At 32.3% G+C, this 68,015-nt stretch overlaps 1 protein-coding gene and 1 long non-coding RNA gene across 2 annotated transcripts; both read left to right on the forward strand.

Annotated features, from left to right (window-relative positions):
• Nucleotides 1-469: 469 nt before the first annotated feature.
• LOC129228579 (sorting nexin-14-like) lies at nucleotides 470-46,525 on the forward strand. The gene is made up of 29 exons (XM_054863261.1): nucleotides 470-722; nucleotides 805-873; nucleotides 977-1,028; nucleotides 6,905-7,051; nucleotides 10,647-10,690; nucleotides 13,170-13,257; nucleotides 13,956-14,194; nucleotides 14,285-14,360; nucleotides 16,215-16,259; nucleotides 17,130-17,213; nucleotides 19,787-19,901; nucleotides 19,991-20,146; nucleotides 22,553-22,677; nucleotides 22,788-22,846; nucleotides 24,022-24,104; nucleotides 28,168-28,223; nucleotides 28,379-28,562; nucleotides 28,843-28,876; nucleotides 29,870-30,017; nucleotides 30,115-30,217; nucleotides 33,874-33,914; nucleotides 33,998-34,068; nucleotides 37,045-37,099; nucleotides 39,205-39,328; nucleotides 41,030-41,194; nucleotides 43,071-43,101; nucleotides 43,262-43,326; nucleotides 43,414-43,493; nucleotides 46,308-46,525. The coding sequence occupies exons 1-29, from the start codon at nucleotides 613-615 to the stop codon at nucleotides 46,398-46,400; spliced, it is 2,742 nt and encodes a 913-aa protein (XP_054719236.1). The 5' UTR covers nucleotides 470-612; the 3' UTR covers nucleotides 46,401-46,525.
• An 8,979-nt stretch (nucleotides 46,526-55,504) lies between these two features.
• Nucleotides 55,505-63,434, forward strand: LOC129227500 (uncharacterized). Its single transcript, XR_008580842.1, has 3 exons — nucleotides 55,505-55,566; nucleotides 59,485-59,537; nucleotides 63,328-63,434. It is a non-coding gene; the product is annotated as an uncharacterized LOC129227500 (long non-coding RNA).
• Nucleotides 63,435-68,015: the final 4,581 nt, after the last annotated feature.

A 68,015-nucleotide genomic window follows, 5' to 3' on the forward strand; every position in this document is an offset into this window, starting at 1 on the left:
CAAGGGCACAAATAAACTAAATGGCGGGAAAAAAAACGTTCGAGGGCGATAGAAACCAAAACAGAGCAGAAGGCGCACATGTTTGAGGACATCAAAAAACGAAAAAGCTCAGGTTTGAGAGCGCAAGAGTTCTATAATAGGAGCTCTATTATTGAACTCTTCGATCGCACGACAGGCTTGAGGGCGCAAAAAAAGGAGTGGGGCAGAGAAAGCGTTTGAGGGCACACATGGGAAAGGGCGCATCAGCCTGCGGGCAGATGGGCCGGCGCTGGAATGCAAATCGTGTCACACCTGTTGTTTTAGAACTCGACAAGAGTTCAAGTTCTCGGGACAGCAGGAAAATTCTTTGAATGTTCTCGCCATGTGACTGTGTTCGATGGTTTTCTCACTCTTCTTTCCGAGTGCTCCAAAGCAGCTGACAATAAAATGCTTCACTGCAACTGCGTATGCAAACAAAGTTGCATTGCACTTCGGGGTTTTTAAAGTTTAATGTTAAACAATATGTTCTTTTTTCCTTAATTATATTGTTAGTTTTTGACTCTGGTTCTAAAAAAAATCAATTCTTTGAAACAAAGCCATGATCTCTGTTAAGTTTTGTTGATAAAGTTCGCTATGGATGGAAATGAAAAGGAATTAAAGAATTTCATTTTGCACGAACGATGTTTTCTTGGTGTCTCCGGTGCTGTTCTTTTACTCGCAATTATATTTGTTGCTGTTATTGAGTAAGTTTTTGTTTTTTCCCAATAAAACTCCTTCTCTAGTGAAACGTTTCGTGTTTCTAATTCATCTATTTTACGTTTGCAGTGTACTCAGCGGTGTTGCAATTTGCTCCTGTTATTTTGGTGGATGTTTCGCAACCTATTTTTTGCTTCGGTAATTTTCTTTTTTTTCTCCTATCGTTCATTATGTGCACAAATCGTTTTTTTCCTCAATTGTTATTGTTATTTATTTATTCATTTATTTATTATTATTTTAGGAAAGGAACTCCGCTTCCAAATTTCATAATGACTTTTAAGCGACCAAAGAAGGTAAAACCTTATCGTATTTTGATTTGTCTAAAGAAGTTTAAATTTAAATTTTTAGTCTTAAAATTGCTCTTTTCTACATGTTAACGGAAAATTGTGCACTTTTTTCTTATTTTATTTAGGGTCAGATGGGGAAATATGGGTCAAAAAACCATAACATCTAAATATTTTCTTAAGTATAAGAGATAAAATGTTTTAATTTGGCATGGAGTAAGCTTAAATAATTTAGAAATTATTCAAATCATCCCTGTAGGGGAGAGGGGGGCACATGTAAACATGGGGCACATGTGAACAAACCATATTTTACCCAGATAACATGAGGAAAAAAATCTGAAAAGTCGGCTCTCCTCTGATATGCCCCCCTCTTGGCGAGATTTTAATTTTTCGCTCGATACGAAAATCGCCAATAAGGCGATAACTTGGCAACCCTGGTTTTGCAACTTGAACGCTGGAAAGTAGTTTCTCGAAGTCTGTCTTTTTGCACGTGTCTGTGTGGTAGGAGGTAGGTGCTCATATGTTCCGCTCTTAGGGAGATTTTAAGTTGAATACTCTAAAATAAAGTTTCAATTCAAACTTTATTTTAGAGTATTCTTTTTCTTGTTGTTTTTTAATGTTAATTTAGTTGAATTTTCTATTTTAATTATGAGTTCGGTTTGTGATGTTGTCCAAATGTATCAATTGAAATTTTTGAATGAATCTTCTTTTTCTTTTTCGTCAGGTCGTCCAACGTTTGGACGTACCGGAGTCTTAAATAGATTTTTTATATTTAAACTAATTGAAAATAAAGAGGTTTTTTTAGAATTTTTAAGGGAAATTGGTTTACTTAAGAATGAAATGTTATGTTCTAGATGTAATTCTGTTATGAAAATTAAAAAAACTAAAAAATGTTCAGATGGGTTAATTTTTTTTGTAGAAAGGTTATTGGGGGTGTTGTTTGTGGAAAAGAAGCAACAATCAAGAGTGGGTCATGGTTTAGTTCTAGCAAGTTGAAAATAGAGGAGATTTTTTTGATAACATATGAGATTTTAATTGGGACCAAAACTGCTGATATTGAAAGTCAATATTTTTTTTCATCACAAACTTTAGCCGATTGGCGAAATTATATTAATGAAGAAATATTAAATTACATTGAATTAAAATCCGAACAAATAGGGGGGGTTGGGAAAGTTATTGAAGTTGATGAATCTAAATTTGGGAAAAGAAAATATAATCGGGGACATGCAGTTGAGGGACAATGGGTTTTTGGGGGGGTTGAACGGGGTTCGGGGAAAACTTTTTTGGTTGCTGTTGGGGATAGGGGTAGGGAAACTCTATTTTTGGCAATTAAGCAGTGGATACTACCAGGCACGACGGTGCACTCCGATTGTTGGAGGGCATATGATACATTGGGGGAGGAGGGGTATGAGCATTTAACAGTCAACCATAAACTTAATTTTGTAGATCCAGAAACTAAATGTCACACTAACACAATTGAATCCACATGGAGACACGTTAAAAGTACTCTACCAACATATAATAGATTAGGGGATTTTAAATTTTATTTAGCTTATTATTTATACAAAAAAAATTGTGAATACAAAAATGAGGATATGTTTGTAAAGTTTTTGGAAATAATTCGCGAAATTAATTGGGTGGAGTACAAAATACAAGTAAAATAAGGTTGTTTTTTTTGGAATTTTTTTTGTCAAAACAAACATAATTTAAATATTTTTGTAAAGTAATGATAATAAAAAATGGGATAATTTCCCTAAGAGCGGAACATATGTGCACTGCCTCACGTGAGGAAGTAAAAGAAAAGTAAAAAAGGTAAGTGAACATATTTTGAATTATTCTGTTTTTAGTGTGTTTCTGGTAGTTTGTATTTTGGTCTGGTTGGCATTTTTGTAGCACAAAAATGGTGTTAATTTCACATAAAATCTGTGACTTTATTGTATACTGAACGGAGGAGATCTGTGACTTATATCCGACTGTGATGTATATTAAAAGTCGGAGGGATAACGGACCGAGGTCCTGGCGAGCCCGAGGTCTCATAGTACTTTCGTAATGAGACCGAGGCAGGGGTCTCATTACGAAAGTACTATGAGACCGAGGGCTCGTATCCCGGAGAAACAACGGAAAAAAATTAATGCATTAATTTCATTAAATAATTAATGACATAATTTGAATTTTTCCTGTTGGCGCTAAAAAAGCATTGCTAAGAACGATGTATGACATATGACGTCATACATAGTTTTCTTGGCGACGCTTTTTTGGCGCCAACAGGAAAAAGTCGCCAAGAGGGGGGTATATCAGATTTGTTCCGTACTGTCTGCTGCCTGAAATTCCAAAGATCTCAACCATTTTGTTTTTTAGTTATCATAATAACTTCTGTTTTGGAAGGTCCCAATAAACTTTCATGTTCCAGTTCTCAGATTAAAAACACATTCAACACTATCTTTATTGCGATTTGAACTTTATTCATTTTGAAGTGAGATTTATAAAATAAGTTTTTGTGCTGTATTTTTTTTAAAAAATTTGAAAGAAATATTGCTTTTTATCAGATTAGGCTTAAGTTGTTATACGGGGCACATGTGAACACACTATGTAGGGGCAGGTGTGAACTGTTTACATGTGCCCCATACTGTTTTTTTTTAGTTATTTCAATTTCAAAAATTGTGTAATTTTTTTCTTTGATTAGGCTAATTAAGAAACATTGAATAATTAAAAATTTTAATAATTGAAGTTAGTATCTGCTGTATCGCGACTGTGTTGGAGGCTACAAAAGTGATCCCGGTTTGTGGAGAGAAACAAGTTGGACAAAATGTTTCAGGCAAGAGAGGTGAACTTGTATAATTTTGTGGTACAGTTAATGCAATGGGAAACACTGTACCTCCTGTTTTTGCATTCCCAAGAAAAATATACAAAGATATTTTCTTAAATGGAGCACCATCAGAAAGCTTAGGGTTAGTATCCAAAACTGGATGGATGACAACAGATATCTTCCTAGATGTTGTAAAACACTTCCAAAAGTACTCCCACTGTACCGCAGCAAATTCTGTTTTGCTTCTACTTGATAATCATGAAAGTCATATCAGTTTGGATGTAATATTATTTTGTTGTGAGAATGGAATAGTATTCCTTACATTCTCCCCTCATTGTTCACATCGCTTACAGCCTTTGGATGTAGGTGTTTATGGCCCCTTTAAATCTGCACTGAAAACTTCTTTCAATGACTGGTTGACATTACACCCAGGAAAAAGAATAACTATATATGAAATTGGTCAGTGTTCTTCACCAGCTTTCACAGCAGCCTTTACATACAAAAATATTAAATCGGGGTTTTTCTAAACCAGGAATTTGGCCGTTATCTCGACTTGCTTTTACTGACGCTGATTTCATCCCAATTCAAATAACTAGCTTAATGCCAGTTAATCCTGAGGATGCCTCCACCAGCTGCAATGCACATTCAAGTCCTATCCCAGAATGTGTGAGACCATTGCCTTGAATAGAATTTCACGATTCCACTCTAGGGAAAAGTAAGCAGCGTCAAAAAAGAAAATCAAGAATTTTGACAGACACCTCCGAAAAAGATATTGTTGTCAAAGCTATGGAAGAAAAGGCAGAGAAAATGAAGATAAAATGTGAAAGAGTTGCAAAGAAAGGAAAGTTAGAACTTGCTGAACTGTTGAAAAAGGAGCAGTCAAAGGTTGTAGTCAGTGACTCCGAGTCCGACATTAGCTTTGAAGAGAGTAGCCATCAAGAAATTTGTGCTGAAGTCAACCTTGCACCAGAAAATTTACCCTGTGAATGACTTTGTCCTCGTAGAATTCACTACAAATAAGACAAAAATTCACTATGTTGGCCGTATCGAGAAAATGGAGAGTGATGAAGCAAATGTTAAATTCATGAGGAAGCAGAAGAAAGAAACCTTTGTATTTCCAGAAACAGATGATACATCGATGGTAAACACTGATGATATTCTGCTAAAATTACCCCCACCTACAATTTTAGGTAGCACATATCGAGCTGCTTCTTCAGTTTCTTTTTCTCTTGAAGGCTATAATGTTCGTTGAATCAAGTTAATTTATTATGTACTCAATATTTATATTTTCATTGTATTTATTAATGTGTAATAAAGAGTACTTAAAGATATGCTTAGGTGCATTTTATATCATTTATGTATCTGTACTTGTGCCCCAGGTCTGTTTACAACTGCCCCCCCCCCCCCACCGGGGCAGATGTGAACAAAATTTAACATATTTTAGAATTAATTTTTAGGTTGGAATTTACTCTTGTAGAAGGAGGATAACTGCATGAAAATATTAGCAAATGTTTGATTTATCATATTTAGCACCTTTTTCTTTTTTATCTCAAATCAATAATGAAAAATATAGAAAAATGTCGTTTTTGTTCACATGTGCCCCCCTCTCCCCTACCTAAAATTGCATTATTATTTTTTTTATTTAAATTAAATGTTTGACCAAGAATTACTCCATATCGGGGCAATGGGTCACACATGGGGTAAATATGGGTCATCTAGCTATTTTTATTATTATTATTTTTTTTGTTTAAAAACATATTAATTATTTGTAGCATCATTAACTCTATTAAGAGCAATAACTTTCTAAAGAGTTCACTGATGTCAAAAACTAAGGAAAATTTTCAAAGTTTAATTTCTGTTGGATATTTTATTTAGTGTTATTTTCAATGGATGTTTGAAGTATTTCAATATAAAATGGCTTTTGAAAATGTATTGAGTATAATTGAGTTCCTCAGACCTATTTTTATATTATTTTTTTTATATGTCTAGGGGTACAAAGGCACCTGTCTGCAGGGTGAACAGGGTGTTGTACCCACGGACAAAAAAGATGGTTTTTAAGAAAAAATTTTAAAGTTGAAAGCTTTGAGATTTTCACCTGACAAAAATTGCCAAATTAGATGATAAGCTGTCGATTCTGCCAGAAAACGTTTCCAATCAATTATCCATTCCCAGAGACTAACAAAAATTGAAATGTAAATTTTGCCCGTGGGTACAGCAGCTTCCCCTACTCATTATTTTTAAAAAGAAGAAAAAATGTTTGTTGGTAGGAAAAGCTTAGACTATTTGCTATTAAAAAACAGCGCCAACAAAATTGTTCATTCAAAAGTGTTTCGCATAATGAATCTTGAAAAAATCAGGATTTTACGAGACAATCTTTTTTGAAGATGTTTTTATAGAAGTGTGAAAACTATTTTAATATTATTTACTTCACTGTTACATTGTTTTTGACTTTAATATAGGCTTAGAGTCCAGGACACCCCTATTTTGGTTTTTAGAATTATTAATAGTATTATGCTGTAAAAGTTTTAGCTTACTCAAATTTTAAGAGGATGCTCAATGACCCCTTATTTCAATATTAGCCGTAGCATAGAAAATGTCACAAATTTAGAAACATTTGATTTTCCTAGCTTTTTTTTTTTTTTTTGTAAATAATATTTTTTTTTTTGCAATGTATATGCATATTGCTAGTGTATAATATAATATGTAGCTTTGTTTTTTCAGTTCAATGAATTTTTTTAGCCCCCCCCCCCCCTCTCCCCATAATTGTGATGTTTGTGGGAATGGGTTGAGCACCCTCTTTCAGTTGAAATAGGAAGCTAAAATTCCTCCGGTATATTACTATCCACAAGTCTGAAAACATTGAGAGGTGTCTTCCAATCTAGGAGAAACACTTTTTTTTACATGTATTTTTGAACTACCCTAAAAGACTTGTAACAATGATCTCTAAAGATGATTTTTTTTTTTTTTTTTGAAATTCTAGCATCTTTATTTATGTGTGTGTGTGTGTTTTTTTTTTCAAGAAATATGATTGACGTTTGAGAATACATGTGTGATATATATATTTTTTAATTTTTACTAGGAAAATGTTGGATCTAAATTACGTACTGTGTGCTCTCGGTGTGGTGTTATCGATTGTTGCCGGCATCGTCCAGAGCTAAATGTCTATACAGCTAAACCCTGGATGAATCTTAAAGTGCCAAAAGAAGTTGATCAAGCCTTGGAAGAAGTATGTTCAGTCTTTTTTTTTCCACCTGGATGGGGTTAAAATCAGAATAAGAATTTAAAAAATATTTTTTATTTTTAATCTACTAAAACCCATTGCAGTGGGTAGTGTTCAAATTCCAAATTCTTATATTGTCGCTTCAGAGCAACAGTAAGGTATCTTAGTGTTATTTCTGGGATAAGATATCTTACTGTTGTTCTAAGGCGACGACATACACTGGTGTGCAAAAATTAAGGATGAGACTGTTTTTTCAATATAATTTTGTACAAAAGCTTTCCAAAAAAACACAATTAATACCGTAAGATCCCCAATACGTAAGGACATGTGTAATGTAAGCAACACTTACTAAAAAAGAAATCAGAGGGATAAAAAGAAGCTTTATTGAAAAAGTAGCATGGAGCGCAATGTGACTGAAGGCCGAAACATCCCTGTGATGGGTGTCCAGCAAGAAACATCCGGTCTTTAGTAGGGGATATGATCTCCCCGGACTGCTAGGCAGGTTTCACAGCGTCTGCCCATGCTGAGAATAAAGGTGTCAATGAATTGTTGAGGCATTGCTGCCCATTCGTCTTGCAGCGCCAATCGAAGCTCCTGAATCGTTACTGGTGGTAAAGTACGAGCTGCCAAGCGTCTGCCTAGAAAATCCCATACATGCTCGATGGGATTGAGATCCGGAGATCGTGCCGGCCAATCCATACGTTCAATATCCTCACTCTCTAAGAGCTGTTCGGCAGCTACTGTGCGATGACATGGTGCATTGTCGTCCATGAAAAGGAACTGTGGACCCATAGCGCCTCTAAAAAGACGCACATATGGAAGAAGAATCTCGTTACAATAACGGGTCCCGTTGACTGAACCTGCGTCGAAGATGTGAAGGTCTGTACGACTACCAAGCATGATGCCTCCCCAAACGAGAACACCGAGACCTCTATACCTGTCCCTTTCAATGATGTTCGAGGGATGATCCCGCTCTCTCCAGATGAGTATGCGATGAGAATCGCTACTCAGACTGAATCTGCTCTCATCTGTAAAGAGTACTCGTCCCCATTCATTGTCTCTCCAATTCCGGTGTTCCCGACACCACAGAGAACGCCTTCTCCGATGGGCTGGCGTTAGAGGTACACACCGTATAGGGCGTCGTGCAAACAGACCACCACTGTGCAGTCTTCTGGCCACGGTAAAATGCGATATCGGTCGTCCAGTCGCCTGTGTCGTGTGTCTAGCGATTTCTCCCGCTGTCTGCCGCCTGTTTCTTCTGGCCTGTAAGACAATATACCGGTCATCTGCGGGTGTGGTTCCTCGTGGACGACCACTACTGAACCCCCGGATAGCTGTTCCTGTAGTTTGAAAGTATCTCCAAAGTCGTGAAACGATGCTGTGAGCAATTCCGAACTCTGCAGCCACACTTGTCACACTGCAGCCTTCCTCCAACTTCCCAATGATTCGACCTCGGGCAAAAGCATCCAGATGTCGTCCAACAGATTGATTATTCGCCATTTCTCGCTGAGGCAGCAACTCGGTGTGATTTTAACTGCTATACGGCGTGCAATCTCTTTGCCAGAAATACTGATCTTACACCGACAACATGCTTTATACTACTCAGACACTCCCCATTACGTCTGCCTGCATATCTGCGCATGTGCTACCATACATCACCTTACTTAATCTCCTGATTGGTCTTTCTGTCTGCTCTGCCTCTTCGTTCAGCTGATATGCTAATCTTTCGACTTCGTCCTTAATTTTTGCACACCAGTGTATATATATAGACCAGCAGTCGGCAGCCAATCGACTGAAGATCTACTTTCCAAGTTCGGTGAAAATGAAGATCAACTTGGAGGAGAAGGGGGATTTAAACCGTCGTGTTTCATTTGCAGTTAAGTTAAGATTATGCTGACTTCAAATTATAGGCAGAATCTTATCAAAATAGACTTAACTACTAATTAAATAGTTGCTTTAATTTGATTGAAATAATGTTACGTGAACACTGTAAACTCACATAGAAATATTTTCATTCATAAGTATATTGCTTGTTTTAAAATTGATAAATAGTGACCGTAAAAAGTTTGGCTAAACATAAAAATTGTGGAAAATTTTCAATTAATTTTGACGTTAAGCCTAATTTTGTTTCAAAAAATGGTACTCCAATAGAAACCAAGGAAAAAATATTTTCGCGATTGACTGAAAATAGGCTCGAGATCGACCGATTGATCGCGATCGATGGGTTGTCGACCGCTGATCTAGACAGAGCAGAACTCATACTGTGAGATTATGTTCAAGTTCAAATCTTATAATATTTAAGTCATAGAAGTAACTTGAAAAATATTTCAATTTGAATGCCAAATGCTCAGTTTCTATCCAACCTCTATAATATTATTTTTTTACTTCCTGCTTATTCTAGTTTAATCTCATTTGTTGGTTCTGAAATTAATGAGTAATCATACTGCAATCCAAGTGTTGTAAGTTAACTTGCCAGAAAAGACCATCATTTTATTTTGTCACTCTCAATAATGAAAATTTGAGTTTAAGCTGCAGCATTGCAAATGCTTTGCATACTATACAATCATTCACACACAATTTTGCTTTCTTTGCCTCAAGTTTTAACAAACTGTGATGATGGTGCAAGCAATAAGCTTCAGTATAAGTTCATCCAACAGCTTGGTTGTGAATTTACAGTCTCGTAAGTACGAAGTGGCCCAACCAGTGCCAGATCTAGGTGGAGCAAGCCCTGTCCCTTGCCTTAGTCGGCAATTTCTTAGAGGCAGCAAATATACTCTTAACTGTTTCACCTGTTAAAACTTGGTATGAAAACTTGATAGAAGATCGGGCACTAGGCTCAACGTCATTAAGGCCCTGAAGGAGACTCTAAAATGCATGTGAAACAAAAAAAAAAAGATTTTCCAATTCCTCTATAATCAATAATACTACATTTTGCATTAGTTTCTCCCCATCACCTTGTGCTGCAAAACAATGCCTTAGGGGAGAAAATGAAAAGACAGTATTTTAGATAGTAGTAGAAAAGACAGATAATTTTTTTAATAATTGCTAATAAAATACAAATATGACAACCAGCAACAGACTTTGAGCCTGGCCAGGCTGGTCATAGTAATAATAGTAAGAATGATTTTTTTAGTGCCTGTTGACATTGCTTGTTAAAATTATTGTCTTTAGATATATGGTTGTAGTAAAAAACACTTTTACAAAGGGGGTAGTGAGAAGCAAATTGATACAAGTGCTGAATCAAAAACCTATCTTCTGTTTTTGGAAAAGAAACAGTACAAGCAATCCTGATAGGTACCACTATGCAGCAGGATTTAGAAAAAAAGAAAATTCAATGAAAGCCTACCTAGGAGATGAACTTTAAGCATGTTTTACTCAAAACTTTTAAAATATCTACTTAATGTCCTTTACTTCTCACGACCTTAAATCTAAACTCGGTTATTTTTAGTAGAATGGACCAAGTAGCCCACAAAAATAGATTGTAATGGACCCCCAAGTGTTAATATCCACCAGTGCATTAGCAATTGCTGTATTAATATTGCATTGTTCATGTAATGTTAATATACATTGTGATATGTTCTAAAATTGTCTTCTCTTTCAGCTATTAAATTTGGTGATGGATAGACATATTTATTCCTGGTATAGGTAAGTTTTTATTCTATTGAGTTGGTTGTGATTACTGAGCAAATTAAAATGACAAATTATCCATTTTGCCAACAATTCTTTAATGTATTTCTTTGGCATTCTTTGAAAAGAAAAGTAAAAGATTCTGCATCTGTTTAGTGTTTTAAGTTTTAAAATGTTAGAAATTGAAATTGCGTTTAATTTATTTAGTAGTGTAAAAGATTTCTTTGCCTCTTATCCATAACCATGATGATGAGCCTGTAAAGTGCAAAGTTTGTCAGAAGGAAGCAGTAAATTTTAAATTAAAATATATTTTGCCTTGCAAAAATTAACTGCGTTATTTAGTACATTAAGTTTTCATCAGTATTTTTCATCTTTTATCTATAATTGAAAGTTTTGATGTGACAAAAACATTTGTGGAGTGAAATAGCTTTAAAGGAATCAATAATGATAAATATGCACATAGTGCATGCATGCCAACTTTTGCAAATTAAGCATAAATTTTATTCGTTTAAATTGGTATCATACTTTTATGCACATCCCAATTTTTTACACATTTCAAAATCAAATTGCATCCTCTTCCATAACGCTCACTCATGGTTGCCTACTATGTGAAAGCCATTGTGATTTGCTATCAGTTTCTGGAAAATGACTACTGAAGCAAAGAAGCAATTTTATAGTTAAATCCGTAGTATTGTCAGATTCTAAGAGCGCATTTCAGCCTTTTCTGAATAACCAAATACAGTGAAATCCCATTACAACGAATACCAATATAATGAAATTTCAGTTTCAACGAAATAAAATTTTAGTCCCGATTTAATTTCTAGTACGTTGCTTGAATTTCATTATAACAAAATGCTCGTTACAACGAACAAAATTTACAGTCCCTTAAGGTTCATTGTAACAGGATTTCACTGTAGTTCCTAAATAATTTTGGAGTACATGCCTTTTCTTAAAGAGCTGGCCAATAGAATTTCATTCCAATGTATTTATGCCCATTGTGGAATTTTGGACACTAAAAAATCTGATGTTCTGGCTAGGGTAAGGAGCTTTGATAGGACGATGCATGAACCTTCTGCTTTCTGTACACGTGACTAAGTTGTACGTTATAACCTGATCCCCTGCAATTTCTCAAACAAGATATGATGCAACATACTCTTAACAAAAAATAGAGAACTCTGGAGGAAGGCAGAAGGATTCCTAGTTGTCAAAGAATTACAGGGCTCATTTTAGCAGTCTAACTGGACATGATTTTGCAAGACTATATCAATAGAACCAAAGTGGTGGACTCCCCAGACTGTTTTGTGTGATTCTAGTCACATTGAAAAAAATATTATCATCGAAAACATTGACAAAAAGTACTGACGAGCTTGTGAAAAAATGGCTTTGACGCTGATATGTGACACTTGTAAAATAAATAATAAAGAATCCATAGATAATGCATTATGGGTAAAACATGGTTCAGGCCTGCTTGCAGTTAGTTTAGTCACCAGGCTTTAGTTTTGGAATCCGTCTAGTATGAACTTGCAGGAGCAATTGTCCCTATTATTGACTACTCATTATTGATTTACTCATGATCAATGAACGACTGTAAACTCCCTATTATCCGAGGATTTGAGTAGCACAGCAGGCGAATAAATAAATTTCGCAGATAGCCCACAAAATAGGTAAAAAACTATACTAGTGTATGCAATAGCTTTAAAAAATTACAATCACATACATTTACGCTACAGCTGAAAACTAACACAGTATGAAAAAAAATAATGTAAAAGCAAAAACAAGCTTGCAAATGGATTACACACAAAGGCCAGCAAATCATGCAAACAGATTAACTGCAACAGATCAAGCTTGGTTGAACTAAGAATAAATAGGGGAGGGAAGGAGTTTTCAAAACAGGTCTGGTGATTTGTTTACACCCGTAAGTAGTGTAGATCTAAAAATCAAGTTTTAACTATTAGTGTTGATATTTTAACCAGTAATTGATAGATTTTGTGCTTGTTAAGTTGAAGTGAGTGCATTCATTTAAAGTCTTAATCATTGTAGGGAGGTGGGGTTAGTGAGAAAGACCGCATTTAATCGGGAACTTTTTGTATTTTTTAATTCAAAAAATCAATGTTTAAGCAATTTCTCTTAACAGAATTAACTTTAGATTTGAGTGTTACGACTTATTTTAGGTAAAATGTGAATTAAAAGGAGTTGCCCTATTATGGATAGCCAAGAGCAATAAATTATTCATTAATATAAAAAATCTCCATTTCAGCAATTTCTCTTGTACTTGAGTACTAAAACTTATTTAGGTAAAAAATATTTTAAACTAATTCTTAACAATGGTAAACATTAGTAAGTAGTTTTGCCCAAGTTTTTTCAGGTTTAAGTTTGATTTTTATTGTATTCTTCTTTTTGGGTATTTAACCAGTGTTGTGAATAGTTCAAACTTAAAATTAAACTTTTATGTGTTTGCCTCTCTGCATATAAATTAATTACTATTATTTTAATCTAGTGAATTAAGTAAAGATGAAGATTTTGTTCAAGAAATCAGAACTTCTCTAAGGTTCCTTTTTTCTAGTCTTCTAAGAAGAGCATTACAGGTAAGCTCTTGAGGAAGAGAGAAGAATTAATTTGAAAATTAAATTAATATCTCTTTTTGAATATTTTTTCTGGATCAAATGTTGAAAAAATTTTAGAAAATTAAAAAATAATGCTTAAATTGGAAGGCTAGAAAAGCATTCAAAATAGAGAAAACGTTTAGTGTCTCTCAATTGTTGAAAGAAATCAGAATAAAATTCTGAATGAATAAAAGTTTAAATTTATTTAGTTTTTCTTAAAATATTAAAAAGGCAAGATTGGCAAGTTATTTTGTCATTAGTTTTATTATATACTGCACATATTAATTGTGCTATGAAAGTAATTTATCATTAATTTTATAGCAAAATTATGCAGTAAAAAATTTCTTTAAATCAGTCATTTTAGCAGAATTTAATGTCAATGTTACTTCCAACATTTTTTTTTTCTGTATTTTGACCTTCTACAACAATTTAGCATCTTCAGAAATAAAGGGCAAAAGATGTTCGTTTTTCAAAACGAGATTAATTAAATCCAGGGTGATAAATATTTGCACGGGTATGTCTAGTGGATAGAGACCGACAAAACTGCAAAATTTTAGAAATCGAAAAATTAATGTCGTCAATTTCCAGCAACTGATCGGTTTTAAAAAGCTGCTAGGTATTATCAAAAATAGTTAACATTGCTAATAAAAATAACACCTACTTTTAAAATCTTTTTACAGGTTGACATTGTGAAACTAATTACTGAAAAAGCCATTAATGCTCTAATTAAGCATCTGGACTGCTATCTTCAAGCTCAGAAACTAGGAAAATCAACTAATATGGAAGAAACAGTTCTTTGCTATTTGGGTGAAAAATTGCACCCAGCAATGCAAAGTAGGCAGGCAGAGCTTAGCTACTTGAGGCATCTTACTTCTAATGTTCTTCCCTTCATCGTGCAGCAAAAATATTTGCGTTGCAGGTACTTATTACATTCATTATGCTTTTAAAATTTATTTTGTCTCCTGTTATATGTATCCATGTATAAATATTTTTTTTTTTTTACTTTCAGAACTGCTAGCTCTTTAGTGCGAGAAATATTTTGCAATAGTGTATTTCTACCTTTAATGGATATAATTGGAGACCCGGTGAGTTGCTTTTCTTTTTATTCTGATCTTTAATATTGTACTTGTATGTAGTAATATCAATTAAGTTTATATGAGATTTATCGTATCACAACCAGTTCAATCCATTTTTTTAAAAAAATTCTGGGAAGAGAAAAAAACATTTCACACTCTACTTGCTTAATTTTTGCAAAAGATTTTATTTTTTCACTTGAATAACATTCAGTGTAAAACTTCATTTTTGTTTCCTTTTTTAAATTAGCAGCATTGATTAATTATTCAAAGCTCAGTTCTATAACAGCCCATGGGGGACAAAGCCTGTGACCATCTCGGTTTTTGTGACCCAGGGCTCTGGGGTGTAAGACAGGTGTTTCGGTTAGGTGGTCAGCCAAAAACAGACTAATTGCTTACAGATAAAAACAATTTGGGTTGAACTTATTTTGAAGTAAATAAAGTTTTTTTTCAAGTTTTCATTTAAATTCCAATTTAATTCATGTTATATCTCAATTTCATGACATGTACCCTGTACAATCAATCATAAATGTGAGTGATTGAGCAATTTATTACAATGTTGTTAATGTTACTTACATGTTTTTGTAGTGATGTTTTATTAAAAGCTTGGTTTGAGCTGATTTGAAGTAAAATGGGTCTTCAGCAGCTGTTTTTGTCCTGATTGAGGGGGAATCATTCCAATCGTTTTGTGGCATGAAAGTATGGACGAAAAAGTATCGAATTATGAAAAGAAAACACAAAACACTATTGAAATTTTATGGATTGAGCTTGTTTTGACACTAAGCACCTCATACAAAATTGAAATTTTAGACCAAACTGTTACAAAATTTTGTAAAAATAATATTAAATAAGTACATTCAATTTAAATAATATAGTATAGTGATAATTTCTGTACCTCAGAGCCAGACTAAAGTAAGTTGCGATTTTCTATATTCATTATTGCATTGTATGTAGAAACTTATTCCACATGGAGCCATGTGGACGTATTTCTTTGAAAAATACCCTTTTCAAATTTTTACCAGGATTAAAGGAACATGCATCCCATCCTATGCATATCCCAGAAAAAAAGTTTTTTTCTCTCTCCTGTAAAGTTGCGGTTATGACTTACGTCTGTCCATCTGGCTCTAAGTTACAGATTTAAACTTTCATTTTTTTGCTATTTTTCTAGTAGGAAGTTGTTTGAGTGTTGTGTGTACTTGTTTTTATAGTCAAGAGTTGACTGTCTCAAAAATGCTTAATGTACTATTTTTAAAATGATTAAATTAGGACTTTTCAAAATTTTATATAATGAGAAAAAATACAGAAAAGAGTTCCCCCTTTTTTTTTAATATACAGTGATATTGAACACAGTGAAACTCCAATTATCTGAACTCCAACTTTCCAAATCGCTTTCAGAATTTGAGCAAAAAAACTAAGGTTATTGCACTTTCTGCGTTCCCCAAATTAATGATTCTGTTGACACACGCTATTATCCTTCCCTCTGTGAAGCTAGTCAAACACCTTATTTTGACTTAGAAGTTCCGCAAACAATGACTTTTATTTACAGTACAGTATGTACTGTATATGGCACTTATTAGTATGCTTTGCATGAAAAGCATAACCTTTCTATTTGATTAATTAAAAGCTCTTTTTCTTCAAAAATGTTTTTTTTTCCTCTCATTTTTCAACATTTATACATTAATTCATTAAAATAGACCTCTTTTTCAGAAAATTCTAGTTATCCGAATTTTTGATTATTTGAATAGGGTTCGGTTCCAATTGATTTGGATAATTGTAATTCTATGTATTTGTGTAATCTGAAATAATTTGTTGTATTTTTCTTGAATGTATTCTAAATTTGTATTTACATTTATTTTTCCATTACAGGATATCATCAATCTGCTACTTATTTTGTTTTTTGATAAAACTCCTGTAAGTATGTTTGATTAAATTAGAATAATTTAGGTTACTGCAGAATGAGCCCATTAACATCTTTCATTTTCATAAATTTAAACAACTGAATCATGTCTCCTCTGACTTTCCTTTACTCCAGGCTATACATAAGCTTATTCAGTCTGTTATCATAATCTAAAACTGAAACTCCCCTTAGTAATTTAATTATCTTTCCTCAGATAAGGCGACCAAAACTGAACAGCATACTCCAAATGGGGTCTTACAAAACTCCTATATATAAGCAGAAGAACCTTAGATTTGTTTGAAATAGAGAATGAAATGGAAAAGAAAAAAGATATTAGCACACATGTAAGAAAAATAGGAATTTTAATTCTTAAAACAGATTAACCCTACAACCAAAAGGATGATTGAAGAAAGCTACAAGACCATAAAACTATTGAATTCAAAGATATGAGAAACATGTGAATCTGCAGCAAAGTAGGAGGGGGAGGGGGGAGAGAGAACTAAAAAATCCTGCAAAAAGTGGGTGTGAAGGAATGAAAACCGATTTGAACAAAAACTTGAAAAGAAAACAAAAGCACAATTAGGATTTTAACCTGGGGGGGGGGGGGTATGGCATAGACTGTGCCATTGAAATTTTTAGGGGGTGTTTGCGGGATATTTTCCTCTTTGTAGGAGGGCTCTTGCTTTTTTTTTGGGGGGGGGGCCGGGGAACCTCTGATTCCAACAAAACAAGATTGAAACAAATTCTATGCAAAAGAATGACAACTGTAAAATAACATGATAAACTCAATGAGCTAAGATCAAAAATAAAGATTGCAGTTTATTTGATTTCATATTTAAACTGGATTTGCCCAAGTTAAGCATTTTTAATTTTTTTTTTACTAGATGGCTGATTTGCCTGATAGCGATGAACCAAGTGTGGAGTTCTTGTCTAATTTTGTTTCTTCTCACTCTACTAATAAGAGACCGGTAAAGTATGATTTATTGCAATAATATAGAAGGTTTTATGTTTAATTGAAAGGCTCTGAATGTACAATCTTGTAATGCTCGATTTTGAAAAGACTGTTTCTTAAGATATAAGCTCAATATTTTAAATTATAGGGACGAGATTCTTCCAGTTTTCGTCAGTATTTCTGATATTTTCTAAAATTTTTGAGAGAATTTCCAATTTTTAAAATTTAAGAAATGTTTATTTTCTTACCTTTTTTATTGATGTAGAAACATAACAAATGAGACAAGTTTGACCAACGTTATATGTTTTAAATTTCAACATTTTTGGTAGTCATTCTCCCTGAAAAAAATCCTTCGTGAAAAACTACTGCTATGTTTATAGAGTATTCAGTACTGGCTTCTTTTATCAATGTCTTATTGTACCTTCACAAATGTTCTATTTTTAAAATTACTTGGTGATTATTACCTGAGTTGTGTAGCAGACATGCCAGTTCTCCTGCCTGAGTCAGAAGACTCCTGCTTTCATGTTTAATCTATGGTCTCCTGCCACTAAAGGAGTTTCTCCTGCTTTTTATGCAATAAAAAATGTTTCCTTCATTTTAGTTGTAATTTAGAAAATCAAAAGACTTAAAGCCAAAAATTTGGACATTCTGTTTTTCATAAATGCTTAAGTAGCTACTATACAGCTTTAAATAACTTGAATACTTGAGACTTTGTGTTTTGAGAAGGTTTTTGCTTAGTAAAATTTTTCTATTTGATAGTAAAATTTTCTTTTTTAAAAAATTTATTTGCATTTCTCTTAAGTTTCTCATGGTCATGTATGCATGTTAAAGTATAATTGTATGCATGTCTTTATTTTTATTGCATTTAAAGCTGCCTACTTTAATTAATTGTTAGACTGATGAAAAATATTGCAAATAATGTTTTGAATAATCTTTAAAAATTGAAACAGCATTAATCAGTATTTTTGTTTAAGTTTTTAAATTGCCTTTAGAAAAAGATTAACTTAAAAATATAAATATTATGCCGTGTAAATTAAGGTTTCTTTGAATTATGTCTAAGAACATTAAAAGTGTGAATATCTTATGAGTATTCATCTAGAGCACATTCAGTGAGAAGTGATTGCAGAAGTAAACAAAGAGGGTTGCAAATTGGCGCCAATATTTACCACTTTCATGAATTACTCTTTGGATTGCCGATTCTATTCATGAAGATTTTTCTTACCTGATTGGCACTGTTTTTAACATCCCAGCACCAAGCAGACAACAGTCCCCAAGTGTCACATTGCTTTGTTTACTTCCACCATCACTTGCTGAATGTGCTATAGTTCCAAAGTAAAAAAAAATCCTCCTGCTCATCCATTTTGTGAGGTTGGCAAACCTGATATATATTTTACATTTTCTCTTTTACAGTCAACCCCCGTTAACACAAACTCACATAACGAGCAATAAGTGCCATTCCCCATCAACTAAAGCATCAAAGTAGTGTTAAATCAATCGCTTAACACAAACATGATTTAGAAGAAATCCCGCATAAGACGAAGAAAATTTTAAGGTCGGGGGGGGGGGGAGAAAAAAAAACTGTTTAGAAGAGATATATATACTTTTGTAAAAGGATATTGCTTCAAAACATTGAAGTAAAAACCTATAGTAGTGTACAGTAGAAGTATACAGGAACAGTAGAAGTATACAGGCTCAAGTAGAAGTATACAGATAGTAAAATGTTTTGATAATTAATATAAGTTACTTAATATAAGCTTCTTAGTTAAACTATAAATATAAGGTTTATGTGTACACTAAGGTGGTTAAAAAAATTTTTTTTCCAGCTAGAGTCCAAGACCCCCCCCCCCCCTCCTTTTTTTTTTTTTTTTTTTGATTTACTAATAGTACTGTGCTGTAAAAATTTTAGCTTTTTACTCAAATTTTAAGAGGGTGCTCAATGACCCCTTAAGTTAACATTAGCCCTAGCATAAAAAAAAGTCAAATTTAGAAACATTTAATTTCCCCAGCTATTTTTTTTTTTTTTTGTAAATAATTATTTTATTGCAATGTATATGCATATAACTTGTGTATATTATAATATGTAGCATTGTTTTTTCAGTTTAATATATTTTTTTAACCCCCTCCCCATACTTAGGAAGTTTGGGGAGGTAGTTGAGCACCCTCTTTCAGTTGAAATAGGAAGCTGAAATTCTTCCAGTATATTACTATCCACAAGTCTAAAAATATTGAGAAGCGTCCTGTTATCTGGGAGAAACTTTTTTTTTACCTGTATTTTTGAACCACCTTAGTGTACACTTTTGTACAAATGTAATTTGGTTCCTATATTTTCCTAATCACAAAAAAAAAAGATGTCTGCTTACACGAAATCTGGTTAAAGTAGAAATCGGTTAACACAAAGTTCAGAAAACATGATATATTTTGGCCTGCCCGTCGAATTAGTGTTAACAAAGTTTGATTGTATTTTTGTCCAAGATCCCATTTTTCAAAAGATTTCACACGCTTTTTTATAGAATTTGAGTTTTGTGCATTTTTCCCCCCTTCGATTTTTTGTCTACTTCTCATTCTAATGTCCGAAATTAATATTTGCAGGTTCTATATACTGAATTTCAAACGATTCTAGAAGATCAAAGACTGTTATATGTTTTTATGCAGTTTCTAAAAGAGGAATCTGCTCTCAATGTTCTCCAGTTTCATTTAAGTGTTGGTAAGTTGTGAACCAAGAGCTATTAAATGCAAATTTTGTGTTGCTCCTCTAGTATTTTCTTATGTTAATTATTAATGTATTTTTCATAGATGAATTTAATTCAAGAATATTGAATCCAGATTTGACCAAAGAAGAATTGGAAGCATTACATTTACAAGCTCAACAAATGTATAATACTTATTTTGCATCACATGCTTTAGATAGAATAAATTTTGATGATGACATTGTGCAAGAAATCAAAAACAGTAAATATGATTTTTGTTTACACACAATTTTCATCTCTACATAGTATAAAATGAAGTCCCCAAAAAGCGTCTGTGTGTTTGAACTCGCAAAATTCGAGAACTATGGCTGATTCCGCTGAAATTTTCAGTTTGTTCCTTTAAGTCCTGGAAAGGTTTGCAGACCAGTTTGAATAAAATTCGATGAATAATTCTTTTTTTACTCCAATTTACGTCCAATTTTCACATAAATTCTCAAATATGGGGGTGAAAAATTACTTGCACATATTAATATTACATATCGTTAGAAAGGGTAAAATTTCCCGCGTTCTACGCAATTTGTTTCAATGCTCTAACTTTATTACGGCGGGAGTTATTTGCGTTTTTAGCTCAAATTTTTATAGGCTTAGTTGAAATTTAGGCACTACTTTCTTCATTAAATAAATCAATAAAAAGTGAAATAATTGTCCCACAGCTTTCTTTTTGACGCCATTGGAAAAAGCGACCGTTTTTACTCCAGATCTAACTAGACCTATGGTCGAAAAAGTAAGCTTTTTTCTCAAAAGGAAAAAAAGTTACAAGCCTTTTTAAATCAAGTTTAAGAAATCTCGATTCCATTCAAATCGTGGACCATTTTCTTTTGCATTTTAATTCCTTAAACTTATTTTGTGTTTCCATTGTTACGCATTTTAAATCCATCTTTCTGGCTTTGATTTCTTAAAAGTATTTTAATGTCTGTCGTCATTGTTTGAAAGAGAAATTATGTTTTTTTTAATTTATTTTTTACGCCTGATTGTTGAATATACCTTACTTGACACAATTTTTATTTTCAAGGTAGACCGGGCAAAGCCAGGCAACGCAGCTAGTGTTTTCTAAATACTTCAATTCTAAATTAGGTTAAGCTTTACATTTAATTTTTGTTCTGAAATTCTTTTTTGAGCAATCACATATTGCTTATTATTCTCACTTGATCGAAGTTGATGATGCTCTGATTCTTGAGACAGTTGTTTTTAATATTTGTTTAGAGAGAAAATATTTCATTGTCATAGTTACAAATAAATCATCTGCAGTTTGTTTTATTCACTTTTTCTGGGCAGACTTTATGTTAAACACTGGGGGGGGGGAGGTGTAAAATTATATTTTCTCAGGCAAGATCACCTATAAATAGGAACTTAATCAGCAAAACTTCATCTGAATACAAAATTTCCAGATTACTAATTCCCATCATTTAAGATTAATAAGAAATAAAAATGCATAATGTTATAGGCTGTAAATAATCTTTATAAGTGTTATGGTGGTTTATTATTGCATCTTAATCATCATCATTTTTTTTTTTATGGATATGCCTCATATCACCTGTTCTAGAAAATCACCAATCATATGACAGGTTTAATTTGTCAAATCGGGGGGTCAAATTTGTTGACTGTTTCTATTCCATTTGTAGAAACAAGAAACTCCACCAGTGGGGCCTTATCGCAATTTGTGATTGCAAAAAAAAAAAACATAATTTGAATTCAAGATGTCAAAATTAAAATGGAGGCTGGATGTTTTCCTTTCTTTATTTATAATGACTAAAAGAAAAATCAACTTTCTCTTTTAATTGCGGAAAGTCCCGCAGTTATTACTGATAATAAGCATTAATCACCAAATTTCTGAAACAACTTGCCAAGTGGCAGCTCTAAATTATAGTTGGATCAATCTTAGAAATTTAACCTGGTGTGGTGACCAAGAAAGTGAAGGACAATACTTTAAGTAATGTAAAACATTATTGCATAGTCTGCTACATATTCTCATTGTGTTTGTTTCAAATGCCGTAGTAATACCAATTGAGTATCTTTTTGAAAGCAATAGCTAATAAAGTCACAATATCTTTGTTGGAAAATAAATTTTGAAAGATTTTGAACATTCCATGAATTCTTATTAAGAAATGTAAATAAAATGAATCTGTTTAGATATGAATAAAAATGAGTTACTATACTTAATAAATTTTCTTATAGCTAATATTTTTTTCAATTAATTTCAGAAAAGAAGAACTTTAAGATATTTTCAAACAATTGCCCCTTCCTATAAAAATGTCTTGTGAGATTTGTATCTAATTGGTTGTAATAATTAACATTAAAAATAGTTTCTGTAAAATTAAAAACCCTAAATCAATGTTTTATAAGCAAACATGAGCTGAAATTTGAAATGCTTTTTAATCAATTTTAAGTCAGATTTCTGTTTAATGCTAAATCCAATTTACTTTTTTTCTATATTAGTTCTTTTTTAATGAGATATTATTGTAAGAATATTGTATAATATATATTAAAGTCCTGCCCAAATATTTTGGAGGAGTTACTTTGAAAGCTGATTAAATTATAATTTGGTAATTTATACTTTTTTTTACATCTATCCTTTTACTAAAATTCTCCTCCCTTTTTTTCTTTTTAGTTATTGCAGGACCTCCAGAGAATGTAGTTAAATTGCGGACAACTACTCCTTTATATCGTGCTTATGATCATGTTTACAAGTTATTGGAAAATACATATTGCCCTATGTTTCTTCAAAGTGAAAGAGTGAGCATATTTTGGTTAATCTTATAATATTCTTGGTATGTTTTGCTGTAAATAGTTATTAACCTAAACATTGCTTTATGACACCTATAAAAACTTTTTTTTTTTTTTAGTATTTCAGCCTGTTGTGTGGAGAAAGATATAACAGTTCTAACTCCAAGGGTGCTGGAAAGTAAGTCATGTTGAACCTTTAGTTTTTAAATGTTAATGTATATTTTCATGCCTGTAAAGTAAAAAGAAAATAGCTTGTAAGAACTTTTTTAGTATTTTCATTAAGCTACAGTTCAATATGTTTACAAATTTTAAATTTTGTGAATGTCATTTGCAGAAAAGTTTAATTTTCAATTTCAGCATGAATGCATATTCTAACGGTGATAACATCAAAAAAAAAAAAGAAAGAAAGATTAAAATACTTAGATGACAGTTATGCAAGTTTCTTTCTATTTTACTTTTTCATTTGTCTATTTTTGCCTGGCACTAAAGAAGATAATAATCTAGATGCTTAATATTTTCTTAGTTGCAGAATAAATTAATGTAGTTTTCTTTTTCTTTTTTTTAAAATCTTTCCAATTTTTTTTAAAAACTTTCTAAATTTCTAGATTTTACGCTATGTGGTTCATCCACAAATGATGTTACACTTTGTGAGAGGAGGAAACTGACAATTTGACAAGGGAGCAGGAGAATGCAACCAGTGATGTTCCCATAGCGTATACTCCATATATGCCGTATACTCTCAAAAAATTTTTTAAATTATAGTGTATGCCCTCAAGCTTTAAAAATGTTTATTTCTAATTTAGGTTCTCTCATCACATTCTTAAATTTTCCTTAAGCAAAAATAATACATTTACGGTAACGACATTTTCCCACAAGTAGCCTTAATTCTTTACATTTCTCAACAATTAATAAATCAACGCTTTTTGAGCGGCTTGCAATCGCATACATATATTGTGCATAGTGGATTACTGGGAGTATACCCTCAGAAAAATTGATGGGGAACTTCACTGGATGCAGCAAGAAGTATGACAACAGACTTTTTTAAATCAAAATGTGAATGAAAAGTAATGTGACAAGGGGAGGGTGTAAGGAAAGTGACATTTTAACAAAAAGGGAGGAGAGTCAGAAATGTTTAAAAATAGTGTTACTTCATTTATGGACAGTCCATATAGACAATACTGAAATTTTCAAATCGGATTTAGTAAAATATTTTTCTTAATATTTTTACATGAAAAAAAATGCATATAAATTCACTTGTCTTTGATACTAATATTCCTGTTCACAGCAAATTCTTTATATCAATTAATGTAATCATCAATTTTATTTGCCTAATAGCTTTTTTTATTATTCTAGGGGCAGCAAGAAGGGAAATTCTGGTCCCTCAACAATATCAAAATTAGGGAATAAATTAAAAGGAGTCTTTACCACTCATGTTGGTATGGTTTAATTTGAATTTCTAGTTACAAGATACCTAATTAATGTATTTTGTATTTCATGAAAATGCTTACATTTAATTTTCCATGAGGTTATAGGAATAACATTCCTTATTTGAATTCCATTCTGGTTTGATATGCAGTTCTATTGTAAAGAAATATTGAACTTTTAAGACAGTGGTCGAAAAGTAATTTTACTTGAGGTCCAGATACTTTTGAAAAAAAAATTTTTATCATTCAGAAAATCCTTTCACATTCTATACTAACCATAAAAAAAAAAAAAAATCTGTCTTGCAATCCTGCATTAAACTACTCTTAAATAATTTATTTGTGTGATTCCTACTTTCAAAACTTTTTTGGTGACTTAGTTTTTTGACCTTTCTCAGTCTGAAACTGGACTGTAGTCTGCCAGTTGCTGACTGTTTTTTTAAGGTTTACAGTGCACTCTGTGTACTGGTTGAAATCTTTAGTAAGGCAATCATAGTTGAACCTATGTTTTAGAAGGATGTAGTTCTTTCATGTGTCAATGAAATTCATTCCATTGAATGAAACAGCAGAGCAAACAATTTGTTTTCAGTTAGAAATTTGCATCTTCAAAAAAAAGTAGAAATTTCGCTCATACATAATCTGATACAATTAAAATTTTGAGAGATCTTTTAAAATTAGGAATTTGTTTGACTAAAGCAGAATATTTTCCAAAATGAAGCTTTATACATGAGCTAAACTACAGCTGCAACATTTAGCTACTCTTTTTTGACCGTCAAGGTTTTATATTTAATCTTTTTCTGGTTTAGCATTTTCCATGAGTGAAAAAAATGCTACAAGTCATGAATACAGTTTCAGAAGAAATGTCTCATTCTATTTTTTGACTTTCATACACAACTCTAACCTCAGTCAACAGGGGAAACTTATTTTCCAACTTCCCCTCGTACCTCGTAATAATAAGGCTGTCAAATAACACTGTCAAAGATTTGAAGTCAGGGTTTGCACTGGTCATGGAAATCCTGGAAAGTCATGGAAAAAAAATAAACAAATTTCAGACCTGGAAAAGTCGTGAAAAATCAATATTTTCATAAAAGTCATGGAAATTTATTTCAAGTCATGGAAAAAATGTCTTGGACAGTAAGAAAGCAACAATTACTAAAAGAGCGCTAGAAATATTGAGTGATTCAGTAATATTGCACATAAATTGAACGATCTCAAAAACAAATCCGAGTTTTGGAATCCAATTTCATCCGCTTCTGTAACAGCCGCTCACCTTTTTTTATGATGTGATTTTACTACTGGGGCATTACTAATTTTGATCCCACCATTATTTTCAGTACTTCTTATATTTTATATTCTGTAATAGTGGATTCGCACTATATTGATTTTGCCACGCTCCCTCAAAAAGTGTAATTCTATTGCATCCGAGTTCGTTTCAACTACTTGTATAAAGTTCATTTTTAAATTTTTCAGAGTTTATCTTGATATGTTGAAGATTTTAAAATGAAGACTTTAATCAGGCAATAGAACATAAAATAGGGGAATTCTAATACTCTCAAACAGTAGTGCCCAACATATAGCTCACAAAACTGATCCTTTTAGCCTGCTGCAATATCTGGTTTGGAAAAATGAATTTACTGTAAAAAGTGGCTTTACTTTAATGTACGAATAGGCTGTGCAGTTACCTGAGTGATTAGATGCACTATTGACATCAAAGGGCAGTGATTTTATGAAGTAATTTTATTCAGGGTTGGCAAGTTTTTGCCGGGGGCGGAAAAAACCACGGTTTTTACCGCCCGGCAAAAATAGATTTTGTGTTAACTTCTTACGGACAGTTTTTTTCCTTTTATATAAAAGTAAAAGCATGAAAAGATTTTGATAAAATTTTAATTTAAGTATTTTTAAAGTTTAAAAAAAATTAAGGTTTAACTTATTTTTAAACATTTAACATAAAATTTCAGTTTGTAACATCTAAGACAAATAATTAACTTACAATGAAAATGTAATTAGCTTGTTTATTATAGCATTTTTTACAGAATACTAAATATCTATATAAAGTATACTTAATCAATATACAACTATAAAATAAAAGTAATTAAAAAGCAAAATACACATTTCTTTACATTGAAATATCACTTAAATCATCATAGTCTATACCATCTTCATCAAAACCTATTTGTTTAAGCATGGCATAGCAATAAACTAGTTTCGTGAGAGAAGCAACTGACAAATGGTTTCGTATTTTTGATTGTACAAAAGAAAAATTTGAGAAATATCTCTCCATTGCAGCAGAGCTTGCAGGACACATTTAAAGAGTTGCGACTAGTGTGCAGAAATCTTTAGGTACTGTACTGCATGTAAATGCATTATTTCTTTAGTGATGAAAAGTTAATATTTTTCTATATTCAAGTAAATATTCTGTTATTAATTAAATAGCTTAAAAATCTTAATGGGATAAAAAAAAGTGATTAATTAAATATATGTATATATATATAATTAGAATTCAATATTTTTATTAATTTACTAAGCTTAAGTAAACATTCTTTGTTTTAGCATTGAAGGAATTGGCTCATTCTGAAAAAAATGTTTTAGCAAACATTTAAAATCTTAAGTTTTGCAATCCCAACATTTCTTTTTTATTTATTTTTCACCTTATAAATTAGAAGTAACATGGAGAGACATAACTAAAATATTAAAGTGCAGTATTAATATTATATTGTCACTATTTTTTGATTAACAATATAATGCTACTTTATTTGCAATTAGGTTTTTGCCGTTTTTTTTCCATTTTTGCCGTGGTTTTATCCACTGTCCTGGCAAAAATACCTTTTTGCCGACAAAAAAACCAACCCTGATTTTATTATTTTAAACTTATTCAATTTTTATCCCATTCATTACTATTCTGTCTTATTTATTAAATATTTATTGGACATTTAAACATCAGTGTATTGCATTCATTATATTTTTATTTTACTTGAATTTATGTGATGAAGACAAATAAGAATAATTTATTACTTTCAGCAGTATGCACTGATATTTTTTTCAGTCACAAGTAAGTGCTCCAATGAGGTAATGGCACTCATGCAAAAGTTTTTCTAATGCCAATTGCCGAAAAAATTGGCAAGTTTGACATTAAATAGTACTATTCTCTTCGTGTAACAAGGTCATGAAAATTTTTATGAAGTCATGAAAAAGTCTTGGAAAAGTCATGGAATTTTTTTATCCAAATTGAGTATGAACCCTGGAAGTAAATTCTAATCTTGTAAGAAATTTTTACTTGTATGAAAATCAGTTAATAAATAACAAGACAGGGGCTATAAAACAGACTTTATTCGACATTCTTCCAAAATACTGATCGAAATTGTTTAAACACTTATCCCACTGGGAAATTAGTCGCATAATTCCGTGCTCATAAAAATCCTTTGGCTGCTGCTGGAACCAATTATGCACGCACTCCTTTACTTCATTGTCCAAATGAAATTGTTGTCCCCAAAGTGCCTTCTTGTTCCCAAAGATGTGGGATCATATCGGGATAGGTCTGGATTATAAGGGGTGTGGTTCAAGACTTCTCATTTAAATTTCGACAAAAGTTTCTTTTTTGCGTTGGCTGTGTGGTCTAGGGTTATCGTGCAACAGAATGACACGCTCATGAAAGTTTACCGGAACCACACACAGCCAATGCAAAAAAGGAATTTTCGTGAAAATGAAAGTGGAAAGTTTTGAACCATCCTCCTAAATAATCCAGATCTATCCCCATATGATCCCAGATCTTTGGGGAACTCAAAAAGGCACTTTGGGGACAACAATTTCATTCGGACGATGAAGAATTGATTCTAGCAGATGCCAAAAGACTTTTATGAGCATGGAATTATGCTACTAATTTCCCAGAGGGATAAGTGCTTAAACTATTTCAATCTGTATTTTTGAAGAATGTCGAATAAAATCTGTTTTCTAGCCTCTGCCTCATTATTTATTGGCTGACCCTAATAGGTTGGTGTTTCATTTTACAAAATGGAAATTTCATTTAAAGTAAAATAATTTAATGAATTTTTATGTGTATATTTTAATTTGTTTTTAATAGATGATGGGCAAGTTTATGAAGAAGAAGAAGGTATTGACCTTGCTGAAGCCCAATTTGTAAGTTTTTTCATAATGGCTTTAGTTTATAACTAAAGCCATCATCCATTATAAGATAAGAATACATAGAGAAAATGTTTTAAATGTTTAATATTTTATCTGCAGTTTTGTGCTATAAATATATTTATATATTTTTTTTAATGTGTCATTTGCAGGCAGATGCAGCATCTTCTTTTGAAGGGGAAGGAGATGTATATACAATGGAAGATGACCCTAGACTAAAAAAATTAAGTGCTTGGAGAGTATTTATTCCTCAAGTTATGATGAGAATGGATCAAAATTGTAAATATTATCATACATTTCGAATAGAAGTACAAAGGATCGATGTCAGAGATGAAGGTAAGGTTTTGGAGCTATTAAACATCTAGCTTTACTGATATTAAAAGTTTTTTTTTTTTTTAAAAAGCCAAAATGAAGAAAAAGCAATAAAAAGCAGATTTTAAAATTGTTTTATTTCAAAATGAGTAAGGACTTATGGCATTTGTTTGAAATTATTATTATATTACTTTATAATTTCATACGTTTTGTGCTTGTTTGTAAATTAGAACTCTTGCATTTAGTTGTATCAAAAGAGTATTTTTAAAAATAATTTATTGTTAATTAACATTATTTCTTTCAGATGACCCTGATGATTTACACTGGACAGTGGAAAGGTACAGCTTAAGTTATATCTGAAAAAGAACATTTTAGAACTAGTTAAAAAGTTAATTAGCTGATAAATTTATTTTGTGTTTTCTTTATACTTTTCTATTTTTTCTAGCTAACCTTCCGATAATTTTGATATCTCGTTCTTTGGAATTCATTCAAATGGTTAGAACAAAATGCTCCTAAACTATGACATAACAATGTTTGAGTTACACTCAATGTTACATTTTTTTCAATTCTATTAGGAGATATAACCTTGTACCCATAGGCCAGTAATGAGCAAATGTCTTATGAAAAAAGTAGTGATTATGTAATCAAAAAACAAACCACTTCAAAATTATGGAATTCTAAAGAATAATAAGTATATTTTGTTGTTTTTACTTCCCACTGGACAAAGCCAAAATATTTATTTATTACAAATAATAATGATAACAAGTGGATTTTTTACTATATTCCTTGTTTCTTCAGAGCAATAAGTTTAATTGTTCAAGGTTCCTAAAAGGTTAGGGAAATTAAAAGTCAGGCTGGAAAGTTGTTAGTTTATTTTCATTGTTAAAAAGTATCCAAAAAATGGTTTATTCAGAATACAGGCTTTCAGGTGTGAGACTTTGTTTTATGTATGTATTTTATATTTTTGATTGGAAAATTTAAATGGATGATAAGTTTATCTGATTCAAAGTAGACAGTTCATTTTCAGAAGTGAAATTCAAAAAGTAGTGTTATGATTGTTTGTATAATAAAATATTGCAGTGTTATTGGTGCTCTCTTTCAATTTTTAAAGTGTTTTTAAATAAATCAACAGCTAGCTATCATGAAGATAGTAAAACTAATGTAAAATGTTCTTTTTAATTTTTAAAGTTTAAGTTTTCCTTATGTTTGTGCAGTAGCAAATGCTTCAATTTTGTGATTGAAATTTTCAAACATGATGATTGTAAATGTGTTTTTTAAATTTAAATTTCTTTTTTAAATAAGAACTGTAATACATTAAATTTCCTTGCTAGGCGGTACAACGAGTTTTATGTTTTGGAGGCAAAGCTGACAGAATTTCATGGTGAGCTGTCTGTGCAGCTTCCTCCCAAACGTTCACAGCAACACAAAGGTCTCACTTTCCTGGAGAGCAAACGACCTGAATTTGAACACTATTTACAAGTATGTCAGACTGTTCCATAATTTTATTTTGAGTTGTTATGAATTGCATATTTTTAATAATATTTGTTCAATATCATTTCATTTGTTCCTAATGTAGACTCTTCTAACTCTTCCTGCACTTCAAGGAAGTGAACTGCTTTTTCAGTTTTTGAAATCTCCCATCCCATTCACTTCAAGCTTTTTACCTGACATAAAACTTGGTAATTAGGCTTTTTTTAATTATTTTTCACATTTTATTTGAAATATCCTCATATAAATAATATCCAATGATCAAGTAACCCAGAGTCTCAACAATGAAACTTGCACCACGGCATAATAATTTGATAATATGTTTTAGTAATGTTTAATATGCAGGGAAAGGTTTTATTGTGACAAGGCTGAACTCGATCCAGTAACTTAACTGTTTTACTGGTAAGGGGCCATTCATTAATCACTTAAGGGTCCCGAGGGCGAGGGGGGTTGGAAAAATCTCTACATGTTGTTACTTGGGGGGGGGGTTAGACCGGCTCTTACGTAATATTTTCCAAGTCGATATTTTAAATTAGAAACCACGCGGTCAAGTGGCTTGGCAGAGATCGTATTTCATTTGCTTCTGGAAGGTAAAAAACTCATTAGGACGAGCTGTTTTTTCCTTTTTTTTTTTTTTTTTTTTTTTTTTTTTTTTTTTTTTTTTGAGAATCAATAAAAAATATAACAAAGGAGATAAAATTTTAGGAGAATGAAGAATCAAAAAAGTGGTTGAAAATTAACGCTATCCACTGGAGTTTCTGGTTAATCCATTGAAGTTAGGGTTAAAATTTCAAGTATCAAAATATCACCAAACAGGCAATGGCTTCATTCAAATGTAGGACAGTAGAAGGAATTTTCACCCATCGTACCTTGACTAATGACTTTCTAGTAATGTAAATAATTACTGAACTGAAACTCTTCTATAACGAAAATATAAGCAGAATGACACTAGAAGAAATTTTTCAAAACCAAGATGTTATTAATTCCATTTTTGGCATTTATTTATTTTTACAATTGATTTGATGTAAAATAAAAAGTAATTTCAACCCTGAATTTCTCACTCATACAACTTTTTGGTCTGTCCCTTGTGAAGATATACACTGGTGGACAATTGCTAAGGACGGATTCCAATGGGCTATGTAGAGCATAAAAAAGTAAGTGTAATTCGATGCCAAGTGAAATAAACTTATGCCAGAGCTCTAGAACATTGCAATGGTGATAATTAATTGTGCTCTGAAATCCAGAAGGCGTTGAAAAGTGTTCACAGAATGAAACTGTCATTTTGGGCTGAATACGTAAAAGTGAATAAATGTAATTACCGCCCCATGCGTACCGGCATAAGATGTAAATATAGAAAATGGCGACCATGGAGAGTGATGCAAGGTTCTACACATCATGTGATGCTTTACACAACATTATCCAGAAGCTGTTGGGGGGGAGGGGGGGTAATTTATCCCAATCTTCTGTCAGTCACGGATAAGAGTGTCCTTGCTTATTGGAGGGCGTTGTCAACTAGTATTACTGCTCTCCAAAGCATCCCAAACATTTTCAATATGATTTAGATCTATAAAACGTGCTGGCCATTTGATGGGTTGAATATTTTGAGTGAGCTAGACAGTCCTGGATGGCGATTGTTAATGACATGTTAACGTTGCCATCCACGGAAACGAATTTATCGCCCATAACACCACAGAACACCTGAACATGAGGCAACAGAACTAGATTAATGTATCCCAAGCCGTCATAGTCTTGTTTGGAAGCACACAAGCCACATATGGCCATTAATCATAATCCTACCCTTACCATGACACAACTTGATACTAGTCCTTTTTTTTTATGTTTGCCCGCTTTAATGCTGTACCACTCTCATGCCAGGTTAGTTGTCCACAATTAGATGATGGACTGAACCTGCTTTCATCTGAGAATAGCACACAAGCCCAGTCGACTTCTCTCCAAATGCAATGTTGAAGATGTATTGAAAACAAGCAAAACACTGACTTGTAGACAATGGAATGTACAAAACAAACTGACGGGCGTATAGTCTTACTGCATTCAAACGTCTGGCTACAGTTTTTCATTTTATTTGCTTGCTAGTAGCAGCAGGAAACTGCTTTGCTACCTCAGTAGCTGTGTTGCGCTGGTTCCTTTTCGTTGCTAGCATTAGGTATCAATCTTCTGCTGACGTCGTATTGCGTACACAACGTCCCTCATGACATTTGCTACATATTCTATTTGTTTAAAATGATTTCCAAACTCTAGAAACAACCCTGTGGCTGACGTCGAACTCCCTGGCAACACCTAAATTTTCCTGCCCTTCTTCAATGTTGCCAACCACATGGCCACCCATAAAATCATCTAAGGGATGTCAGGAAGACATACTCAAAAGTGCAAGTTCGTCAATTGATTCTTTCCTGTCAAACTTTACTTTTGAACAACTATGGTCCTCATGCGCCCAATCCTTTATATCGCTTATTAACGCTATCATGTGACCAGCAATGTCATGAGTTTAAAAAATTTGCATACACATAACACGTCTTGTTGTGTCCCAAACTTTTGCTAATTTTCATATTTACTTGCCTTCTATTTTGTGGTTGCTAACGCTGCTATTGCCATCCGTCCTTAGCAATTGTCCACCGCTGTATAAAAGAAAGTTTACTGCAGGTATGTACATATGTATATATACTTCAAAAAAATATTAAAATGTTCTTTTTTGTATTGTTATGAGATTAAGTCCTGATTGTGTTTCAAAACTACTTCTAAAGCGGAAAATATTTTAACAGAAATCTTATTTCAGCAATGAGCTTTGAAGCAAAGTAAACAAAATGAGAAAAGTAATTTAGTGCTTCCAAAATGGCACATCCAAAATTAAAATTAGCAAAAAAAAAATTTTTTTTTTTTTTTTTTAAACCATTGGTTACCTCTTGTGTGAGTTGCTGTCAATCAAAACTATTTTACTATCTCATTTAATCTATAGACTTACTAGGGCATGTCAATAGTTTTCAGAAAATATTTAAATCAAGGGTGGTATGATCAAACAACTTACTGTGTACCAATCATAAAGAAGAGATTAAAATGCAAAATATAATAAAAGAGACTTGTGGGCAACATATTCTTAGTAGGGCTTTTACCTCTGTTTTATTTTTAATATTGTAATTCTGACTGGAAGAACGAAAGATTTTTTTTCTGAGTTGCTCTTTTGAATTATCTGTATTAATCTATAAATTTATAAAAAAAATTATTCTGAAATAATTTTTATTCATTCCAAGTGAATAAACTAAGCGAAATTTGTTTAATTTCTGTATGATCTTTATCTCTTTAGTAGGACTGGGTGATTCATTGATGCATCGCATAAAACCGGTCTGCTTCCCACATCGTTAAACCGATTCAAAATATTTCCTTAAACTGATGCATCAAATTGCTCCGATATACAGACACCAGTCCATGGTTGCTGCCGTTTTAATCTCTAATTTTTTCACACTACTGTTGAATTAGCAGATTGTTAATCTAATTTCATTGAAGGTGTGAAGAGTGAGACCATTTTTCCCGAAACATGTAAGAATGCACATGTTTGTAGTTATTGATGAGATATATTGATGAACTATGTTTATCATATAGTCATTTTCCAGAAAGAAAGCAAAATAGCAACTAATAATTCAATATGTATTTTGTATTACAAGCAGGGGAGTTCCTAGCGCAGGTGTCATATGGGTCGGTAACTTGTAGTGTCACTCAAAATTCAAACATTTTGACTTTTATTTGTTTATTCACTTTCTAAATTAAACTTATATTGAACATAATATGCTTTTGTATATATGGAACTTATATTTTTTCTCCATTTACTCTACAGGAAAAATGATTAAAACAGTTCCTATGAAATTAATAAAAGAAGTATGTATGCAAATTTCCTATAAATGTCTATAAAATTATTTTGATGCATTATTTAAATTTATTGTTATTATTGTTTTAAATAGAAAGGTCAACATCTGCTCCCTTTTCTTCAAGCTTTCATTGCATCAACTGAAGCTGCTAAACCAAAACCTAGGTACAGTTGTTAACCTATTTTTTTTTGGTATTGTTTTAGTTACAAAATCCCATTATCTTAAATTGATTCAAACTTTAATAATTGCTCTTCTAATAATATTTATTCAGTATATGAAATTCATGATTTTATTTCTACGGCATTTGGTTTGATGATTCAAAATTTACTGATTATATTCTTAAAATATTATCCAAAATGCATCTGAATTCATTGAATATTAAAATACACAAGATAAATGGTTAAAGATAGACTTTGTCCTTCCCTATTTGATGAAAAAAAAAACATTCTTATGATGTTTTTATCTTTAAGCGTTACAGATGCAGGAAAGGAAAAATTGAAAACATGTCCACTAAATTAGTCAGATTTGAACGTTGGTGATCTTCATGGCCTATTTTTAGTTCTTTTAAAACATGGTTCTTGTATGTCATTGCTTGAGCTTGCTCCTAAAAATAAAATGTACTTCAAAGGTAGAGGAAGGTTTTCAAAAGGAATAAGTGTACAATTTAATTGGCATTATTATTTTGGGCAACTTAGCAATCTAGTGTATTATGCAGCATAAATGTGGTTTGATATGACGAATCCAGAGGTTTCCAATCTGTTGAACCTTCCACAGGTTAAAAGTTAATGTTAAAAGACTTGCAGCTGTTAACAAAATATTATTTTGGTATACATTTTTTTTTTTTTTTTAATTAACCTCAAAGTGTGAATTAGCAAAACGTCTTTGCGGTGGGTGGCACTTGGGTTTGAACACTTACACTAAGAATAGCGATATATATTCAACGACACTACAGTTTGAGAAAATTTGCACTTAAAGACAAGTCCCACCTATTGCATTAATATTTTATTGATGTTTTACTAATGTTGTAATATATATTATTGTGTAATTTTATAATAATTATTAAGTAATAAAATTATCAATCCTCATTTTACAAAATAATAAATTATTAAGTTTTGTACATAAAACCAATTTTATATAACATATTGTATTGCTTTTTTAAACTCATTAATAAAGTGTAACATCAAAAAAAAAAAACATTTATGAAATTTGTGGGGAGGGGGGGAACAATTTATTTCTGAGAAAAGGGGAGCACAGGTATAAAAAGTTAGGAAACCACTGGCCTAATCAGTGTCAAATATAAAATTTCTAATGTAAAAACGATTGATAAAAATTAAAAGGCTTGTAACTCAAAGGGAGAAATCAATTTCAAGGAAAAGATCCGTTTTAAATCTTTTTTAAGTTCTTAATTTCTTAAAAATCCAGTGATCCCCTTTTGCCCTCAATGACAAACATTTCCCCTAAACCCAGTTTGGGTGTTCAGACATCTTCTGCTCCTCTTGTATTCTTATCAAAAAGGTAGAAGTGCAGGGATGATTGACTTTGAGACATCCCTTTGTTACGCCCTTTCTGCCATAGACCATATTAGATTTATGGTGCTTTAAATTCCGTTCAGCAAAGGAAATTTAACTTTTTCTTGGCATAAAAGCAAACTTTTTGTTAATTCTTGCTTTTGTTGCTGAGCATTTTCTTCAGTAAATTTTGTGAAGGGAAAAACAAACACAGGTACCTTTCTGTTTTCCAGTACCAAAAAGGCTAATGTGAAATCAAAAAATTTTCTTTGAATAACAACTAAAAAAACAGCAACTGTAAATATTTGATGCTTTAGTTTTTTAACAGAGCGCTTCATATTTCATTTTTCAAATGCTTTTTTTTTTCTTTTTTTGCACTTGAATAACTCTTGTGTGAGATTTTAACGAATTGACTGTAACACAAGAAAATATGTTATACCTATGAGACCATTGAAGGAAAAAGATCCATGCAAATGTCTCAATTTGTTTCCCTAGTTATTAAATAATTTAGATGATTCAAAACAGCGTTATTTTCAGAATTATGATACGATTATTATGATTGATTTACTTTAAAAAGGTTTCTTGTTGAGATTGGCGATAAATTATGAAGTGAGCTGACTATTTTATATTTTAATGGGGCTTTTGATATAATTTAATCAATTTTTTTCACAGCTTGTCTTAAAATGTAATCAAATGCTTAGTGACTTTTTGTGACCTTGCTTATTTCTTTGAAATAATTAGATTTGTTTTGATACTACAGTTGTTTTAATGGTGCCATTTTTCTTTCTTAAATTTTATTAATTGGACTTCTGTATTAAAAACTTAACTTGCTCAGAGAAAAATTATGCAATAGTTTAAAATAAAGTGTGGGCAATCAATCTCTGAGACCTAACTTGTTAGGTGTGGCACATGATAGTATAACTGTAGAAACATGCTCTAGGCTGCAATTTTTGATTGCACAAACTTTTAATCCGTCATAAACAATTTTAAGTTTTATTATTATTATTATTTTATTTATTTATTTTATTATTGTACTTTTTCTGTCATTCGTAACAAAGCATCAAATTATAATGAATTGAGATTTTATTGAGAGAAGTTGATAACATTTGTTATCATTTTAGAACAAAGGAGCTTAGCTAATATTTCTTGCATTTTCTCCTCTTGTATATTTCATTTTGTGTTTTTTTATTATAATCAAACCCGATATTATAAGTGCATGTAAATACATTATTTTTGTTTTTCATAAAATACAAGTGTAAAATAAAAATGCTGCTTTTTGTCTGGTTTTATATCAATGGAGTAAAGTAGTTCTTAATACCAACGTTAGGTACAAGGGCACCCATATGGGGGCAAGGGAGGGGGCTCGAGCCCCCCGCACCCTTTGAAATTAGAATTTCTTTGCTTCTAGTACTTTTTTCTTTGGAAAAATGTAAAATCATTTCTTCTCCAGCCATTAATGAATAAATTATTAAAAATGTGAAATTTTAATGACTCTAATCTGTCCTGAAATCAGTTTCCATGGGGAAAATATCCAGCTAAACCACAGGAAAAATATTTGAGTCCCCCCCCCCCCTTGCAACTTTGCATATGAGCACCCATGGTTAGGTACTGAGGTATTTTTTTCTTTTTCAGTAAAGAAGTCTGGAAAGATATTTATGAGCCCACAACATTTGAAATAGAAGAGAAGGTTTGCAAAATTTATTTCTTTAAAAAGCCTTGAAATCAACTAAAAAGAATTTGTTTGAAATATTTAGCGACTTGTTGAAGATACTGCTTTAAAATCAATTGTATTTGGAAAAAAAAACTATAATATTGCTCCCAAGAATGCTAAATATTTCAAATTACTCTGTCCTGAGGTACTAGTTTAACATATGAATCATTTATCAATGATATTCACAGTGGCCACTTGTATTGTGGTGACCAAATAAAAACAAGTGCTTCTAGGAAACTGAAGGAAGTTGCCACTTGGATGAGGAGTTCTCCACTTTTCAGGCTCTGCGCCCTCCTTTGAACACTGATGCATGGTGCGCACAGTCCCACCGCTAGCAGTTTTCTGGGACAAATAAGATACATTCAGTCTGGATACTTTCTGAACAGCCCTCCTACATAATTCAACATTACTACTATGTTTTGAACATATTATATTATTATTAGAGCACTTGAAATAAAAAACCAAACACAAATTGAGGTAAAGTGTTAGGTGATGTTGGCATGTAATACCAGTCTCTTTCACAAAATCAGAGGGAGGGCTTCCACTGTTTATCTTTACAAGTTTTTGAATAATAGATTGTGACTTTGACAAAGCCCACCTAAAGGCACTTTCAATGTTCAGCTCGATGTTTTGACTTCAGCTATGCTAATGCTGAAAATCCAACTTCAGAGCTATGTGGATAAAAAATCTCACCAAAAGCCTAAAAAATGGCTTTCTTATAGTCTCCAAAAATTTCACACTGTCAAAATTTTACTTGAGTCTACTATCATTCCTACAGTAAACTGAAAAATGTATCATTTACAACTTTTAAGGACAAAAGAATGCACGCCTGGCTGCAATTTTTGATTGCAGTAACTTTTTTTTTTTTTTAAATTAGAAATAAATATAAGTTTTTTTGTATGTGTGTATGTTTTTTTACTTTAAAAGAATAAGTTTACCTTTAAAAAGTGGTTGCTAAAACTGAAGAATCTGCAGGTCACTGGTTGTTAATAAAATTCCCAAATTTTCACCTTTAATGCACTCAATTATGTCACAACTTTTGGTTCTATAAATTATTTTAAAAAAAACATTATATACTGCATGCCTTTAAAATTGGTGTTTATGCATTTTTTTAGAGAAAAGATTTTTTACTTTTCAAATGTATATTTGTACAAGTACCGTATTTTCCTGCATATAATCCGTGGATTATCTGTTAAAAAAGTGTAAAATTAATGAAGTGTGGATCATATACTGCTGCGGATTATCTGTCCCTTTTTCCCTCAACAGCAACGCATTGAACCTCAATATTTACAGCAGGATTTGCCGAAACCGTTACCCTGCTTTTATGTTGTTTTTTTTAGATAGCTTGAATGTTTTCTTATGCGATTCATGCATACTGTAAAGGAAGAAGTCTTCATTTGCACAAGATTAGATCATTTGCTCCTTTCTTGACTCTTTGTCTTCAAGTAATTATTGTACTATAATGACAATTTAGAGAAGAAATCATTATTTTTAGATTATTCTTTACATTAGTTTTGAATATGCCTTAAAAGTTATTACTTCTTCACGTTTTTAATTTAGTTGCTAAAATTGTATCTTAAATTAAAACTTCATTTTTTTGCATTGTATTATCAGTGGATTATATGGCACCGCAGATTTTATGAAGATTTTCTTTTTCTTCAGGCCGATTTTAAGGCCTGCGGATTATATACTGCTGCGGATAATATACAGTAAAATACGGTATATTGCCTTATTTTTTTTTTCTTCTATTCATAATTAAAAGCAGTTATTGGTAATAATATCAAATGTACCTCAGAGCCAGAAGAACAAAAGTGACATTATGATAATTTTACCGTAGAGGGAAGACTTTTTTCTGGTGCATGCAAAAGATGGGAAGCGTGTTGTTTTTACTGTGGTAAAAAAACTGAAAAGGATTTTTTTCTAGAATTGCATTCACATGATTCGATGCAGAATAGGCTTCTACATACAATGCACTAATAAATGGAAAATTGCAATTTTTTGAGTTACGTCACTCTGGCTCTGAGGTACAGATATTATAGTGCATTTACAAATAATTGTTTTCCAAACCTTTTTATTTTCAGTTGATCTCAGGACTATTCAAAGATAATTTTTCAACTATTCGTGATATAAAGCACTCCTACAGTGGTCCCACAATTGTTTCTGTTATAGATTTGAAAGAGCTATATGATTATATTGTATATATTGGTAAGTTATTATTAAACTTTACTCCTTAGTATGAAACTAAGTCAAAAATTGCATCTGAACTGAAAAAAAAAAGACAAATTTGGATTTTTAGTATTTTTTATGGAAGCTATTATTTTAATCCTTGGTGGAAGAGAGGGGGGATATTGTTGCTAATGGATATGGAGGTTTTAAGCAATCACAATTTTCTGAATTTCAAAAATCTGAGATTTAAAAACATTGATTTTTCAAATTCCTGATTTTTCTTGCCAATATAAAATATTTAGTTTTATTAGTAAATTTTTTTGTTTAATAAATACTTATATAACTGTATTTTGTAGACCTTTAGTTGGAAAATCATTTAAAAATCTCTAGCTTTATTGCTGTACGAAAATAGTTAGTTTAAAGATACAATTTTTGGGGGGTAGATCGTGATTCAATTAAATATTTAGTACACAAAGAATAATACTCAATGTGGAAAAAAAAAGTTTTTTTCTTTGCATTGAAAGCATATCTTTTATCAATCTTGTGATACAGTGTAATCTGCTTAATTAAGGTCCTTTTGCGCATGTATTAAAAGCTCACTAAAGTAATTAACAATTTAAAATGCTGCAGGAAGATTTTGTTTGCAACAAGATTTTCATTAATATAAGTGGAAAAGAAGTTTCCTTCTACATGTTTTTGTGCTTTATGAATTGTAAAATTCATTCTTGTAACTTGCATTTATTTTTATTCAATTTTTCAATCCGACCTTTGATCGGAAAATCATTTAAAAATCTCTTGCTTTATTGCTGTACAAAAAGAGTAAGTTTAAATGTTCCAATTTTTGGTGTAAAGATCATGATCTTTGATTAAATATTTAGTATGCCAAAAAAAACACCCAATGTGGAAAAAAAGTTTTTTACATTTTTTACATAATAACTTTTAACAATCTTGTGATACAGTGTAATCTGCTTTAATTAAGGGCCTTTTGCATATGTATTAAAAGTGCACTAAAGTAATTAAAAATTTAAAATGCTGTAGGAGCATTCTGTTTGCAACAGGATTATCATTATTGCGCCGCCCAGCTTTGCACGGTCTACCTCGAAAATAAAAGTTTTGTCAAGTGACTCTTATTCAACACTCAAGGTTGAACAAAAAAAAATCAGTAAAATTTTGTGGTAGATTGCGGGAAAATAACCAAAAAGTAAACATTTTAAATACCCGATTTCAGGAAAAGCCTTTAAAACAAAAGCAAGAATTTTACTTGTTCATATTCGAGAAACAAAAATGGAAACAGATCTTTCGTCTCAGTGATTTTTTTCACACTATAAATTTTAATAAAAGCATTGGTGTGGAAAGTTGAGATGAAGCACTGAATAATAATAATTTAAATGGAGGAAAGCCTTCAAAAAATAGGAATTTTATGTTGAAATCTAAATGTCATAATTAATAGTTTTTAATAGATATCTTCGTTAATTATTATCGGACGATTATGTTAAATAGCCAAACATAAAGACGGGAAAAATATGAATCTAACGACACCTGGTTCAATGGTCAGTTCACTGGCATTCGGGAGAAGTAGACATAGGTACATACGCTCAGTTTTTAATTATGTAAGATAAGAGGAAAAGTTTTCTTTTACGTGTTATTGTGCTTTTCGAATTGTAAAATTCATGCTTGTAAATTGTATTTATTTTTATTCAGTTACTTTTTTTTTAATTTAAATTCTTTCATCTTTTTAAGCTGTTGAAGTTGTTTGTGTTCCTAGTTATATTGTACAGTTACTTGCAACCTGTGATATATTGTTACGCCAGACTCTTCAGGCTGGAATTGAATGGTATCTTGATGAAAAATTACAGCAGGCATTTAAACCTCAAAGATTAGCCGAACTTATTAATGCATTAAAAGGTTTGTATGTGTGTTTAATTTTACCATTTTCTCACATTTAATTTTTATTACAACTAGTATTGCGTGTGGCTAAAATTGGAGATTGATAGGTTGAAATTGTCTGCATTATGTGCATCAATAAAGTGAATGTACTTGAAAAATCAAATTGTGATGGACACATTTCCATGATCATAAGGAATTTTGTGCCAAATTTCATGACTAATGATCAAAAAAGAAATGTGACTGGAAATGATTAGAAATATAAAACATTGAGTAAAATCGAAGCCAGTGATCAAAAATGCAATATATGTATATACAAGGGCACCTATACAGGGGGGCAAGTGGGAGCTCACCCCCCCCTCCCCCTCAATAGAAATTAGAACTTCCTTGCTTTAGTACTTTTTTCTTTGCAAAAATGTAAAAACATTACTTCTCCAACCATTAATGAATAATTTATTAAAAATGTCAAACTTTAATAACTCTAATCTCTACTAAAATCGGTTTCTATGGGGAAAATATCTGAACCCCCCCCCCCCCTCTTAAAATTTTGCATATGGGCACCCATGTGTGTATATGTATTAGAAGAAAGATGAATATGAAGTAAAAATATACTTTGATGAAAAACTGGAGAGAAGGAAAAACCACTCCTTTCCTTTAAAAATCAGAAATATGAGGTAAAGACCCAATAGTCGCTGATATCAAAAAAAAAAATTTTGATGAGACAACTGTTGCTTTGGACAATTAAGTTTTTGTATTCTAATTCGCTCAGAAACTTCAATCTCAGCTCGCCTTGCATTTAAAACATAATCTAACTTTTATGATTAATATTGCAATTTAAAGGGTGAAAAACATTTGTTCATCCCCAAATTTATGTGGTAAGTGCCCATAAAATGGAGGGGGGAGGAATCACATATGATGCACAGCATGTTTCAAATTAGATAAGTTTAATTCTCTGGCATTCATTGCAGTGCAAACGGCCAGTATCTGCTGACAAAGCTGTAGCTTCACTACTCTGCATGAGTAACAGTACTAATGGCATGATCAGTGGCGCACACAAGGGGAGGGTCCACGAGGTCCGGACCCCTTCCGTGGCCCTTGAGGTTTTTTAGTTGACTAGAATCCTTTGTATGTGGTACGTAAAATAATTCCAAGTTAAGGTAACAATAATTTCAGAATTAATAAATGAAAAAACTAAAATTAATTTTCTGTCTTTCTTCCCCTACAAAATCACATTGTATGGGAACATAAATTGTTCTTCTAAAATGGTGATTTTGCTTTGCTGTTTTATTTTTAACTATGAAAAAAGTAAATACATTCATTCTTGTGCTTTCGGGTATTTTAATTAAGTATTTGTTATTCATAAATTTTATTTTATTAACTAGTGCTAAAAATTGTTCAATATTTCTTTTAAATGTTTTTTGTTCCCGACAACCGATAAAAGCTAAAGAATATGTTTGGATGCGTACATGTTGGAGTATGATATGAGAAGGATAGACTTTTGATCCTGCCCCCCCCCCCCTCTACACCTAGACAAATTTCTGTGTGCACCACTGGGCATGATATATTTACAAAATATCATTTAAGACTTGTTAGTAGGAGGCATTTCCATCCAATCTGGCTAATACACTCAGTACGTCCTCCCTTCTAATATTAGAAAATTTTGAAATCACCCTGTGGTAAAGCACATTGTTATCAACATCACTAATAGATTAAGAACTTGATCAAAAATTTAAGTATATGATGAGCCATAATCATTAATTAAACTAAAATTTTATTATTCACAATACAGCTATGTGATGCAATATCATTACTATTCTATTCAATTAGCAGCCAAAAATTTTTCTTTTTCGCTTATATTCCAAATGCATACCAATTAATGACTTTGTTTTATTTTCAGATGCATTATTTTTTGAAGATGATCCTCCACGGTAGGTTTATTTACTTTTTTATTTTTTTTTTATTTTATTTTATTTTTATTTTATTTTTTTTTTTTTTTTTTTGTGTTATTACTTCAATATTTTTATTGAAAAGAAATAAAACTTCAGTGGTGTTTTTTTGTTGCTTTGCATTTTAAATTTCTATTTACAGTACAAAAAGGCAAAAATCTGAGCGTGCAAGGCAAGCTTTAAGACAAGCCAAAGATTTTTTTCCTGGTAATATACTAATGCATTCAAGTTTCTATTATTCCTTAGCTTTTATTATTGTAATTATCCCTGAACTTGCATTTAAATGTTTTGCAGGTATTATGATGACAAAAAGTTTTGATGAAAGTTTGAACTTGTTGTTTGAAATTTTACAGTATCCCTTACTTAATAAGCAGGTTTGTTTTTCTTCTGTGTTTTAGCATAATACAATAATCTTTCATTTCAAAAGAAAAAGACAACTGAAAGTTATGGAACTTTTAGTGGTAGTAAAAAAAGAAAAAGTACAAAATTTAGTTAGGGCTGGTTTTGAGAATATTGAAGCAGATAATTGGAAATTGATGCAAGTCGAACAACTTATACTCATGTTTTTCTTAAGATTTTGATGAATTTTGTACACAATAATTTTCCTCGAAGAAACACTTAAAGATAAATTAAACTTACATTATTTTTCCCGAAGTATTTTGAGGTGTCACTAAAACTTGGGAATTTTATTTACTAAGCATGGTTTGTTTAAGTAAAACAATTGATTTACTAAAATCTAAACAATGAATAAATAAACTAAAAATTGTTTGTGCTAAATAATGTTTCGTAAACAGATATACAAAGTGAAACAAATAATTATATTCTGAGATTTTCGATGTTTCTGCTTTTTTTATAATTTCTAGTTTATGTTCCTAAATTGGAAGATAAAACTAATCAACCATGCAAAGCGGGGGCGAAGGACTCGCTCCCCCCCCCCCCTTGCCACCGTAAATTGCCGCCACTGCTTTAAGAGTAAAGCAGTAAGTATGCTTTTTATCAGAGCTGCAGGGTCTGAGGAAAAATGACCGACTCCGGGAATTTTAGTCTTCAATTGCGACTCCTTTACCCTAAAATCAGTCCAACTCCACAGCCCTGCTTTTTATATGCAAGTACTAAAAGGATGATTTTAATGTAAATGTTGTTCGTGGACGGATCCAGAAATTGTTCAAGGAGGGGGCAATTGTTTTTTACCTGACCGTTTGCTACGAATCTGATTTACACCTGCTGGATGGGTAGGAGTAACAACTTTTGCTATGGCAGCTTGCTGTAAGGCTAAAGAGACTGAGAAGACTTCTATTCTTCGGTGGATTGTTGGTTTAGGTATCCAGATGTAATCCCGACAGCCGAAACACCGACAAGCCAGAATCCCCACAGCCAAAATATCAACAAGCCTGAATCCCGACGGATTCGAAATCCTAACAAACCAAAATGCCGACAGGGTCGAAATCCCGACAGGCCAAAATCCCGACTGAGTCGAAATCCTGACTGGATCAAAATCCCGACTGGGTCAAATCCCGACAAACCAAAATCCCAGCTGTCCAATATCCAGAGCTGCAGAAATCAGAGTCGGGCTGGTTTTGGGGTTGAGGAGTTGGAGTAGGGAGTCAAAGGTTTAAAATTTCAGGAGTCGGTCGTTTTTCCTCAAAGTCCACAACTCTGCCAGTGCTGGCGGAGTCGGACTGGTTTTGGGGTAAAAGAGTCTAAGTCGAAGGCTCTAAAATTCCTGGAGTCGGAGCCATAGTCGGTCGTTTTCCCTTTGACTCCGCAACCTTGTGAAAATCTCAACACGGTCGAAATCCTAACAAGGCCTAGCAGCCTCTCAACTAGTAAATTTTCACTACAAAAATTGCAAAAGAATGCTAATTCAGTTTTTATTTAATGTCCCCGGAATTTACAGTTCTACAAAGAAAAAAAGGAAAATACTTTGCTAGTTTAGATTTTTTTTTTTTTAAGCTTGCTCAAATTCTCTTTATTTTTCTCTCTTGACTGATCTTGAGGTGAACTTAGTAAAATTTTAAATTTAATTTATTTTTCATTGTTTATTTAATTACGCTAATTAGGACTCTCGCAAAATTATTTAAAAAATCAACTTAAAACAGAAATAGTGCATGTTTAAATAAATTTGCAGTTGTACGCTAAATTTTGTCTGAAATCTTGCCTTACTTCTGCAGATAATAGCAGTCATAGTTAACGAGAAAGAATATCTGTTTGCGCCACCTCTTTGAAAGGATTAACACAAAAAAAAAAATAAAAATCAGCACCTTGTGTTTCACAAGGTCTGCAGACCAAATGTTATCTGAATCCTTGCATTACTTCTCGAGACATGACAGTCACAAATAATGATAATGAAAACCTTAGACTGCTCTGCCCTCCTGAAGCTATTGGCACCAAAATTGAATTATTATCCCTACCTTCTGAGATCTACCCTTTTTCTAAATCCGTCAATCACCTCTTGAGATATGGAAGTCCCACATGACATAGAAAACGTTGTTTAAACTCATATTGAACTTTGTTTTGAAATACTAGAGTGGTCACAAAAATAGTAATATGTAATATGCAAACTATACATGTAATATGTGTAATATTACATGTATGTAATATGTGTATATATGTAATATGTATAATAGAAGTTAACATTTTAAGTAATATGTAAACTTAAATTAAAAACTGAGCATATGTATCTGTCGAGGACGATGCACCAGCCAAAGGCGGCTGTATTTAGTTAAAAATTGTCTTTTATTAAGCAAAATTGAGTATTTGTATTTAGATTTTGTCTGTATATTGATTCTATCGGGATTCTAGCTTGTAGAGATTTTAATGTGGGGATTCTGGCTTATCGGGATCTTGACCATGTTGGGATTCTGGTTTGTCAGAATTTTGACCATGTCGGGATTCTGGCTTTTTGGGGTTTCGACTCTGTCGGAATTCTGGCTTTTCAGGATTTTGACCTTATTGGGATTCTGGACAGTCGGGATTTCGGCCCTGTCGGGATATCGTGCAGTCGGGATACCGTCCGTCGGGATTCTGGCTTGTCGGGATTTCAACCCTGATCTGTTGGTTTATAAATGTAAATATTTAATATATGTTTGTATATGTACATATTCATACCAGTCTAATACTTTTAAAATGTGAACTGATGTTTTTAGGATGAAAATCTTTTTAAATTATTCAACTGGAATTTCTTCCAGATTTCTTACGTGTTACTGGACATTCTAGCTGTGGAACTCTTTCCCGAGCTCTCAGAAATGCAGCGCACAGATTCAACTGCAACAGACTCTTAAATTATTACTATGTGCTATAAAAACTTTTAGTAACATTCCAAAGTATTACTACTAGTCTTTTTTATAAATAAAAGAGTTGTATATTTAAAATTAACTCAAATGTACAAAAATCATATTTATTGCAATGTTAATCGACAATAAAAATTTTCTATAATAAAGTTTCTGGTTTTGTAGTTAATAAAATTTGCTACACACAGGTCTGATAAAATGATTATTTATCATATCCTAACAAAAATTTATTTACCATGCTGAACTCTCTGAAGTTAAAAAGAACAGATAAAAGCAAATTTACTAGTTTAGTTAGTGTGAATATCATGTGCACCATAGATGAAAAAGAATTATTTAAACCAGTTTTTACTTTTTGATTCAGTTATTTTTAAGAATGAAACCAGAATATTAAAAACTTGAAAGTCTCTAGTGCACAAAACTGCTTTTATGCCATTTATGTAAATTATTACAAGAAAAAATAAAAATAGTGCCTACTTATCATAGCTAGATACTATACAGGCGTATGTCTAGCGCAGATACATTTGCTGTAGATATGTGCATTGCTTGATAATTGTAGGTTAATACCAATATTAAACAATGAAAAAGTATATAAAATAATGAAAAATATTCGCATTTTGCTTTTATGGATACATGGTTGAAAGTAAAAGGTATTCTTGCTAAAACTTTTGCCCACCCAAAGTATATTGACTTTAATATCTGCAGTTAGGTTTGAATTGTGTACGTAGCCCTATAATAGACCCACCTCTTGACTACGGCCCTGACTAAATTTTAAGCTTTGGGAGGATCCAGACCTGGGAACCACTCCCTTGCCTGGGCCACTGATCCTATGTCCATGTCCTAATTAAAAAATAATGGGTAATTTAAGTAAGGGGATTCTGTTGTAATTCTAATGAGGAATTTAAATTACTTGTGTTCAAACCTGTCATTTCAAGTTTTTCTTCGACTTTGTTAAGATGGCGAAGTGTTGAAGCTCTTACTCCTGAAATATTTAAGATATTGAAACCCTGAAAACACACAACATTTTACTGTGTAATGATTTGGAACCGGAAGGAGGAGGCTTGGGGCACAGCTTTCTTATTTTCATACTGGCTAGAAAAGGGGGGAAATGGAAAAGAAGGGAATGAAAGAAAAAGAAAAAAGATTCTTTTATGAAAAATTAAGGATTTTTTCCTAATATTTTTAAAAAAATTAGAATAACGTTGTTTTTCCTAATACGTGCTTCTCTTTAGTAAAGTAAGAACACTTTTGAAAAAAAATTGTCTCAGCCTTTTGGGGTGAGCACAAGTTCTGTGTCCCCCCCCCCCCCCCGCCCCCTCTTTCTGAACACTGCTATGGTTGCAGCTGCTCTCATCCTTCTCCTACCGCAGTCTTGATGTGGTTAGCAAGATCATGTAGTAGATTTTGGCCAGTTTGGTTGTTTCAAGTTGTACGCACTTTGATTGGAGCGTCATCTGCTGCCGAACTAGAACTAACGGGGCTGTAACCACGAGTGTTCGGAAACCAAGTTTCTATAATAATTTAACTCATTCTTAGGACAGGAGAATGACATGAAAACAGGGACAAACTTAAAAATGATTGTTACCTTGATTATTTAAATAATTAAATTTATTTAAAGGAATGTCATTTTACACCTTTAAGTATATGTAAGTTAGTAGGGTTGGTTGGGGTGAGTGGGACCCTTTTTGAGAATAGTTCGTTTTTGAAACCTTATACGAAAGTTTTGAAACAAAAAAATTTAAACTTATTGTCTTATTTTGCCTTGGACATTATTAATAAACAAAAGTTTATCATTTTGTAAAATAATGCTTTAATTATTCTTAACGATTATATTTAAAAAAAAATTGGATGGGTGTTCCACTTACCCTATAGTAAGGGGTAAATGCGTCACCCCCCTTTTATTTTAATTCAAATGAAGCATATCTAAAAAAGGAGTAAAATGGGTCAAACATGATGAAGTATGTAAATTTTTAGTGTGAATTATTTTTTTGCAAATGCATCCATTTATGAGATACTTATTGTCTTTTAAATTTGTATCACGGAAAATTTAAAACAAAAAACAAAACAATTTCATTTGTGAAATTTATTGAAAGCGTACAGGGATGTATTTTACTTTTACATATAAAAGTGTATTTAATGAATGTAATACAGTTGATTAAGATGAATTTGAGTAAATTTGCCAAAACTATAAGTTGGAAAAGAAATTGGAAACACGAAATGACTGCGTTTACGTTAAGTTGGCTAAAATGGAAAAACCATTATCGCTTCATCATTAGTAATTATTTCAACATGATCTGCACTATGACAATAAAAAGTCGCTATTTCTATTCGCTCTTGCAAATTCAACAGTATTTTTTAATTTGTATCATCAGCTTCCAATATTAGACCTACTTAATGATTTTCTTTCATGTATGTTTCACTAATACATAATCACCAGCTTTAGCAGTTTTTGTAGCTGAACTATAAATTCCTACTAAGTCGTCATAGTTGTTTTGTATTTCATTAAAGCAAATATTTAATCGGAGTTGCTTTTAATTTTGAAATCCCCATTGTTATAGTAGGGCCCATTTACCCTAGTAAGAGGCCCATTTACCCCATATAGCAAAAATGTATGGGGTAATAGGGACTACTCCTCTTAAACGATTATTAATAATATTTTATGCAAAAGCTCTTGTTGCTGTATGAGCTTTAAGTTAAACTATACGTAAAAAATTATCATAAAAAAATAATTTGAATTCTGAAATTTTGAATTCATAATATGTGTTTCATAATCACGAGTTACAACAGGACCCTACTCATTAGAGTTATTGTTTCTAGTAACAGCTCTTGTACGCCCAAGCCTGCCCCTCCTCCTGGGCAGTTAGGTGTGTATAGTTGTGTGTGTGCGTAGACATGTGTGTGAAGAGAGTGCGTGTGTATAGTACATGGACGCCACCGACCAGGAGAAGCGGGTTTTGGGGGACAGTGTTCAGGACCAGGGGAGCCGCGCCCAGGGGTGCCCACAGGGGGGGATTATGGCGCAAGTTGCGCCATCAAAATTTTTGGGGGGGATTTTTTTTTTCCAGAACTTTTTTTTTTCTTTAGGACATGAAATTTTTGAATTTTGGAAAGAAAAAATAATTAAACTTATTCAACAAGAAATAAATACATTAATAATTCTTTTTTCACGTACTCTTCAGTGCCGTCGCCAAGAAAGGGGGGGGGGTGCTACACCCCTTAGTTTTTCAGAAATGGGGCCGCAAATTTCATTTTAGCGATGAAAACTAACGAAGAGAAAGGGAAATTCTTCGTTGTTTTAAAAAATTAAAATAGTAATTATAAATGAACAATTGAAATAATGGTGACAAAAAGTATTTTTTCTGTAAAATTTGAATAGAAAATGTAATCTTAAAATACAATTTGGGAACACCCATGATTCTCTTTTACTAAGAGTCGCGGAAATGTACGCTTCAAACATTTTTATTAACCAAAAAAAAAGTATTCAGTACAGTACACTCTTCACTAGACCGCAGAATGGGTATGTCTGCCTAGTCGGAAACTGTGGGCTTGGCTCAAATTAAAGTATTGTGCATAGAGTAAAACTAGCATAATGGAGGGAGGAAAGGCGACAAAACTAACATGGTGCACGCCTTGTCTCTCGGTGGCCCTGGTTATACAAAACTGTGCTTCATGGTTCTTCAGTAAAAAAAAAACATAAATAAATAGGACAACTTCATTAGAACAGCCCATAGGATAAGATTCGCCGAAACATTCCTATATGTTTTTTTTTTTTTTTTGATGAAAAATATTATCCTGAAAATCATTGCTAAGTGGAGAAAAATGTATGGGTCGCCGATCTAAATTTGTAATAGAGAGAAAAAAATAATAACAGTCAAATGCAAAGAGAGATTCAATGTATTGTAATGAATACTCACACCAAAAGTTCTAAATTTTTGAATGTAAAAATCGTAAGTAAATCATAGCTTAATCAAGAGATGCAGAGCATATTTAAAATAAAATGAAGTGGAATAGAGACCTAAGGTATACTTACAACAACAGAAACTTACAACATCTTTTCAAAATGTTAAAAGTCCTTTTTCCAAGGCCGCAAACGCTTGTATTGCAAGAAAGCAAAAATATTAGGGGGGAAATTGAAAGTTTTATTATAGAAAATCCAAGCAAATAATCGTGTTTGGCGAAGGAAAATTGGAAGAAAATATTACCACAATGTGTTAATCAGTAATTAAAATTGACAATGAAGATAGGAGGGAAGTAGCCAAACTGAAAGGAAGAGTGGGGAACTCCAAAACCTTCTTTTTACGTCCCTAAAGCTGCCTGGAAGTGAGTTTTTAAAAATTTAGGTTTTGAAAAAATCCCGGAAAATGTTCTCATACCCCATCTTTTAGCCTAACGCCATTAAAGATGGCCTACACCTGAGTAGGAGTGCAATTTCGAAAAATCATGAGAGTGCTCCCAACGTAACCTCCGAGAAACGACCTCTCAATTAATCATTCATCCTCATTCAAAGTCGAATAAATTTCGTCTTTTGGACTTGAATTTAAAGAAAGCTTCCTGAATTGTCCCGAAACTGTCGTCCTCCAAATATTACCGAACATCCTCAAAAATTTCATTGTTAAGGCTACAATTTAGAAAATTTTTCGGGGGAGAGATCACCAAAACCCTACCCTCCTAACAGTATTAATCAATCGTCCACGATTGCTTTAATTGAATTTCAATTTTGAAAATTTGCCAAGGGAGGACCCCGAATCTCTCCACCCATCATTATATATTATTTCTGTAGCCTGTTTTTGGTTTCTACGCCAGATTTTCCTCAATTCTTGATCGATTTCTTTGATTTACACCTTATTTTAAAGCTTATGGTGCTGGCTACTGACGAAAAATAGACCCACGGGCTAAAAATTGTTTTTTCCAGCCGAAAAACCTATTTTAAAGAACCAGAATGAGGTTTTCGATTAAACTTATAACTTTAATTTGCGCTTTGACCGACAGAGCTGAGTAGCTTGATCGGCAGAGCGTTTTCTTCGTAACCAGGAGATTACGTGTTCGGGCTCACGTCCGGACAATCTGCAACAAAAAAAGTAGAGAAATATCGCGCATTACATGAACACTGAATTAAATGAATAACAACTATGAGGGAATAGAATAAATGAGAAGGAAATGCTCGTTGCTGATATGAAATCATTCAGTGATTTAGTGCTAAATTACTTCGAAATTGCACGTGTTTTTTTTTTTTTTTTCTTTTTTTGAAGCTTTGGCTCTGGAAAGAAAATTAAAGCATAATGTAAGCGAAAATATAAGTAACAGGTTTAAGATTTCAGACTACAATAGAATTGTTTTTTGTTCAAAAAAAAAATAATAAATCGTATATTGAAATATATATTCTTCTAATGAGTTTTTGACTCTTTGTACAAATAAATAAAATACTACCTCAATTTGAAGGGTAAAATATATATTTTTTCTTATTTTTGCAAAAAAACAATTAGCTTATCACATTTTTACTACATTCGAAAAGCTACGCTTAAAAAAGAGCATAGTTCAATTTATTTTGTATTTTAACCCTGTTGTTAAATGATGAACACGTGCTGCCATCTAAGTCATAACTATTCAAGCAGCCTGCGGTAACAAATTGTAAAAATTTTCAAGAATAAAAAAAATGTTTCTTCAATATCTTATCTTATATATTATTCCCTTCTCATTTTAAAACTTATCAGGCTGGCTAATGAAGAAAAATAGACTTACGGTCGAAAAATCAAGTTTTCGAAAACGCCCCTTGCTGTTTCAAAACCTTGATGCTGCCTGTAGTTCTTATGCATTTTTTAAAAGCAAAGTTCTAATGCAGTTTTCCATTTTTTACGTCGCTTTCGGCAAAAAAAAAAAGCCTGTGTGTGTGTTCATATTTTAATAAAGCTTAAAAGCACTGGCTTTAGTTGTTCGGCTAAATTGATAAGTTTTTTTCGGTAGAGCGTTCGGCTATAAACTATCTGAATTTCAGGCAAGTTTGGGCTGTCCGAAAGAATCCTTATATATTATTTCAGCAGCCTGTTTTTGGTTTCTACGCCAGATTTTCCTCAATTCTTGATCGATTTCTTTGATTTACGCCTTATTTTGAAGCTTATGGTGCTGGCTACTGACGAAAAATAGACCCACGGTCTAAAAATTGTTTTTTTTCAGCCGAAAAACCTGTTTTAAAGAACCAGAATGAGGTTTTCGGTCAAACTTATAACTTTAATTTGCGCTATGACCGACAGAGCTGCATAGCTTGATTGGCAGAGCGCTCTCTTCGTAACCAAGAGAATGCGTGTTCGGGCCTACGTCAGACAATTTTTTATTTTTTCTTCTTTTTTTTAAAAAACAAATAGCTCATCACATTTTTACTACATTCGAAAAGCTACGCTTAAAAAAGAGCATGGTTCAATTCATTTTGTATTTTAACCGTGCTGTTAAATGATGAACACGTGCTGCCATCTAAGTTATAACGGTTTAAGCAGCCTGCGATAACAAATTGTAAAAATTTTCAAAAATAAAAACATTTTTCTTCAATATCTTATATTATATATTAATCCCCTCTCATTTTAAAACTTATCAGGCTGGCCAATGACGAAAAAAAGACTTACGGTCGAAAATTCAAGTTTTCGAAATCGCCCTTTGCTGTTTCAAAACCTTGATGCAGCCTGTAGTTCTTGTGCATTTTTTAAAGCAAAGTTCTAATGCAGTTTTCCATTTTTTACGTCGCTTTCGGCAAAAAAAAAAAAAAAGCCTGTGTGTGTGTTCATATTTTAATAAAGCTTAACAGCACTGGACTTACTTGTTCGTTTTAATTGATAAGTTTTTTTTCGGTAGAGCGCTCGGCTATAAACTATCTGAACTTCGGGCAAGCTTGGGCTGTCCGACATAATATCAAATTTATATTAGTATTACGCATTACATGTGCTCATAACATACACACCTAATAAAATAAATGCAGTGGGAATGCTACTTGGTGTTTCGACTCCTTTATGCAGGCTACAGTTATCATTCGGATATGTTGATTGTTAATCGAACTGTGTTCTTTGACTACATCCAGACCACTCAACATAATGTAAGCATAAAAAAGTATTAGATTTACCTAAAGAAATCCTTTTTGTGCAGAAAAACATTTTTATTGTATGCTGAAATGTAGATGTTTCTAATAGCAGTGTTCGACTTTTTGTACAAATGAAAAAATACTACGCCCGATTAAAACTACGAGTTTCACTCAGTAAACCTTTAATTTTTTATTCGCGCGAATACGATATAAAGCATTAAAAGTATTATCAACTTCATTAGCAAGAAATTATTTTCTACTCCTCTGATGTCTGCTGAAAAAAAAAAAAAAAACATTTTGTCTACGTTCGAAAAATTACACTTAAGAACGGACTCAGTTCAACTGGTTTTGGTTTTGAATTTTAAGTGTTCGATTAAAAGAGAAACATGTGAAGGCATTTAAGCCGTAACGGTTAAAGCAACCTTCTATGTGAAATAGTTCAATATTCAAAGATAAAAACACTTATTTTCAATCAAATTTATTATTTCTCTAGAATGTTTGTTTCAATCGCTACGTGAGATCTTCGTCATTCTTTAATCAAATTCCATGCTTTGCGAATAATTTTAAATCGTATCATGCTGGTTAATGACAAAACACAGATGCATGATCTTATTATTATTATTTTTTTTGGCAAAAAGTTTTTTTGCTGTTTTTTACTACGCATTCCTTCAATCAATAACTTTCGAAAAGGAAGGCGCAATTGCTAGGTTTGTTGGGGTGTCGGGCTGTTAGTTAGAATGGCGCCAATTCGAATACGTGCCAATAAATATCTCTTTAATGTTTCTTTTTTTCCCGTCAGATGCTGAGATGTGCAGGACTGTATTTGCCACAACCTGTTTTTTCACATGCACAATTATTGCTTTTTCACGAGTCACCACTCAGCCACACTTTTAATGACATTTATGTTTGCATTGAAAATATGTACGATTAAAAGGGGAGCTATGATCAAATTATCACAACGTTGTATTTAACGAGGTTTTGTTACTGATGTCTTTAAATTACATGCCTTCTCTTCAGCGCTTACTTTTTTTTCGGTTCTTCTTCATAATGTTCTTCCTTTGAAATTCTTAAAGAGCGAAATGCCTTATGAAACGATTTGAAGCACAGTGCGGAGTTCCGCACGGGTCGACTAGTTAACATTAACAAAAATCTTCTAAAACTGCGGTTTCTACGGATCGAAATGTTTTTCGAGAGAATGCCTCTCTCTCTCTCGCTTTTACTGCTTCAATTACAAAACATTTCTGGTCTCGAGCCCCTTCAAAACTCTCCTCCTTTCATCAAAGGTTGGCTTACATTACGTTTTCGAAGCTCTGATTTCAAGAAACGGTGCACTAAATTTTAACAAAAAAGTCTACAATCGCGTTTTTAAGACTTCAAAATTTCGATGGGGGGGGGGGCGCATCTCTCCTCTCCCCTTAATATCACCATAGATCGTCTAAAGCTGCATTTTTCAATCTACAATTTTCAAAATTTTCCCGGGGGAGAGCCCCCGGACCCCCCCCCCCCCTTTTCGTGTCACAATCAGAAATAATTCACAATTGGGAATATGTGCTTAAAGTTTGCATTTTGAAAAATTATAGAATGATGACCCCGAGTCTCTGCCTCCCTTAACATTACCATAGATCGTCTAAAGCTGTGTTTTTCAAATAAAAGTCTTAAAAATTCCCGAGGGAGAGCCCCTGGACAGGCTATCCTGGAACTCCTCTCCCCTTCCTCCCAAACTTAAAATATAGTTTCAAACTGCGTTTTTATGTCTTCAAATTGCGAAATAATGCAAGAAGTTAGCCCTCCAACACCCCCTAATTCGGACCCAGATAGCATGCTCACTTGCGGCAAGTTTGACTTTTTCTTGATATTATCTTGTTGTGTCAAACTTGACGTGACTGGTTTTCGGCAGACTTTCAGCAAGTTGGGCGGCACCACCATAAGCTACTCTTGCAAACGCTTGTTTCATGGACACTTGTTTCAATCCGGACACCCAGCGCATGCGCGTTAATATGTAGTCTACGGTTCGGCGCCAAACACGGAGCAGCAAGCGAAGCAGGGAGCCATGATGGATTGACGAAGTAAGCTGCACGTTGAAACAGCAGAGAAAAGGTATTTATCAGTTTAATATTTATTCAAATGCAATTTTCTTTAAATTGTGATTCAGAAGAATGCATTGGTGTTTATATTTTTTTACTATTACGATTCGCGTCAAAGCATTTCTTTGTAGCGTAGCACATGTTTCAAGCTCAATGTTAAGCTTTTTAAACTTGATGTTTATGAATAATTTTGAATATATGCATACAGAATGGCTTAAATACAGTTGGTAACAATTTTTATTTGACAGATTTTATCAAACCGTATGTTTTAATTCGATCGATTGTCAATGTCTTAAAAGGTCAAAATAAACATTCAAACTCTATCTCAAATATACCTTAGTCCTTTTTTTTTTTTTTTTTTTACGTTGTGTTGGCATTGAATCCTTTCTTTAAATTAATAGTTGATTACTTCATGCAAATAAAATGAAAATCATTCCTAAAACAAAATCAAATCAATAAGTATAGTTAATGGGAAACTTTGTTTATCTGCAATTTGCATAACTGATAACTTAACATCTGACCATCTGAGAATGTTCTCTTACATTAAAATTAAGTGGAATGTGATAATATTACAAAGTGACAGTTTGAATTTTTTTGTACTATGGTGATATACTACATAGTCTATTCCTGTCAAGAAAAAAATACCTCTGAAAACCAAAGCATATGATAATACAAGCAATTTTCCAAAATTGATACTCAAATTGTAATGTTTTGTTGTAAGTCGAAAATTATTTTTGGTGTTATTAAATCATAACGTTCTTGTAATTAACGTTTGAAATATTAATTGGGAACTCCACTCCAAATATTCTGTGCAGTATTTATTTAATATTCTGCTCATTTGTATTTTTAATATTTTTCACAATTAGTCAAGTGCATGCATAGCAAAGTGAAATAATTCATTTCGTTTACTTATTCAGTCATTTACCAAATCACTTACGTATTCATCAATTAGCTAATTTTTCCTAAATTTAATAATTCACTCTTTCACTTATTTTCTTATGCATTCTCTCTTTTTTTCACTCATTTATTTTCTTTGTATCAATTAATGAATTAATTTATTTATTAGTTTATTGTTTCCTTATCTTTTCATTTAGTTAATTATTTATTTGATCATTATTTTGTTCGAAAAAATTTCTCACAATCAAATAGAAAATATTTCATTCTTCGCTTTGTCCCATGAAAAAAAAAACGGGATAAACTTCTACTTTTTCTCGAAGGCTAAATTTTACTGCCAATAATAAAAAATGTTTTAACACAAGTTTTATTTTATGTGTAATGTTATTTCTTTATATATTGTAATTTTCATGACAAATTTCCTATTTGTTCATTTTGAAAAAGCTCAGTCATCTTAACCATTTCGCTTTGCCCCACATTCCCCTACTATTTATTTTAACTTTTATTTTATGTTTTATATTGAAACAGTTCTTGAATCAGGTGTAATTTTTTGTCTAATTTATGCTATACGACAAATTCAAATATTTTTAGTATTATAAAATTGAAAAAAAAAAAAAAAAAAAACTGGGTATTTAAAATTTTTTATTCCGACATGTTTTTTTTTTTTTTTTTTTTTTTTACAAACGTTCCCAGCAGGGCATGTTAAAATTTTTAAGAATTTTGTAGCCCTGACCTATTATTGTATATTTAAATTTGTTAAAATTCTACTTTAACTTCTACTCTTGCTAAACTTATTTAAGGTACCGTGGAGTCTCGAAAATCAGATGTAGTTGGGGCTCATGCCTCCTTGGATTACAACGTAGCGAAATATTTCAATTTTCAGATGTTAATGAAAATCATTTCATTCTAACTAAAAATGTAACTAAAAACATTAAGCACCTCAAATAGAGCAGAACTTTTAAGACTCTTTTGTATTTTGAATATTCGGTTTGTCTGCTGAATAGGCAGTGTACTGAATACTTAGTGTATCACTAAAGCGTTAGTTTTGCTTCAATCTATATATTAAATAAAATTCATAATTTTGTTAATTTGTTGTTAATTGTATTCCTCTTTAGTCTTTTCCTGAATACCTGGTAAATTTATCGATTTTACCACCCTGGCAGTGCCGACAAAAGGCTGTGTCAGCTTTGTCGGAAATTAGCCACCCGTTCTTTAAAGGGCTTGGAATCGCAGTAGACAAATTTAACAAGCTAAATGGGGGGACGGGGGCCTGGTGATAAAACCGGTAAGTGGATTGCCTTAGCTCATGGCTGCCCTGCACCCTGGATCAATCGTACCTTTTTTTTAGTAAAAGCTTTTAGACAGAATTACTACGAATATACTATTTGTTCTTCTCATTGAAGAAGTATTTTACATCAAATTAAATGTATGATCTTTTGTGAAATATTGATTATAAGCATTTCAAATGAATGTGTTTTTTTTACCAGACTCCTGTCTTCAATCCCAATTTTCAAAATATTGGTGTATATATCATTCAGTATAAATTTTGCATGAAGTAAAACACAGCCATTATTGTTATCAGGGACCCTCTCAGTTTTATGATAGGAACTTCAAATTTTACTGACTGGTGAAATATGGTTATTCACACTTGGAGGGGGGGAGACTTGTGAACATGGCATGTTTTACATAACATTAATCTTGAAAAAATCTCAAATAATAGCAGTCCCAGTACTCAATCTCTTGGAAAACATTTGGAACAATGAGATATATGTTTCTCTGGTCGAAACTTCTTCATTTGAGCAGCTGTTTTATGTAATTTCATCGTTTTCTTTTACTTGGGAAAATATATTTTAAATTGTTTAGTCAAACTTCATTATTGCAAATCGTTATATTGTTTAAAATGTAATGCATGTCCTGCATTTTTTAATCATGTTCATATGTGTCCCAGGCCTGATTATGTTCTCCCCAAAAAGGCACATATAAGCAATTAAAGACATTTTTAAAAAAAAGTCCATGACACAAAGAAAAGGCTACCTATTAAATCTTGGAGATATTTTGGTGCTGCGAAATTGATAATATTTTTTTTGAAAAAAAAAAATGTAAAAAATTGTTCAATGTGTCCTTTTCCCTACAGCTAATGAAGAGGAATATTTGGGTATTTAAAAACTTGTAATTATATCTCCAGGTTTGTCGAATCATCAGCTAAAATTTGCTGAATATGGGATTTTGACTAATACCTCCCTTCGTGGCATTCTGATTTTTATAAATCTATGTAGTTTTCTCGTGGCAAAACTTCAGTAAGATGCAATGCACATATAATGACATACTTATGTGTTCAGTTTTTAATTGTTTTGATTTTGTTCTTGCTTTTGTAATCAAGTATTAATTCTACTTTTTCCTCCTTTTTTCGAAAATATCCTACTTTTCGACACTGAAAATGTTCTATGAGCTCTAAATTTCATGCCATCTTTCTAGACATGTTTGTTGCACAGCATGATTTACATTTGCACTGATTATTGTTAACTATTTTGAGAAGCTGTTTTAAAGAAATGGTTTAAAATTTAAAAACATTTCTTTGAGATCTCTATACCAAAAAAAAGGGGAAAAACATAACTTTTGTGTTTAACACGAGGCTTGAAATATACCTGTGCAGAATGATTATTCTGATAATTATTGTAGGATTTTTTACCTTTATCGAAACAAAGTTTGCTTGAATAATTTCTTTTTTGCCTGTGGATTGCCAGATGATTTCATATGTTTAATATGGCTTTATTTCGGAATTCAAATTAAATTGAATATATAGCTTAACTGTAACTTAGTTTAGCTTCTAGCAATAACTTGTTTTTATTATTCAAAATATTAGTTCCATTAATAATATTTGTCTCCAATTTTAAAACTAGTTATATTTCCATAAAATAATTTTAGTCGACAATTTCAAAATAGTATTCTTGTTTGTTGACTTTACTTTGAGCTCTGGTTAAATGTATTAGCAAATATAGCATGTCCTGTTGTTTATTCTTATGTTTTTTTTTTATAGCTGCTTGTCAAAGGGTGTATAAGGATATATGGCAGCTGGCATCAAGAAATAATGTGAGTTTTTGAGTACAACATTTTTATTTTTATTAATAAACTTCATACATAGGATTTTTTAAAGCTGGGTTGTCAGGTTTTTGACTAGTAACAGTCTTTCACAGTGTAAACTTGCACCTCTAGTCAAAAATGTTTACCATATCTTAGTAACCGCAACCAATCATATTTCCCAAGTTTTATTGAATGGCTTTATATAAAGTATTCAGCAGCAGAATAATTACTTCCCCTCTTATTTGCTTTCAAGGTAAATATTCATTTTCAATTTACTTTTAGGGGTCAAATAGGTGTGCATAGATAATACTTAAATGTAATTAATGTTTGGCAAAAAACACTTAGAGGTAAAAATGATTGTTTTTTTTAAATAAGTGCATTAATTATAAATACTTTTATGTTAATTGGACTGACTAGATAGTAAATAATTGCAAATAACATTAAAAAAGAATATCATGCACTTGTATATGAGGTTAGCTCTTTTTGAAAATCTTATATATACATCCCATTTACAATGTAAGCTATATTAATGCATTTCGGCTATGTCAAATATATATGCCAGCTTGAATTTTTAAAGAAAAGGGGGGAAAACACAAAAATTTTTGAGTATGCATTGAAAATCAGATTTTAAACTTGTCATTTCATTTTACTTCCTATCAAGTTTAGACCAACCAATTACCCATTTAAAATTTCAGCAGGATTTATGACAGCTATTGCAAGGTTTTAATTTGTATGTTATTTCAGTAAGCTTTTGTTCGCAAGCAAATTTGAACGATTGGAGTTTTTTAGTTTAAACCGGTATTGTATTTCTGTCATGTTTACAAACCTAAGCTTGTTTGGAAGTAATAAATCCTACAATTTGTGTGGGGGAATGCTACAAGTAGGTGTTGACAAGTCAGGATTTTTGCTTTGAGGAAAACTCACCAAATTAATTTTTTTTATTATTTATGGGGAATGTGAAGGCTATATTATGCTATTAAACTATCATTTCTAAATTTTACTTAAAACTAAGTATGTCTTCTTTCAATCAAAGATTTTCAACAAACGTGAAATATTCAGTACTAGTGGTACCTGCACAGCTTTGCCCGTAATAGAAAAATTAAGATCTTTTGGTTCGCCTGTATATTTACAAATAATATATGGTGAATTTTCTCGCCAGTTGTACCCATGTTACGGTTTTACGTTATGATAATTTCGTATCTCACCAATGGGCTTGTGCCCATGTTACGGTTCCATGTTATGATAATTTCGTAATTTACTCGTTTATCTTACGAAAATTTTGTTCTAGAAATTGGAATAGAAAAAGAACCACATCGAATTTTCGAAAAATCGCTTCGAGGTGCACATCCCCATGCTACAAACTAACTTTGCCAAATTTCATGAAAATCGGCCGAACGGTCTAGGCGCTATGCCCGTCACAGAGATCCTGGCAGGCAGAGGAACTTTCAGCTTTATTATTAGTAAAGATTTTTTAAGTTTGCAGATACAGTGAAACCTGTGTAAGTTGACCACCTGCGGTGCACTACTTTAATGGTCAACTTACAGAGTTTGATTTATATGATAAGGGCTAATTCTGTGCGTGAAAAAAGCGGTCAACTTAAGACAGGTGGTAAACTTACAAGGGTGGTCAACTTCACAGGTTTTACTGTACCTACTTTTAGTTATTCTCTTAGGTGTTTTGTTAGGTACTTGGTGCTTGGTTAGGTTCTTTCATACATAATTTTCATCATGCTCACCAGCAATTCCATCAATGTTGAACTTAATTTTTATTATTATTTTCATACTTTAGCTGAATTAAATTTTGAACTTCCATATGAGACAGTGAGATTGCATAACTCCATAGCTCTGCAAAAAAAGTTATTTTGCTCCGCATTTCACAGTCGAGGGTTCAAAAGCATGAGGCATGACATAGCGCTTAAAACTGCCTTATTAAGTAAAAAATAATTATTTTTATGCTAGTGTTTAAAATGATTATTGTAGCTCAAAAATAATTTTAGATAAGTGTTTTTGAGATTTAAAGTTAGTTTTTTGTTGAATTTTATGCAAAATACCGAGCTGCTCCTCAAATTCACCACAGATCAGGGTTGAGTTTTGGACTGTCTAAAACTGGTTTCGGACAGAACAGGCGGTTTTTACCGTCCAAAAATACACTAATCTGTCAAAGTATGCTAAAGCTAAAAGTGTAATCAAATCAACTCATATTTACTGCAATATTAATCATGCATAAATAATAATAAGTTTTAATTAATGAGTATTTGTATTTTCTCTGAAAGGTTCATTAATAAATATTTTACTTAAACAAATTGCCCATAACTCTATTATGCAAAAACTTTCTTAGTAACAGTTGGTAGAGTTATGAAAAGAAATTCACTGCACTACCAAGACAACTAGTTTCAGTTCCATTTATAACTCAGAAAAAAGTTATTAAATGTAATTTTTTGGTGGAAAAAAAAGAATATTTTTTTAATGGTTTTTGCGTTCAAGTTTTACATGATATTTTAACATTTTTTTTACGATAGATTAAAGAATATTAAATTGATTAAATACATTCACTAAAATTTTAAAACTTGTGCATTTTTTTTTAAATTTGTATTTTAATATAATATACATTCTGTAACTATTTATTGCATTTCAGTCAATTATTGAACTATATTTTGAACACTTTCTTTTACACACGTGCATAAATGCCAAAAAGTTTGGTTACTATTATGAAACAAAAAAAAGTGTACAATTTGGAATGTTTAATGATGAATTCAACTTCTATGTAACTAGATTAGAATTAGCTGTATCATTCAGTTACATATATTTTTCTACTTGAATGTTCACCATTGAATGAATATTCAATATAAAACATAACTTTGATGCATTTTGTTCTGTTTTTGATATTTTCTCACAAAATAGTTTCTCAAAAAATGTAGTTTTGGAAAGGACGGTAAAAACCGTGGCTTTTGCTGTTGTGTCTAAAATCTTGCCAACCCTGCTACAGATGCTTGTCAAATTGTTTCTCCAAGGTTGGCAATCCTAACCCTGGAAGGTGCTGCTGTACAGCATGACTTTAAAAGAAATCAATGTTAGTCCACTTAGGACGTTATCTTTAAAGTCATTTTATTCAAAACTTGCATATGTCCACTTACATCCCTTCGCTTCTCACTGCTTCATATGATGTACTTTTAAAAGAAGCTTCGCACTGTTTATATTTGCTATCATCTGAAAAATTATATTTTGGTACTGGGATTTTAAACTATTCATAATAGCTGAGGCTTGTTCATTCTATTGAAGGCTTAATCTGCTTTGCGCCCAGAGTTTGGGGATCTGTAAATCAGTTCCTGATCTTGTAAAAATGATCGCTTATGTTAATGCCACAGGACCATAATGTTTTAACGGGTCTAGTTTGCATTTCAGTGCTATCGATTATTTTTGCATTAAATAGTTTTGAAAATACAAGGCTAATTTTTCTTTTAAAACATGTTTCAAAAGTGAAAACGTCTCCAAAAGTAATAAAACTTACCAGCAAAGATTCTTCTTCATTTTTAATAGAAGTAAAAAACAGAAATTGTGTGGTAACAAAAGCTCTCCATTGAAAAAAGATTTGAAAATAAATGCAAATATAGCATTAAAAATATATTTCTCTTTAAGTTAACATTAGCAATTGGTGGTTTTCAAGTAGCCCCTTTAATGCGAGTAGGGTTCATAACTGGGGAACTATAGTTTATGCCTGTCTTTAATACTACTGTTAGCAGAATTCTTTAATGAAAGTAAAACTTACAATTTTTCTACAATGCTTTTTTTTTTATTTTAGGACACAAAGACATGAAGAAAAGTGTGAAGAATCGATGTATTATAATATTCTGTAAATACTGTTGGACAATTTGTTTGTAATTATTGTTAATAAACAGTCTGTATTGATTTATTATAACTGTCTTTTTAAATTTATTTTGTGTTTGCTGAGAATAGAGTTACTACAAAACTGAAAAGTCTCCCTAGAGTAAAAGTTTATTTAATTGATGCTTGTGCCATATTTGTATATCATAGAAAAAAAAAACGTCCAAAAAATAATTTACTAGTAATTTATTCTCCATATAATTTAGTTTGAATTGTACATTTTAACAAGTATATTTTATTAAAATAATATCAAAAATTAACATTTCTGGAGAAGTCTACTGTATCAATTCAATGTTATTCGGTGCAACTTGTACAATTTGACCTATACCTAACTTCCTGTGCTCAAATTTGTTAGAAGGTCGCTATGAGACCGTGAACTAAATGCCAATTCAATATCCAAAAACAAACAAATTAATTTATTTAATAATAATATAATGTTACGTTGAATTTGGGATTTGTTTTGTGTTCATCTGCTTGATAATGAACTGTTCTTCATAAAATTAGATGAATGTATGATCACAGATTAGCAAACTTTTTACCCCTGAATCAGATCCTACATAGTAAATAATAAAGTTAAAAAAAAGTCTTCAAATTTACTTGCAAATTGGGTTTAAATTTACATTCACCTGTATATAATTAACATTGTATTTACAGCATTCGATGAATACATGAGAATTTTTGTTAAAGAAAAATGAAATGCCCTATTAAAATTTTAATTGGTAAATAAAGCTAGTACAGTGAAACCTGTATAAGTTGACCACCTGCGGTGCATTACTTTAGTTGTCAACTTACAAAGGTAGATTTATATGATAAGGGCCAATTCCGTGCCTGAAAAAAGCGTTCAACTTAGACAGGTGGTCAACTTCACAGGTTTTACTGTATTACATTGTGTAAATTGGGATATAAAATTTTGAAAAGGTTTTAATCCTTTGTTAAAAAACAAGTGAGAATTTGTTTAGAGAAAAACTTTTTATAAAATTAGCAATAGTTTAGCTTTGCGTTATAATTTCTGCAAATTTTCTGAAAACATAAAAGTTTTGTTGTATCAAATTTTCATGAATCAGATCAAAGGTACTGTAAACTTATTGCAAACTATTAAAAACTTCTCTTGGATGCATAACATAAATATTCGTTGTTTAATTTAATTATATTTTTATAGGTGTAAAATATTTTTCTACAGTTATTGCTAAAACTAAAATAATTGTTTGCTAGAAACACTACTAATTTTGAGACCTGATTTTTTTCAAAGGAGTGTAGTATTATAAATTCAAATTTTTAATACAATAAAGATTGTTCGATTACAAATATTTCTGCAATGAATGCAATAAAAGTATGTTCTAGTTTGCAGTGGGTTCACAATACTTTTTGTTAAAAAAATGGCTACTTATTCACTAATTTGTGGAAAATTTGGTACAACAAACTTTTCTATTAGTTTGCAGAATTTGATGCACCTAAGCAAATTTGCAATGAACCTGCAACAATTTGATATGACTTACAGGACAAACTTGCTGCAAGTTCAGTTCGTGGGGACTACAAGGCTTGCATCAGACTTGCAGACTTGTCGCATCCATTTTGATGCAAGTTTGCAGAATTGCAAAGCAAGTTTGCTGCAAGCAAAAGAATGCTATGCAAATTTGATATGAACTGGTAGCAAATTTGATATGACAAAGCTCAGTTTGAAGCAAACTTGTCACAGCAAAGCTTCACTTGCTTTGAACTTGCAGCAAGTTTGATACCACAAAAATGACTTTCCTACTGGTTTGCAACGAACTTGCAGCAAACTTGATAAGACTTGCAGGACAAACTTGCTGCAAGTTCACTTCGTGGGGAAAGCAAGGCTTGCATAAGCTTGCATCTCGTTTGCATCTGACTTGCAGACTTGTCTCATCCAATTTGATGCAAGTTTGCAGAATTGCAAAGCAAATTTGTTGCAAGTTTGCTGCAAGCAAAAAATGCTATCTGGGGATTGAATATTATCCTTACGATTATTTATATTACTAGTCTAGTAATATGACTATCCCTGCTAAACCAGGAGCCAAATCTTCTCTCTCTCTCTCTGCACATTCGAACATTCATTTGAAAAAAAATTAAGGGGCTGCCAAAAGCGTCCCCCAGTTTTTTGAAATAGCGACGGCCCTGGTACTCTTCCCAAAATTTAATGACCGTGTTTCTTTTTCAATGAAAGGAGCATCACAGACGGCATGGAGTTGGTGTCCTTTTCAAAGCTGGATCAGAAGATTTGATTTCTTTTCAATATCTCATAAATTTTCTGGAAGTAGCACAATTCTGCATTATGAATACGTGTGAAGGTGATGAGAGAGAGGGAGGTCAAAAATGTTTTATTGTTTGTAATAATTCTGACCAGAATGCTCTAGTCTTTCATTAATTCATTTGCACCTTGACAATCGTTAAGAACTAGTTTTGAAGTCCCTCCAATCGACAATTAATATATTTTCTTCATTAACTAGCTTAAGCTTATGAAGAATTTTTCTCTTATTTCACTTTACTCCCATCTTCTCTACCATTTTTAAACTGATTGTTTCAATTTATCATTAGATGATTTTTATTAAAACTTTCAGTGATATTGGTTTTCGCTGATGGAAGTGGAACAGTCTGTTCTTAAGGTGTCTAAATTATTTTTCGTAAATCATATTTACTTTCTTCCATATCTGATATATATAGAAGGATATTTGATTCGTTAAAATTCTCGAGTTATGATTTTCGATGTGTGCAGAATAGCTGAACCCATTTTTGAGGATTTCCCAAAAATATTTGTCATGGTATGTGAGATCCATCTTTTTTGGCTATGCGACTTCAATTTTGGAAAACTTCCAGGAGAGCGCCCCCACTGAAACGCCAGAATTACACCCTCTCTATCATCAAGAGTCATCTAAAACTGTGTTTCTAGTAATGCAATTCTGAAAAATTTATAGGAGAGAGTCCTTAATTCCCCCTTCTTCCCTTAACACAATCAAAGACAAGCCTAGAATTGCGTTCTTGGAATATCAATTTCAAAAAATTGCAGGGGGAATGGCACCGAAATTCACCGTCCACTAACATTATCAAGATATATCAAAACTGCTACAAGTTTGGAAATTTAAGTGGAGCACCCCTCTCCTTCCTCCCCACTCTCGCCAACATTATTAAAAAGACATCTTAAATTTGGTTTTTAGGGCTTCAATATCGAGAAAATTCCGGGAGAGTATCCGAAAACTCTTTTTCTTAACGTCACAAAGGTCGGCTACAATTGCGATTTTAGAACTTCAATTTCAGAAAACTGCTTGCCCCCCAACCATAGATAACGTTTTTAGGACTTTAATTTTGAAAATTTTCTAGGGGCGAGCCCTAGGATCTGGTGTAGCAAAATTCAGGGGTAGCAAAAACTTGTTTACTCAAGGTCCACGTTTTAAAATTACGGAAGGCAGGGCGGGTCAACAATCCAACAACATTTCAACCCCCCCCCTTTCCCGTGAGTTTGACTGGAAATTAACACTCTAAAAACAGTTATGTTTAACGCAATTCGAAAGCGAAAAATTTTTTTGGGGGGGATGGGCACCCCTGGCCGCGCCTGCAGAGGACGGTGGGCAGTGGTGCTGCAGAGGCCCCTGCCCCAAGCTGAAAAAGGAACCACAACGCCAAGGACGGTCAAGTGAGAACAATAAGCAATCGTGATTGCTCAATAAAAACTAACCTGGAAACACTTTTTTGAAAAATGTTGCTTGCACTCGCAAAAAAAATTTTTTTAAACTTTTTTTTTTATGACTAAGTGCTATGATCTAGAAGACATTTCCACGAATCCCAAATATGTGCAAAACCAATCACTGTGATGAAATTTAACATGATCTGTGCAAAAAAGTTTGAAAACTTGATCCACATTTCAGTTTTAGGGGGGTGACCCACTTACCCCAGTGATCCACTTTCCCCGACCAACCCTAATACAAATTAAATTTTATGGAAGGTTGATGTAATTTTTTAAAATTAAGTATATTTTAGAAACGAATGCGAAGGGGGACACGCCAAAGCAGCGACTTCCTGGTTCAGAAAGTTTTGTAGAAGAAATAAATGAGTTTTAATAAGAATGGAATAACATCAGAAAAGTTATTTCTAACTATGAAAAGAAAAAAAAAATTCTATGTCAAATAATCCTTGTGTTCGCTCCTAAACATAATATTGTTAGGATTTTGGAGAATCACCCAACTGTGAACGTATTTTGTAAAACCACGTGACAGCAGGAAAATGTTAAAATATTTGTCTCAAGATGGAATATTGGTTATCTAATGCATATGTGGAAAAGCTGTTTCTTGATTAAAGTGTATCTAAAATATTCTAGAACAACTCTTGAAAGTATTTGTTTATTTTTTCCCAATATAAGTTATGTTATCTGAGAAAAAGATACAAATGTATCTAAGCCTTAAAATTCCGAAACAGCTGTTGCAAGTAAGAAGAAGAGCAAGTTGGCCGGTAAGTAACGAACTATGCGCATGCGCACCGTTTTACAATGTGCGTTTCGTTTATCGTCTGCACAAGAAACGTGATCGTTGTTCGATGATAAAGTTGTGTTTGCTGCGTTCGGATGGATGAGGGAGCTATGTTGGAAACGAGAGG

Source organism: Uloborus diversus, chromosome 8, assembly GCF_026930045.1.
Source record: "Uloborus diversus isolate 005 chromosome 8, Udiv.v.3.1, whole genome shotgun sequence".
In the NCBI taxonomy this organism is placed as follows: Eukaryota; Metazoa; Arthropoda; class Arachnida; order Araneae; family Uloboridae; genus Uloborus; species Uloborus diversus.

Coding starts and splice junctions, on each gene's coding strand:
- LOC129228579 (XM_054863261.1), top strand. CDS start 613: ATGGATGGAAATGAAAAGGAATTAAAGAATTTCATTTTGCACGAACGA. Junction 20,147..22,552: donor TGTGCAAGAAATCAAAAACA/GTAAATATGATT, acceptor TTTTCTTTTTAG/TTATTGCAGGACCTCCAGAG. Junction 43,102..43,261: donor TTTGAAGATGATCCTCCACG/GTAGGTTTATTT, acceptor TTCTATTTACAG/TACAAAAAGGCAAAAATCTG.